The sequence below is a fragment of the Aquarana catesbeiana genome, linkage group LG12, assembly GCF_042186555.1.
Source record: "Aquarana catesbeiana isolate 2022-GZ linkage group LG12, ASM4218655v1, whole genome shotgun sequence".
Lineage (NCBI taxonomy): Eukaryota > Metazoa > Chordata > Amphibia > Anura > Ranidae > Aquarana > Aquarana catesbeiana.
In genome coordinates this window covers 2,763,379-2,835,467 of record NC_133335.1, presented here as the reverse complement: position 1 = coordinate 2,835,467, position 72,089 = coordinate 2,763,379, and the positions used below count along the sequence as shown (strand labels likewise).

At 51.8% G+C, this 72,089-nt stretch overlaps 1 protein-coding gene across 1 annotated transcript; it reads left to right on the top strand.

Annotated features, from left to right (window-relative positions):
* Nucleotides 1–48,056: 48,056 nt before the first annotated feature.
* On the top strand, nucleotides 48,057–70,870 carry LOC141113816 (regulator of G-protein signaling 9-like; the record flags this gene model as incomplete). The annotated part of the gene is given in 6 exon segments (XM_073607127.1): nucleotides 48,057–48,288; nucleotides 60,385–60,481; nucleotides 63,758–63,808; nucleotides 67,619–67,725; nucleotides 70,391–70,442; nucleotides 70,812–70,870. Coding segments are annotated over 6 exon segments (429 nt in total), but the record flags the coding sequence as incomplete, so codon positions are not given.
* Between the last annotated feature and the right edge of the window lie 1,219 nt (nucleotides 70,871–72,089).

Genomic DNA, 72,089 nt, shown 5'->3' with positions numbered 1-72,089 from the left:
GCACCATGTCCCCGGGGCTCTGACCATCCCCTGCACCATGTCCCCGGGGCTCTGACCATCCCCTGCACCATGTCCCCGGGGCTCTGACCATCCCCTGCACCATGTCCCCGGGGCTCTGACCATCCCCTGCACCATGTCCCCGGGGCTCTGACCATCCCCTGCACCATGTCCCCGGGGCTCTGACCATCCCCTGCACCATGTCCCCGGGGCTCTGACCATCCCCTGCACCATGTCCCCGGGGCTCTGACCATCCCCTGCACCATGTCCCCGGGGCTCTGACCATCCCCTGCACCATGTCCCCGGGGCTCTGACCATCCCCTGCACCATGTCCCCGGGGCTCTGACCATCCCCTGCACCATGTCCCCGGGGCTCTGACCATCCCCTGCACCATGTCCCCGGGGCTCTGACCATCCCCTGCACCATGTCCCCGGGGCTCTGACCATCCCCTGCACCATGTCCCCGGGGCTCTGACCATCCCCTGCACCATGTCCCCGGGGCTCTGACCATCCCCTGCACCATGTCCCCCGGGGCTCTGACCATCCCCTGCACCATGTCCCCCGGGGCTCTGACCATCCCCTGCACCATGTCCCCGGGGCTCTGACCATCCCCTGCACCATGTCCCCGGGGCTCTGACCATCCCCTGCACCATGTCCCCGGGGCTCTGACCATCCCCTGCACCATGTCCCCGGGGCTCTGACCATCCCCTGCACCATGTCCCCGGGGCTCTGACCATCCCCTGCACCATGTCCCCGGGGCTCTGACCATCCCCTGCACCATGTCCCCGGGGCTCTGACCATCCCCTGCACCATGTCCCCGGGGCTCTGACCATCCCCTGCACCATGTCCCCCGGGGCTCTGACCATCCCCTGCACCATGTCCCCGGGGCTCTGACCATCCCCTGCACCATGTCCCCGGGGCTCTGACCATCCCCTGCACCATGTCCCCGGGGCTCTGACCATCCCCTGCACCATGTCCCCGGGGCTCTGACCATCCCCTGCACCATGTCCCCGGGGCTCTGACCATCCCCTGCACCATGTCCCCGGGGCTCTGACCATCCCCTGCACCATGTCCCCAGGGCTCTGACCATCCCCTGCACCATGTCCCCAGGGCTCTGACCATCCCCTGCACCATGTCCCCAGGGCTCTGACCATCCCCTGCACCATGTCCCCAGGGCTCTGACCATCCCCTGCACCATGTCCCCAGGGCTCTGACCATCCCCTGCACCATGTCCCCAGGGCTCTGACCATCCCCTGTACCATGTCCCCAGGGCTCTGACCATCTCCTGTACCATGTCCCCAGGGCTCTGACCATCTCCTGCACCATGTCCCCAGGGCTCTGACCATCCCCTGCACCATGTCCCCAGGGCTCTGACCATCCCCTGCACCATGTCCCCAGGGCTCTGACCATCCCCTGTATAAAAATATGTTTAAAAACAGTCACTTTCGGTATCGGCTTAGTGTATTTTTTATTTTCGGCACAAAAAAACCCATTCAGTGCATCCCTGTACACTACAAACTGTATGATTGAATTGATTCTAATATTGCCGTGTTATGCTTATTCTACATAGAAGCTTTAATATTTGTAAACAAAAAGAATTCCTAACTACCAGCAAGAATAAGTCCTTACATATAAAGAGCACCTGTCATTTCAGATCTATCATCACAACGCCTGCTGTCCCCTATGTCCCTCACCTTGTTGTGTCACTGGCGCATCACCAGCCGTCCCATTAAAGTGAATGGGACCGTCAGGGAGCCACCGGCGGGTCAGGAGGAGGAGCCACCGGCGGGTCAGGAGGAGGAGCCACCGGCGGGTCAGGAGGAGGAGCCACCGGCGGGTCAGGAGGAGGAGCCACCGGCGGGTCAGGAGGAGAGTTGATCATTAAAAATTATGATTTAAATTAAATCCACCCTGATAGAAACATGTAAAAAAAGTGAAAGTGGTGGTAAAAACAGGTTATTACCTTGAAGTTGTGTTCCCATTATAAAAAAAAAAAAAATTTTAAAGTCAGCAGCTACAAATACTGCAGCTGCTGACTTAATAAAATCGGACACTTCCTGCGCCGAGGGGAAGTGACGTCAAGAGCCCGGGCACTGAAGGAGGCAGACTACGAGGGACCCCCTAGCAACAGCCATTTAGAGGTGAGTGGAAAAAAAAAATTCCAAATGTTTTTTTTTTTATTTTTTTGGCACATTAAATGAATTTATTTTTTTGGGTGGAACACCACTTTAAAGTGGATGTATACCTAAACATCAGACATGAACAAAGCATATCCTTCTATAGTGTGTACTTGTCTCAGTCCAGAGCACTAAGTGTCATTTCTGTCTGCCTCCTTCCCTCTATCAGCACGAGTCACTTCTGACAAGTTTTCCTGACACCAAGAGATAAAAAGGTGACACAGGAGGGCGCTCCAGCACACAGCCTGTGATCGACAGACTCAGCTGTGTGTGTGTGGTCCCTTCCCTCCAATCAGCTCTCACTGAGCTCTGCAGAGTAACTTCAGCTCTCCGCCCTCCTGCTTTCTGAAAGCTCAGACAAGCTGTATAAATTCAGCACTTTGAATGGCTGCAGTGATAATTGCAGATAAACTGGTAGGAGGATTTGTATCATCTCTATCACCTAAGGCCAGTCACTACACTGGGGGTATATGGAGGGTTTACAGACACTTTGATGCATTGTATACAAAAAAAAGAGGATCGCTGTCAATCACAGTGATGAGGAAGGGGCAGGGCTGAGCCAGGCTCTATGGGTCTTATGGACACAGGTGGCTCGGGAGCGAGCACATGCATGACCACATAAGCAAGCAACTTGGAGGCACTCGACGGGGTGGGGAGGAGCCAAGAGCACCAGCGGCGGACCCCAGAAGAGGAGTTTGGGAGTTGCTCTGTGCAAAACCACAGTACAGGTAAGTATCACATGTGTGTTATTTTGTAAAAATATAACATTTTATCCTTTACAATCATCTGTCATTATGAAAATTAGTCCCAAGTGTCCTATACAGACAACCCCCCCTACAAGACTTGGTACCACTGCCCCGCCAGCCCCCCCTCACCCATACCACTGCCCCCGCCAGCCCCCCTCACCCATACCACTCACTGCCAGCCCCCCTCCCCCATACCACTCACTGCCACGCCAGCCCCCCCTGCCCATACCACTGCCCCGCCAGCCCCCCCCTCGCCCATACCACTGCCCCCGCTCACCCATACCACTCACTGCCAGCCCCCCTCCCCCATACCACTCACTGCCACGCCAGCCCCCCCCTGCCCATACCACTGCCCCGCCAGCCCCCCCTCGCCCGTACCACTGCCCCGCCAGCCCCCCTCCCCCATACCACTCACTGCCACGCCAGCCCCCCCCTGCCCATACCACTGCCCCGCCAGCCCCCCTCCCCCATACCACTCACTGCCACGCCAGCCCCCCCCCTGCCCATACCACTGCCCCGCCAGCCCCCCCTCGCCCATACCACTGCCCCCGCCAGCCCCCCCTCGCCCATACCACTCACTGCCAGCCCCCCTCCCCCATACCACTCACTGCCACGCCAGCCCCCCCTCGCCCGTACCACTGCCCCGCCAGCCCCCCTCCCCCATACCACTCACTGCCACGCCAGCCCCCCCTCGCCCATACCACTGCCCCGCCAGCCCCCCTCGCCCATACCACTGCCCCGCCAGCCCCCCTCCCCCATACCACTCACTGCCCCGCCAGCCCCCCCTCGCCCATACCACTGCCCCCGCCAGCCCCCCCTCACCCATACCACTCACTGCCACGCCAGCCCCCCCCTGCCCATACCACTGCCCCGCCAGCCCCCCCTCGCCCGTACCACTGCCCCGCCAGCCCCCCTCCCCCATACCACTCACTGCCCCGCCAGCCCCCCCCTGCCCATACCACTGCCCCGCCAGCCCCCCCCTGCCCATACCACTGCCCCGCCAGCCCCCCCCTGCCCATACCACTGCCCCGCCAGCCCCCCCTCGCCCATACCACTCACTGCCCCGCCAGCTCTCGCCCATACCACTCACTGCCCCCGCCAGCCCCCCCCTCGCCTGTACCACTGCCCCCGCCAGCCCCCCCTTGCCCATACCACTCACTGCCCCGCCAGCTCTTCACCCATACCACTGCCCCGCCAGCCCCCCTCGCCCATACCACTGCCCCCGCCAGCCCCCCTCACCCATACCACTCACTGCCACGCCAGCCCCCCCCCCCCTGCCCATACCACTGCCCCCGCCAGCCCCCCTCGCCCGTACCACTGCCCCGCCAGCCCCCCTCGCCCATACCACTCACTGCCACGCCAGCCCCCCCCCTGCCCATACCACTGACCCCGCCAGCCCCCCTCGCCCGTACCACTGCCCCCGCTAGCCCCCCTCGCCCATACCACTCACTGCCCCGCTAGCCCCCCTTGCCCATATCACTCACTGCCCCGCCAGCCCCCCTCGCCCATACCACTCACTGCCTCGCCAGCCCCCCCCCCCCCCCTCGCCCATACCACTGCCCCCGCCAGCACCCCCCCCATACCACTGCCCCCGCCAGCCCCCCCCTGCCCATACCACTGCCCCCGCCAGCCCCCCCCTGCACATACCACTGCCCCCGCCAGCCCCCCTTGCCCATACCACTCACTGCCCCCGCCAGCCCCCCCTCGCCTGTACCACTGCCCCCGCCAGCCCCCCTTGCCCATACCACTCACTGCCCCGCCAGCTCTTCACCCATACCACTGCCCCGCCAGCCCCCCTCGCCCATACCACTGCCCCCGCCAGCCCCCCTTGCCCATACCACTCACTGCCCCGCCAGCTCTTCACCCATACCACTGCCCCGCCAGCCCCCCTCGCCCATACCACTGCCCCCGCCAGCCCCCCCTCACCCATACCACTCACTGCCACGCCAGCCCCCCCCCCCCTGCCCATACCACTGCCCCCGCCAGCCCCCCTCGCCCATACCACTGCCCCCGCCAGCCCCCCCTCACCCATACCACTCACTGCCACGCCAGCCCCCCCCCTGCCCATACCACTGACCCCGCCAGCCCCCCTCGCCCGTACCACTGCCCCCGCCAGCCCCCCTCGCCCATACCACTCACTGCCCCGCCAGCCCCCCTCACCCATACCACTCTCACTGCCCCGCCAGCTCTTCACCCATACCACTGCCCCCCCAGCCCCCCCTCGCCCGTACCACTGCCCCCGCCAGCCCCCCTTGCCCATACCACTCACTGCCCCGCCAGCCCCCCCCCCCCCCGCCCCTACCACTGCCCCGCCAGCCCCCCTCGCCCATACCACTCTCACTGCCTCGCCAGCCCCCCCCCCCCTCTCGCCCATACCACTGCCCCCGCCAGCACCCCCCCCATACCACTGCCCCCGCCAGCCCCCCCCCTGCCCATACCACTGCCCCGCCAGCCCCCCCCTGCCCATACCACTGCCCCCGCCAGCCCCCCTTGCCCATACCACTCACTGCCCCGCCAGCTCTACACCCATACCACTGCCCCGCCAGCCCCCCTCGCCCATACCACTGCCCCCGCCAGCCCCCCCTCACCCATACCACTCACTGCCACGCCAGCCCCCCCCCCTGCCCATACCACTGCCCCCGCCAGCCCCCCTCGCCCGTACCACTGCCCCGCCAGCCCCACCTCGCCCATACCACTGCCCCCGCCAGCCCCCCCCCTGCCCATACCACTGCCCCCGCCAGCCCCCCTCGCCCGTACCACTGCCCCGCCAGCCCCCCTCGCCCATACCACTGCCCCCGCCAGCCCCCCCCTGCCCATACCACTGCCCCCGCCAGCCCCCCTCGCCCGTACCACTGCCCCGCCAGCCCCCCTCGCCCATACCACTCTCACTGCCTCGCCAGCCCCCCCCCTCTCGCCCATACCACTGCCCCCGCCAGCCCCCCCTCACCCATACCACTCACTGCCACGCCAGCCCCCCCCCCCTGCCCATACCACTGCCCCCGCCAGCCCCCCTCGCCCGTACCACTGCCCCGCCAGCCCCACCTCGCCCATACCACTGCCCCCGCCAGCCCCCCCCCCTGCCCATACCACTGCCCCCGCCAGCCCCCCTCGCCCGTACCACTGCCCCCGCCAGCCCCCCTCGCCCGTACCACTGCCCCCGCCAGCCCCCCTCGCCCGTACCACTCTCACTGCCCCGCCAGCTCTTCACCCATACCACTGCCCCCCCAGCCCCCCTCGCCCGTACCACTGCCCCCGCCGGCCCCCCTTGCCCATACCACTCACTGCACCGCCAGACCCCCCCCTCGCCCCTACCACTGCCCCGCCAGCCCCCCCCCCTCGCCCCTACCACTGCCCCGCCAGCCCCCCTCGCCCACACCACTCTCACTGCCTCGCCAGCCCCTCCCCCCTATCGCCTATACCACTGCCCCCGCCAGCACCCCCCCCCATACCACTGCCCCCGCCAGACCCCCCCCGCCCATACCACTGCCCCCGCCAGCCCCCCTTGCCCATACCACTCACTGCACCGCCAGCCCTCGCCCGTACCACTGCCCCCGCCAGCCCCCCTCGCCCATACCACTCACTGCCCCGCCAGCCCCCCCCCCCCCCTCGCCCCTACCACTGCCCCGCCAGCCCCCCCCCCCCCTCGCCCCTACCACTGCCCCGCCAGCCCCCCTCGCCCATACCACTGCCCCCGCCAGCACCCCCCCCATACCACTGCCCCCGCCAGCCCCCCTCGCCCATACCACTGCCCCCGCCAGCCCCCCCCCCATACCACTGCCCCCGCCAGCACCCCCCCATACCACTGCCCCCGCCAGCACCCCCCCCCATACCACTGCCCCCGCCCCATACCACTGCCCCCGCCAGCCCCCCCCGCCCATACCACTGCCCCCGCCAGCCCCCCTCGCCCCGTACCACTGCCCCCGCCACGTACCACTGCCCCCGCCAGCACCCCCCCCGCCCATACCACTGCCCCCGCTGCCCTCCCCCCCCCCTGCCCGTACCACTGCCCCCGCCAGCCCCCCTCGCCCGTACCACTGCCCCGTCACTTTAGTGGCAAAGATATTTGTATGGGAAGAGAGGAGTGCCCGGTGTCCATTAGCACCACCACCAATCGACAGTGAAGAATGTACAACATCCAGCCAATGAAGAGGCACGTCACTCCCCCAATCAGCAATGACTATTAAGAACTCTTCTGCTGCCATCATTAGTAATAGATAGGAAGGAGATTACATTTACATTTCTTTAGTGTCTTCCTGGTTTCTGGCCTAGGCCAAAATTATGTCATACAGCCCAGTTAAGCACTCTCTTGCCTGCATATAGGGGTGTGACCCCCCAGTATTGGGGAGGGGGGTCTATATAAACACATAGGGGTGTGACCCCCCAGTATTGGGGAGGGGGGGTCTATATAAACACATAGGGGTGTGACCCCCCAGTATTGGGGAGGGGGTCATATATAGACACATAGGGGTGTGACCCCCCAGTATTGGGGAGGGGGGTCTATATATAGACACATAGGGGTGTGACCCCCCAGTATTGGGGAGGGGGTCATATATAGACACATAGGGGTGTGACCCCCCAGTATTGGGGAGGGGGGTCTATATAGACACATAGGGGTGTGACCCCCCAGTATTGGGGAGGGGGTCATATATAGACACATAGGGGTGTGACCCCCCAGTATTGGGGAGGGGGGTCTATATATAGACACATAGGGGTGTGACCCCCCCAGTATTGGGGAGGGGGGTCTATATATAAACACATAGGGGTGTGACCCCCCAGTATTGGGGAGGGGGTCATATATAGACACATAGGGGTGTGACCCCCCAGTATTGGGGAGGGGGGTCTATATAAACACATAGGGGTGTGACCCCCCAGTATTGGGGAGGGGGGTCTATATAAACACATAGGGGTGTGACCCCCCAGTATTGGGGAGGGGGTCATATATAGACACATAGGGGTGTGACCCCCAGTATTGGGGAGGGGGGTCTATATAAACACATAGGGGTGTGACCCCCCAGTATTGTGGAGGGGGTCATATATAGACACATAGGGGTGTGACCCCCCAGTATTGGGGAGGGGGGTCTATATATAGACACATAGGGGTGTGACCCCCCAGTATTGGGGAGGGGGGTCTATATATAGACACATAGGGGTGTGACCCCCCCAGTATTGGGGAGGGGGGTCTATATATAGACACATAGGGGTGTGACCCCCCAGTATTGGGGAGGGGGTCATATATAGACACACAGGGGTGTGACCCCCCAGTATTGGGGAGGAGGGTCTATATTGATACATAGGTGTGTGACCCCCCAGTATTGGGGAGGAGGGGGGTCTATATGGGGGCTCCTGCGTTGGGGGGTGGTCCATATAGGGGTGTGGCCACTATCGGGGGGGGTGGTGTAGATAGATAGGGCCCGAGTTGGGGGTTGTCTATATAGACACACAGGGGTGTGACCCCCCAGTATTGGGGAGGGGGGTCTATATAGACACATAGGGGTGTGACCCCCCCAGTATTGGGGAGGAGGGGGGTCTATATAGACACATAGGGGTGTGACCCCCCAGTATTGGGGAGGAGGGGGTCTATATAGACACATAGGGGTGTGACCCCCCAGTATTGGGGAGGAGGGGGTCTATATAGACACATAGGGGTGTGACCCCCCCCGTATTGGGGAGGGGGGTCTATATATAGACACATAGGGGTGTCACCCCCCAGTATTGGGGAGGGGGGTCTATATATAGACACATAGGGGTGTCACCCCCCAGTATTGGGGAGGGGGGGCCTATATATAGACACATAGGGGTGTGACCCCCCAGTATTGGGGAGGGGGGGCCTATATATAGACACATAGGGGTGTGACCCCCCAGTATTGGGGAGGGGGGGTCTATATATAGACACATAGGGGTGTGACCCCCCCAGTATTGGGGAGGGGGGGGGTCTATATATAGACACATAGGGGTGTCACCCCCCAGTATTGGGGAGGGGGGGTCTATATATAGACACATAGGGGTGTGACCCCCCAGTATTGGGGAGGGGGGGGCCTATATATAGACACATAGGGGTGTGACCCCCCAGTATTGGGGAGGGGGGGTCTATATATAGACACATAGGGGTGTGACCCCCCAGTATTGGGGAGGGTGGGGGTCTATATATAGACACATAGGGGTGTGACCCCCCAGTATTGGGGAGGGTGGGGGTCTATATATAGACACATAGGGGTGTGACCCCCCCGTATTGGGGAGGGGGGGTCTATATATAGACACATAGGGGTGTGACCCCCCAGTATTGGGGAGGGGGGGTCTATATATAGACACATAGGGGTGTGACCCCCAGTATTGGGGAGGGGGGTCTATATATAGACACATAGGGGTGTGACCCCCAGTATTGGGGAGGGGGGTCTATATATAGACACATAGGGGTGTGACCCCCCAGTATTGGGGAGGGGGGTCTATATATAGACACATAGGGGTGTGACCCCCCAGTATTGGGGAGGGGGGTCTATATATAGACACATAGGGGTGTGACCCCCCAGTATTGGGGAGGGGGGGGGTCTATATAGGGGCTCCTGAGTTGGGGGTGGTCCATATAGGGGTGTGACCCCCCAGTATTGGGGAGAGGGGTCTATATAGGGGCTCCTGAGTTGGGGGTGGTCCATATAGGGGTGTGACCCCCAGTATTGGGGAGGGGGGTCTATATAGACACATAGGGGTGTGACCCCCAGTATTGGGGATGGGGGTCTATATATAGACACATAGGGGTGTGACCCCCCCAGTATTGGGGAGGGGGGTCTATATAGACACATAGGGGTGTGACCCCCCCAGTATTGGGGAGGGGGGTCTATATAGGGGCTCCTGAGTTGGGGGTGGTCCATATAGGGGTGTGACCCCCAGTATTGGGGAGGGGGGTCTATATAGGGGCTCCTGAGTTGGGGGTGGTCCATATAGGGGTGTGACCCGCCCAGTATTGGGGAGGGGGGTCTATATAGGGGCTCCTGAGTTGGGGGTGGTCCATATAGGGGTGTGACCCCCAATATTGGGGAGGGGGGGTCTATATAGGGGCTCCTGAGTTGGGGGTGGTCCATATAGGGGTGTGACCCCCAAAATTGGGGAGGGGGGTCTATATAGGGGCTCCTGAGTTGGGGGTGGTCCATATAGGGGTGTGGCCACTATCTGGGGGGGTGGTGTAGATAGATAGGGCCCGAGTTGGGGGTTGTCTATATAAACACATATGGGGTGTGGCCCCCAGGGGCCCCTGTGTCTCACCTTTGATGACGTTGCTGTAGATGGTGGCCCTGAACTCCTCCTTGGCCCTCAGGTCGAAGTCCTGGCCATGGATGATCCTCATCTGTTTGAGGAAGGTGCTCTTGCCGCTCTCTCCGGCCCCGAGGAGGAGGATCTTCACCAACCGCTTCACATACGTTTTCTCTCGGGAAATGGTCCGGTCTATCTCCTTGGACTTCCTCTGCTGCTCGGCCTCCCGGGTGTTCAGCACACAATTCGGGAAACAGACGGAGAGCACGGAGCGGGACGGCAGGAAGTCCGCCATCTTCCTCTCTACCGAGCCCAGGGAGGAGGCTGTCTAACTGCGTGCGCGGCCCCGAGCACAGAAGAGCGCGCAGCCCCGCCCGGCACGTTCCCGTATGCTGAGTGTGAAACTGTCTCCGTATGGCGCCATCTTGTCGGAGACCAAACCCATCTAGCAACAATACAGCCGACCACTTTAATATGGCCGCTGAATGGAGACACGGAGCGCGGCGCAATGGACGTAGGAAGCTCTGACGTCAACGGACTATAAAACCGAACTTGGGGAAGGCCGAGCGGCCTGAAGGGAATGGCGGCCTGTGATTCAGGGGCCACAGTTTCTTGTCTAACGCAAATCCCCTCATAGAAGTGATATTCAGGGGCCACAGGCCCTTTTATAACACAAACCCCCTCTCATAGAAGTGATACTCAGGGGCCACAGGCCCTTTTATAACACAAACCCCCTCATAGAAGTGATTCTCAGGGGTTACAGGCCCTTTTATAACACAACCCCCCTGTTACTTAGGGGCCACAGACTCTTTGCTAACACAAAACCCCTCATAGAAGTGATACTTAGGGGCCACAGGTCCTTTTATAACACAAACCCCCTCATAGAAGTGATACTCAGGGGCCACAGGCCCTTTTGTAACACAAACCCCCTCATAGAAGTGATACTCAGGGGCCACAGGCCCTTTATTACATAAACCCCCCTCACAGAAGTGATACTCAAGGGCCACAGGCTCTTTATAACACAACCCCCCTCATAGAAGTGATACTCAGGGGCCACAGGCCCTTTTCTAACACAACCCCCCCTCATAGAAGTGATACTCAGGGTCCACAGGCCCTTTTATAACACAAACCCCCTCATAGAAGTGATTCTCAGGGGCTACAGGCCCTTTTATAACACAACCCCCCTCTCAAAAGCGATACTCATGGGCCACAGGCTCTTTTCTAACACAAACCCCCTCATAGAAGTGATACTCATGGGCCGCAGGCTCTTTTCTAACACAAACCCCCTCATAGAAGTGATACTTAGGGGCCACAGGCCCTTTATTACATAAACCCCCCTTACAGAAGTGATACTCAGGGGCCACATGCTTTTTTATAACACAAACCCCCCTCATAGAAGTGATACTTAGGGGCCACAGGCTCTTTTCTAACACAAACCCCCACATAGAAGTGATACTTAGGGGCCACAGGCCCTTTATTACATAAACCCCCCTTACAGAAGTGATACTCAGGGGCCACATGCTTTTTTATAACACAAACCCCCCTCATAGAAGTGATTCTCTGGGGTCACAGGCCTTTTTCTAACACAACTCCCCTAATAAACTTGATACTCAGGGGCCACAGGCCCTTTTATAAGGCATACCCCCTCACTGAAGTGATACTCAGGGGCCACAGGCTCTTTTATAACTCATACCCCCTCATAGAAGTGATACTCAGGGGCCACAGGTCCTTTTCTAACACAAACCCCCTCATAGCAGTGATACTCAGGGGCCACAGGCCCTTTATAACATAACCCCCCCTCACAGGAGTGATACTCGGGGCCACAGGCCCTTTATAACACAACCCCCCCTCATAGAAGTGATTCTCTGGGGTCACAGGCCTTTTTCTAACACAACCTCCCTCATAAACTTGATACTCAGGGGCCACAGGCCCATTTATAACTCCTACCCCCTTACAGAAGTGATACTCAGGGGCCACAGGCTCTTTATAACACAAAACCCCTTATAGATGTGATTCTCTTGGACCACAGACCCTTTTCTAACACAAACTCTCTCATAGAAGTGATACCCAGAGGCCACAGGCTCTTTATAACACAAACCCCCCTCACAGAAGTAATACTCAGGGGTCACAGGCCCTTTTCTAACACAAACCCCCTCACAGAAGTGATAACTCAGGGGCCACAGGCTCTTTATAACACAAACCTCTTTACAGAAGTAATACTCAGGGGCCACAGGCCCCTTTCTTACACAAACCCCCTCACAGAAGCGATACTCAGGGGCCAAACACATTTTTCTAATACATACCAAATCCCCTTACAGAAATAATAGGGGCCACAGACTTTTTGTACTACAAAGGCCCTCTAAGAAATCATACACATGCTGGGGCCCTCATAAAAGTGATAGGGGCCACAGGCCCTTCTATAGTACAAAGCCACTCATAGAAGATATATACAGACCTTTATTCAAGACATATATAGAAAGAGGTCCCTGACTACATTACATCACAGGGACACCTCATAGACCTGACACACACAGGGGACCCTCATAGACCTGACACACACAGGGGACCCTCATAGACCTGACACACACAGGGGACCCTCATAGACCTGACACACACAGGGGACCCTCATAGACCTGACACACACAGGGGACCCTCATAGACCTGACACACACAGGGACCCCTCATAGACCTGACACACGCATACAGGGACCCTCATAAACCTGACACACACACACAGGGACCCTCATAGACCTCACACACACACACACACAGGGACCCCTCATCCTCATAGACCTGACACACACACAGGGACCCATCATAGACCTGACACACACACAGGGGACCCTCAAACCTGACACACACAGGGACCCCTCATAGACCTGACACACACACACAGGGACCCCTCATAGACCTGACACACACACATAGGGACCCCTCATAGACCTGACACACACATACAGGAACCCTCATAGACCTCACACACACACACAAAGACCACTCGCCCTCATAGACCTGACACACACACACAGGGACCCCTCACCTGACACACACACAGGGGACCCTCATAGACCTGACACACACAGGGACCCCTCATGGTGCAGACGTCACATATGGTGTGCAGCGTGGAACAGCAGGAAGGTGAGTGGGGTCCGGACTGGAGCGGAGCTACTAGCAGACGGCACACTTGGTGTGCAACATCGGAACGCTATAGCGGAAGGTGAGTGGGGACCAGATAGATAGGACTAAGCGGCAGAGGATAAGCAGTGCTGGGGGACCAGCTCAGGAAAAACTAGCAGATGTCACACGTGGTGCGCAGCATGGGAGCATGTGGAGACCGGAGAGAGAGAAGGATCAGAAAATCAGAGGAACAGCAGAGCTAGGGTTACTACTGAGTGGGAGATCAGCAGAGCTGGGGGTTACTACTGAGTGGGGGATCAGCAGAGCTGGGGGTTACTACTGAACTGGGGGATCAGCAGAGCTGGGGGTTACTACTGAGTAGGGGAGCTGAGGGTTACTACTGAGTGGGGGATCAGCAGAGCTGGGGTTACTACTGAGTGGGGGATCAGCAGAGCTGGTGGTTACCACTGAGTAGGGGAGCTGAGGGTTACTACTGAGTGGGAGATTAGCAGAGCTGAGGGTACTACTGGGCAGGGGATCTGCTGAACAAAAGTACTAATGAGCGGGGGATCTGCTGAGTGGTGGTATTACTGAGCTGGGGTTCTACTGGGCCCCTTTAAAACAAATTGAAAATCAACAGACACAGGGCATTTGCAAGGCTTCATTAAGGCCCCTTTCACACTTGTGCGACTTGGGACTGCAAAGTCGCATGCCAAGTCGTAACCCATGATTTCCAATGAGTACCATTCATATCTGTGCGACTTCAAGTCGCACAGACTTCAAAGTAGTCCCTGTACTACTTTGGTCTGACTTTGATGCGAGTTGAGGTCCATGGACCTCAAGTATACACAGGCATTCCCTGAAATCGCTGCAAAATCGCGGTAAAATCGTGGCAAAATCACGCTACTTCAAAATCAGGTAGTGTGAAAGGAGCCTAAACCTTCAAAAAGCATCACAAAGCATCAAAAACACATGGAAAAGTGTTAGGTGCTTTAATGTTTGTCTACTGGAACTGGAACTCTGGGTCTGCTTCCTAGAACATGTGACAGGAACTTCCCAGGATGCATCTTTGAGGCTCTGGTTACATCATCAGTGCCTCGACCAACCAGGAAGTGAAAAAGATGATTTCATATCAGCATGCAGAGAGGTATTCTGATGGGACAGGGAGAGGCCTGAAGGACATTATGGGTTCCCTGGAAAAGTCCAAACCAGGATTCAGGGGGTAGTCAGGTCATATTATGTGGATCCTCTGGGAAGAGAGGACCTTAGTCGGGATAGGATGAAGATCTTTCTGCATTCGACTGGGAAATAGTGCATTGTCTATGGTGAATTTGGCAAAACCAATCTGAACATATAAAAGTATTTGGGGTTGGGGTCGGGGGTTACCCTTCCTAGAAGATTGGCAGACAGGCTCGAGAGAGGCCATGCAAGGCCTACAGGTATGCCTTAGAAATGAACAATCTTTTTTTAAACCTGAAGGCTGCTTTATAAGATACTAGAGAGTAAGTTGGAATGTCTCTGTAAATTTTCGGAAAGGTGATATAAGGGGAACTCACATTTTAAATGCCTCCGCTATAAAAGTTGCCACAACAGACTTGTAAAATTCATCTGTCAGTCATTTGGCCCAGGCGACTTTCTGGTAGCCAACTTCTCTATAGCACCAATTATCTCATTTGATGAGGTTTCGCTAAATCCCCCCCACCATGAGGCAATTTCCTGTGATCCTGAGGACCCCTCAATGACTGAGAACTGGCGACCCAAACGTTTTCTCAATGTTGATAGAAAGTTCTTGGAGAAGATTCTTCTTTGACCCTTGTCATCAATAGCAGATGATCAGCACCACGCGGTCTGAGCTAGAAGTACCTCTTCAGCGGTTTTGGCTCTCCGGGAGGCTTTGGAGCAGGGGTCTCAAACTGGTGGCCCTCCAGCTGTTGCGAAACTACAAGACCCATGAGGCATTGCAGGCAGAGGCATGATGGGACTTGTAGTCCTACAACAGCTGGAGGGGCTGCCAAGTTTGAGACCCCTGCTTAGGAGAGAGGCAGAGCTGCTGGATGGAGAAAGTACTTGCTGGCCTTGGAACATGTGAAGGTTTTTGATTGGGCGAATCATGAGTAGCTGTGGTTTAAGGATAAGCTATGTCCGGATCCTAGTCCAAACCCACATGAGCGATCCCGCCAGGAAGCTGTCACTGTACTGGGCCAATCAAAAGTGGCCGAGGCCTTTTCCACAGCCCCACGTATACAATAACTCAGCCGCTGATGATTGGCCCAGTACAGTTAAAGCTCCTGGTGGGATCGCTCGTGTGGGTTTGGACTCGGATCTGAACATTAGATATGTGCGGTTCGTTTCGTTCCAAATTGAAATTCAGATGAATTTTTCGTTATTCGGAAATTCGGCTGTATCCGAATTTTCTAATTACAATAGTAACAAATTTAAACAAATCCGAAATAACAAAACAACATTTCGAACAAAATTAGAATAGTTTTCTAATCAAATTCAAGTTTCTAAGGAGAATAAAATATCATAGAAAATAAAGGAGTAAAAAAAAATATAATAGAAAAGAAAAGAATATAATAGAGTAAAACAGAACAGAATAAAAAATAAAAGAATAGAAAATGAAGGGATAGAATAGACTATAAAATAATAGATCAGAAAAGAATAGAATAAAACAGAACTAAATAGAATAGAAAATAAAAGAACAGAGTATACTAGAATAAAAAATAAAGTAATAGAATAGCAAATAGAATATGACCATCTTCTGAAATTAGAATTTCAAATAGAATAAATTTGAATTTGAAAACATTAGAAAAGAAAAGAATACTTTTCCCCTGCCATTTATAAGATACATCTTATATGCTAGAATTGATGTGACTGAATAGCTCAAAATATTAGAAGAAAAGAATAGAAAAAAAAAAAAAATAGAAAATAACCTTCTCCTGAAATTTGAATTCCAAATAGAATACAGTGGGGAGGGAAAGTATTCAGACCCCCTTAAAATTTTTCACTCTTTGTTATATTGCAGCCATTTGCTAAAATCATTTAAGTTCATTTTTTTCCTCATTAATGTACACACAGCACCCCATATTGTACACACAGCACCCCATATTGTACACACAGCCCCCATATTGTACACACAGCACCCCATATTGTACACACAGCCCCCCATATTGTACACACAGCACCCCATATTGTACACACAGCACCCCATATTGTACACACAGCCCCCCATATTGTACACACAGCACCCCATATTGTACACACATCACCCCATATTGTACACACAGCACCTCATATTGTACACACAGCACCCCATATTGTACACACAGCACCCCATATTGTACACACAGCACCCCATATTGTACACACAGCCCCCCATATTGTACACACAGCACCCCATATTGTACACACAGCCCCCCATATTGTACACACAGCACCCCATATTGTACACACAGCACCCCATATTGTACACACAGCCCCCCATATTGTACACACAGCCCCCCATATTGTACACACAGCACCCCATATTGTACACACAGCACCTCATATTGTACACACAGCACCCCATATTGTACACACAGCACCCCATATTGTACACACAGCCCCCCATATTGTACACACATCACCTCATATTGTACACACAGCACCTCATATTGTACACACAGCCCCCCATATTGTACACACATCACCTCATATTGTACACACAGCACCCCATATTGTACACACAGCACTCCATATTGTACACACAGCCCCCCATATTGTACACACAGCGCCCCATATTGTACACACAGCCCCCCATATTGTACACACAGCCCCCTATATTATACACACAGCACCCCATATTGTACATGCAGCACCCCATATTGTACACACAGCCCCCCATATTGTACACACAGCCCCCCATATTGTACACACAGCACCCCATATTGTACACACAGCACCCCATATTGTACACACAGCCCCCCATATTGTACACACAACACCCCATATTGTACACACAGCACCTCATATTGTACACACAGCACCTCATATTGTACACACAGCACCCCATATTGTACACACAGCACCCCATATTGTACACACAGCCCCCCATATTGTACACACAGACCCCCATATTGTACACACATCACCCTATATTGTACACACAGCTCCCCATATTGTACACACAGCACCCCATATTGTACACACAGCCCCCCATATTGTACACACAGCACTCCATATTGTACACACAGCACCCCATATTGTACACACAGCACCCCATATTGTACACACAGCACTCCATATTGTACACACAGCACCCCATATTGTACACACAGCACCCCATATTGTACACACAGCACTCCATATTGTACACACAGCACCCCATATTGTACACACAGCACTCCATATTGTACACACAGCACCTCATATTGTACACACAGCACCCCATATTGACAGAAAAAACAGAATTGTTGACATTTTTGCAGATTTATTAAAAAAGAAAAACTGAAATATCACATGGTCCTAAGTATTCAGACCCTTTGCTCAGTATTTAGTAGAAGCCCCTTTTGATGAGTCTTTTTGGGAAAGATACAACAAGTTTTTCACACCTGGATTTGGGGATTCTCTGCCATTCCTCCTTGCAGATCCTCTCCAGTTCTGTCAGGGGGGATGGTAAACGTTGGTGGACGGCCATTTTTAGGTCTCTCCAGAGATGCTCAATTGGGTTTAAGTCAGGGCTCTGGCTGGGCCATTCAAGAACAGTCACGGAGTTGTTATGAAGCCACTCCTTCCTTATTTAAGCTGTGTGCTTAGGGTCATTGTCTTGTTGGAAGGTAAACCTTCGGCCCAGTCTGAGGTCCTGAGCACTCTGGAGAAGGTTTTCGTCCAGGATATCCCTGTACTTGGCCATATTCATCTTTCCCTCGATTGCAACCAGTCGTCCTGTCCCTGCAGCTGAAAAACACCCCCACAGTATGATGCTGCCACCACCATGCTTCACTGTTGGGACTGTATTGGACAGGTGATGAGCAGTGCCTGGTTTTCTCCACACATAACGCTTAGAATTAAGGCCAAAAAGTTCTATCTTGGTCTCATCAGACCAGAGAATCTTATTTCTCACCATCTTGGAGTCCTTCAGGTGTTTTTTTAGCAAACTCCATGCGGGCTTTCATGTGTCTTGCACTGAGGAGAGGCTTCCGTTGGGCCACTCTGCCATAAAGCCCCGACTGGTGGAGGGCTGCAGTGATGGTTGACTTTCTACAACTTTCTCCCATCCCCCGACTCCATCTCTGGAGCTCAGCCACAGTGATCTTTGGGTTCTTCTTTACCTCTCTCACCAAGGCTCTTCTCCCCCGATAGCTCAGTTTGGCCGGACGGTCAGCTCTAGGAAGGGTTCTGGTCGTCCCAAACGTCTTCCATTTAAGGATTATGGAGGCCACTGTGCTCTTAGGTACCGTAAGTGCAGCAGAAATGTTTTGTAACCTTGGCCAGATCTGTGCCTTCCCACAATTCTGTCTCTGAGCTCTTCAGGCAGTTCATTTGACCTCATGATTCTCATTTGCTCTGACATGCACTGTGAGCTGTAAGGTCTTGTATAGACAGGTGTGTGGCTTTCCTAATCAAGTCCAATCAGTATAATCAAACACAGCTGGACTCAAATGAAGGTGTAGAACCATCTCATGGATGATCAGAAGAAATGGACAGCACCTGAGTTTATATATATGAGTGTCACAGCAAAGGGTCTGAATACTTAGGACCATGTGATATTTCAGTTTTTCTTTTTTAATAAATCTGCAAAAATGTCAACAATTCTGTGTTTTTCTGTCAATATGGAGTGCTGGGTGTACAATATGGGGGGCTGTGTGTACAATATGGGGGGCTGTGTGTACAATATGGGGTGCTGTGTGTACAATATGGGGTGATGTGTGTACAATATGGGGTGCTGTGTGTACAATATGGGGTGTTGTGTGTACAATATGGGGTGTTGTGTGTACAATATGGGGTGCTGTGTGTACAATATGGGGTGATGTGTGTACAATATGGGGGGCTGTGTGTACAATATGGGGGTCTGTGTGTACAATATGGGGCGCTGTGTGTACAATATGGGGTGCTGTGTGTACAATATGGGGTGTTGTGTGTACAATATGGGGGGCTGTGTGTACAATATGGGGTGCTGTGTGTACAATATGGGGTGATGTGTGTACAATATGGGGGGCTGTGTGTACAATATGGGGTGCTGTGTGTACAATATGGGGGGCTGTGTGTACAATATGGGGTGATGTGTGTACAATATGGGGCGTTGTGTGTACAATATGGGGTGCTGTGTGTACAATATGGGGTGATGTGTGTACAATATGGGGGGCTGTGTGTACAATATGGGGTGCTGTGTGTACAATATGGGGGGCTGTGTGTACAATATGGGGTGATGTGTGTACAATATGGGGTGATGTGTGTACAATATGGGGGGCTGTGTGTACAATATGAGGTGCTGTGTGTACAATATGAGGTGCTGTGTGTACAATATGGGGTGCTGTGTGTACAATATGGGGTGATGTGTGTACAATATGGGGGGCTGTGTGTACAATATGGGGTGTTGTGTGTACAATATGGGGTGCTGTGTGTACAATATGGGGGGCTGTGTGTACAATATGGGGTGCTGTGTGTATAATATGGGGTGCTGTGTGTACAATAATGGGGTGCTGTGTGTACAATATGGGGTGCTGTGTGTACAATATGAGGTGCTGTGTGTACAATATGGGGTGTCGTGTGTACAATATGGGGGTGCTGTGTGTACAATATGGGGGTGCTGTGTGTACAATATGGGGTGCTGTGTGTACAATATGGGGTGCTGTGTGTACAATATGGGGGGCTGTGTGTACAATATGGGGGGCTGTGTGTACAATATGGGGGCTGTGTGTACAATATGGGGTGCTGTGTGTACAATATGGGGGCTGTGTGTACAATATGGGGTGCTGTGTGTACAATATGGGGTGTCGTGTGTACAATATGGGGGTGCTGTGTGTACAATATGGGGTGCTGTGTGTACAATATGGGGTGCTGTGTGTACAATATGGGGGCTGTGTGTACAATATGGGGTGCTGTGTGTACAATATGGGGGGCTGTGTGTACAATATGGGGTGCTGTGTGTACAATATGAGGTGCTGTGTGTACAATATGGGGTGATGTGTGTACAATATGGGGTGCTGTGTGTACAATATGAGGTGCTGTGTGTACAATATGGGGGGCTGTGTGTACAATATGGGGTGCTGTGTGTACAATATGGGGTGCTGTGTGTACATTAATGAGGAAAAAAAATGAACTTAAATGATTTTAGCAAATGGCTGCAATATAACAAAGAGTGAAAAATTTAAGGGGGTCTGAATACTTTCCGTCCCCACTGTACATTCAAATTCAAAAAGAAAAGAATAGACTAGAATAAAAAAAAAATAGAAGAGAATAAAAAGAATATAACCATTTCCCATAATTCAAATAGAATGGAAAATAAAAGAATAAACAAGACTAGAATAGAAAAAAACCTGCACTACCCTGTTTCCCCCAAAATAAGACCTAGCGTGATTGTCAGTGATGGCTGCAATATAAGCCCCCCCCCCCCCAAATAAGTCCTACACTGAAAATAAGACCTACAAGGACTTTAACTAGGGCTTATTTGGGGGGTAGGGCTTATACTGCAGCCATCACCGACAATCACGCTAGGTCTTATTTTCGGGGAAACAGGGTAGTGTGCACTGATGAGGCGGCGCTGCAGGCCAATGATGAGGCTGCACTGATGTGCACTTATGAGGCTCCAAAGACAGGCACTGATGAGGCTGCACTGAGGGGCACCGGTGGGTGTCACTGATGAGCACTAATGGGCACTGACAGGCTGCACTGATGCACACTGATAAGCTGCACTGATTGGCACTGCTGAGGCTGCACTGATAGGCAGCACTGATCAGCTGTACTGATGGGCACTGATAGGCTGCACTGATTGGCACTGATGGGGCTGCACTGATAATAAGGCCACTGATGATCCGTGCCCTGATTTTTAGTGTAAAGGATGTACTGAGATGCTTGCTGGTTAGTGGCTCTCCTTTCCCCACACAGTCTGTTTACATGTGATCAGCTGTGATTGGAAACAGCTGATCACATGGTAAAGGGCCGCTGTGATTGGCCCTTTACCGTGATCTGTGATCAGCTTTGTCCAAATGACACATCGGTCACAGAGCGCGCCCACAGGAGGTGTGCAGGGGCCGGGTTTCTGGGAGGATGTCCATAGACGCCCCCCCCCCCCCCCCCCCCCCGGAACTATAGAGCTGTGCTGTAGCGTGGTACTAAAGCAGTTAAATTGGGAAAACAGACTGGAGAATGCCCATTTCCAAGGTAGCGAGCCGAAACAAATGGAGACATTCCTTGAGGGAGAAGGCTGACCTGATTTAAACGTATCTGATCCCGATTTTTATATGTCATCATCTGTATCTTGCTGGCTTCCCTCTACATAAGTCTACAAGAACTGCCTTTTCCAGTCGTTGTGTTCAGACAGGAGTGTGGTCTGGGAATGATCAGCCCAATAGTGTTCTTCTCTCGGAGTACAAGCTCAGTAATATGGTGGCATCACAGAATCTACCAGGATGGGGGGTCATTTTTAGTCCTGGTTCAGGACAGTGAAAATTCTGAGAGTCAGGTGAGGCAAGCTTGTGACTCAAATTGTCCCGTGCTTGAATTTTTTTTTTGGAGTGTCAGGGGATGGCAGGAGACATGAGGTCCGTTCCCAGGAAGCTCCTGGAGAAGAGGGGTTCTTGGTACTGCTTTCAGCAAGTCTCTGGTACAAGGGAAGGGTTACATAGTAAATTTGGAGAACGTCTCTTTGAAGGTTTGTGGTCTAGTCTTGCTCGCCTTCCATAGTACGCCCTGTCTGAGGGGGAACCTGAAACATCACCTTCTGGATGACTGGGATTTTTTTGCAGTGGAATAGGTTTGTGAAGTGGAGTCCATGAACCATTTTGCTTGATATAGAAGGTTGGGGGGGGGGGGGCTCTGGGGATCCATTTTCTTTATCACATGAATTATGCAGAGTGAGTGTAAAGGGCACTGGGATTTTGGATAGACTTTTTCTAGTTAGTGTACTTATTCACTACTTCATGTGAAATGCACAGTGCCAGTTTTTCTTGCAGCAGAAGATCCCCTGTGTTGGAGTGGTGGCACATCATTCTGGGTGAGGTTGGCAAGATTTGGGATGTTGAGAGAAGCGGTGAGCCTTGGGCAGTCTGGAGAAGGGTGTGGAGGAATACCAGATCTTCCTTTGGTGGACTGTCCTCCAGTCAGTGATGAGTGGCTTTCTGTGCTGTTCTCTTTGCTATCGTTATCTTGTAATTTGGATGTTTGGTGTATGTGTGTGTTTTTGTGAGGGTTTGGGTAGTCCCCTGTAATATTAAGGGTTGATCTACTCTATGGAATCTCTAGTTTGGCATAAACCCAACTGTATATATTCATTCATTCATGGTTTATATGCTTATTGCTTGCAAGAACTTTAAAGTGATTGTAAAGGCTTGTTTTTTTCAATTTAAAAAAATAAAAAACATATCATACTTACCCCCACTGTGCGGCTCGTTTTGCACAGAGTGGCCCCGATCCTCAACTTCTGGGGTCCCTCGGTGGCTCTCGCGGCTCCTCCTCACATCAGATAACCCCCTAGGAGAAGCGCTCTTCTGGGGGGGGGTTACCTTGCGGGCGCACTCCCGAGTGTAGCATTCGGCGTCCATAGACACAGGATGCCGGACTCGGCCCCGCCCCACTGGCGTCCGTGTCATTAGATTTGATTGATAGCAGCGGGAGCCAATGGCTGCCCTGCTATCAATCTATCCAATCAAGAGCCGGGACCCCGTGCAGAGAGGGACAGCGCGTCTCGGCAGAGGTGAAAAAACATGAGGGTTTACAACCTATTTAATAAAAGAAAAATAAGTGATTATCCACATATATGGAGCCCAGGGTGTCTGAGGGTGAATTTCCATCTATTGTGGTTGGGGTTATTGATGATCTACATATAGGGATCCCGGGGTCTCTGTGGGCAATGTTCCATCCATTCTGGTGGGGGTTATTGATGATCTACATATAGGGAGTCCGGGGTCTCTGGGGGTAACGTTCCATCCATTGTGGTGGGGTTTATTGATGACCTACATGTATGGAGCCCAGGGTCTCTGGGGGGAATGTTCCATCCATTGTGCTGGGGTTTATTGATGACCTACATATAGGGAGTCCGGGGTCTCTGGGGGTAATGTTCCATCCATTGTGGTGAGGGTTATTAAAGATCTACATATAGGGATCCCAGGGTCTCTGGGGGAATGTTCCATACATTGTGCTGGGGTTTATTGATGACCTACATATAGGGAGCCCGGGGTCTCTGGGGGTAATGTTCCATCCATTGTGGTGGGGGTTATTGATGATCTACATATAGGGAGTCTGGGGTCTCTGGGGGTAATGTTCCATCCATTGTGGTGGGGGTTATTGATGACCTAAATATAGGGAGTCTGGCGTCTCTGGGGGTAACATTCCATCCATTGTGGTGGGGGTTATTGATGATCTACATATAGGGAGCCAGGGGTCTCTCGGGGTAACGTTCCATCCATTGTGGTGGGGGTTATTGATCTACATATAGGGATCCTGGGGTCTCTGGGGGTAATGTTCCCTCCATTCTGGTTGGGGTTATTGATGATCTGCATATAGGGAGCCAGGGGTCTCTGGGGGTAACATTCCATCTATTGTGGTGGGGGTTATCGATGACCTACATGTATGGAGCCCAGGGTCTCTGGGGGTAACATTGCATCCATTGTGGTGGGGGTTTTTGATAATCTGCATATAGGGAGTCCGGGGTCTCTGGGGGCAACGTTCCATCCATTGGGATGGGGGGTCATTGATGACCTACATGTATGGAGCCCAGGGTCTCTGGGGGTAACGTTCCATCCATTGTGGTGGGGTTTATTGATGATCTACATATATGGAGCCTGGGGTCTCTGGGGGCAACGTTCTATTCATTGTGGCTGGGCTTATTGATGATCTACATATAGGGAGCCCAGGGTCTCTGGGGGTAACGTTCCATCCATTGTGGTGGGGGTTATTGATGACCTACATGTATGGAGCCCAGGCTCTCTGGGGGTAACGTTCCATCCATTGTGGTGGGGGTTTTTGATAACCTGCATATAGGGAGTCCGGGGTCTCTGGGGGCAACGTTCCATCCTTTGTGGTGGGGGGTTATTGATGATCTACTTGTATGGAGCCCAGGGTCTCTGGGGGTAATATTCCATCAGTTGTGCTGGGGGTTATTGATGACCTATATATAAGAAGCCCAGGGTCTCTGGGGGTTACATTCCATCAATTGTGGTGGGGGGTTATTGATGACCTACATGTATGGAGCCCAGGGTCTCTGGGGGTAACATTCCACCCATTGTGGTAGGGTTTATTGATGACTTACATGTATGGAGCCCAGGGTCTGTGGTGGTAACGTTCCTTCCATTGTGGTGGGGGTTTTTGATGACCTACATGTATGGAGCTCAGCGTCTCTGGGGGTAACATTCCATCCATTGTGGTGGGGTTTATTGATGACCTACATGTATCGAGCCCAGGGTCTCTTGGGGTAACATTCCATCCATTGTGGTGGGGGTTATTGATGGCCTGCATATATGGAGCCCAGGGTCTCTGGGGGTAATGTTCCATCAGTTGTGGTGGGGGTTATTGATGACCTACATATAAGGAGCCCAGGGTCTCTGGGAGTAATGTTCCATCCATTGTGGTGGGAGTTAGTGATGACCTACATATAGGGAGCCAGGGGTCTCTGGGGGTAACATTCCATCCATTGTGGTGGGGGGTTATTGATGATCTACATGTATGGAGCCCAGGGTCTCTGGGGGTAACATTACATCTATTGTGGTGGGGGTTATTGATGACCTACATGTATGGAGCCCAGCGTCTCTGGGGGTAACATTATCTATTGTGGTGGGGGTTATTGATGATCTACATACAAGTTGGTCTGGGATAAGAGTCCTTATTGTGTCAGGGACTGGTGTGAGTCGGTCTTGAAAAAGAGAACCAATGAAAAGCAAGGCGCTAACACATATGTGATAATTGCATGTAAACAAAGGATAAAAAAACAATCCAAATATACTTGAAAGTCCAAAAGGTGAAAAAAAAATGCTATTTATAGGAATTATTAATAAATATTGCACAGTCCAAAAAAATGTCCTAAATCTTGCTGAAGAAAGCTCCAATCACTGTTCTCCTGGTCTTAAAGGTACCTCAGATAGTCCTCATATAAGTGCTCTACCACAAAGCGTACAAAATCCACGCTTACCAAGAGCATCTATGATATGTGCCTTCGAAGTCATAGGGTACCACCCTTTTTGCACAGGATGAGTGAAAGTGTCCTACGCGCTACTGTGAGTAAAAAAGGGGATGTAAGTGAGCTAAAATCTAGAGATATGCGATAAATATGTATGAAACCAGCAGCAAAACCTCAAGTGTTCACAAAACTAAAATGCAAAATAAAGTGATCTCGCACGGTCTATAAAATCACTCAGAACATGTATAAACACCGCAATAAACACTGCAATAAATAATTCTTCCATATGTGTAACATGGACTTGTGAAAGTGAAGTGCACAAAAATGTGTATACGCAGTGTGTGTACAATGTATATTGTACCAATGATAAAGTGCACAGTGCAAAATCTCAAAAAATTTAACAAAAATGGCAAAAAAATAACAAAAGTGCATTAATATAAAATGAATAAACAGTAGCAATTATATGAAAAATGTGAGCAATATGATAATTGTCCTCCAAGGAAAAAGTGCAAATAAAAATCAAAACAGTGCGTCAAAATGAATTGGCTTGGTGAAAAAATAATCAAATGAAAGAAAGTTCATGAGCAACTCCACAGGTGTTCTCCTTATGGTAGTGGTCTCTCAGAACTCTCACCTCATAAACGTGTAGATATTGGCATCAACAGATATTAACAGGTAGAATGGTCTTCCTCTAGCATCCAGATGATACCAAATCAGACTCTCATGTATTATGGCACTGTCGGCTTCTCCTTAATCTCTATTCTTCTCCATATACCTGTCCCAATATACTCAGATATGGTATAGGTATGGTCATGGTGGAAAGAAGAGAAAGATGCCTCCCTGCGCGTTACGTCACGTGACTTCATCTGGGGACAGATGAAGTCACGTGATGTAACGTAACGCGTAGGGAGTGGCAGGCAGACGTATACCGGAAGTAACGTGAGGAGGCGCTGAGAACGCCTCTCTGTTTGTTTTCTCTGCCCATTTGAAATTGTTTTTATGTAAGAGTATTTAAGCACTTTAATAAACAAACTTATATGATTTTTAACCATACTGCACCATTGGAGGCATCTTTCTCTTCTCTCCACCATGACCATACCTATACCATATCTGAGTATATTGTTCCGTTCCTAGCCGGTGTGCGTTCCAAACTGGCCGAATGTTCAAACCAAATCAAAAAACTGGAAACGACGTCTCGTATGGCGGATGCGCAACCTCAAGGGTCTAGGATAAGGGTCCCCAGAGCTTTTTTTTTCTCAGAGAATAGGTGCTGGAACTTCCACTTTTTTGACTCACTCCTTGTCTCCGCCCATACCCACCTCTGAGCACCGTTGCTTGGTTCCATCCCCCACCCACCTCCCAGTACCGCCCTTTTAGAGGATACAGAGCCAAGTATCATTTTGTGGTTATGGAATTTGTTAACGATGATAAGAAAAGCAGTAAAACTGATCCCCTGCAGCTAGCAACAACAGACCCCCCCCCCCCCCCCCAACAACAATGGACCACCTGAAAGAAGTTACCCAGTCAGCAACAATAGACCCCCGGCAGCAACAACAGATCTCTCTGCAGACAGCCTCAATAGACCCTCCAGCAGCCAGCAACCCCCTTCCCAACAGTACATTCCTCCCAGTAACAATTGACCCCCCCCCCCCAGCAACATAAGACCCACCTTTAGCAACAATAGATCCCCACAACAGCAACAATGGACCATCTTGATAAATATATCACCTCCAATGACAAATGATCCCCCCGCAGCCAGCTTCTATAGACTTTCCAGCACACCCCAGCATCCCTTGCTATTACATACAGTGTTGGAGGTGCCAGAACGGCGTTCCTGCTGAAAAAAAGCCCTGAGGGTCCCTATGATGCCAGGGACCAGAGGGGGGATGGGGAGGGTGAGGACACTGGGTGGGGGGTCCAGGCTGCGCACATCACTGACCTCTCCTGAAAATGCTATTTGCCTGGCTGTCTTGTTGTTGCTCAGATTTTCAGACAAGTCTGCGTTGATGGAACTTCCTCTGACTTTTCTGTAGACTTGCTCCAGGTCGTGACCCAAAGAGGACTTCCTCCAGGGGGGTCAGCATCACAGCCAGGAAACTAGAATTTTCAGAAGAACTTGAGCCATGTTTCCTCCAAGACTTGCCCCCCACAATACATATACAGTATATACGTTGCAACTTGCAAGTGGTTTAGCGGGTTTATGGATAAAGCTATCAACTATAACCCCTGGTATTATTTATTTTTTCCCAGCTGACGATTCTCTTTCTGATGAAAGCAGTCTGAGCGGTTAATTAGCTGCTGGATTGTTTTACGAAGCAGTCCCCTCCCCTCCTGCCACTCGCCGGTGTTTCTCTGGCTTTTCCCGTTCTTACTGGCGAGCCCGAGAAACAATCCTGCCAATAGAGGTGAACAGAGACCAGATTGTCTCTCCCCTATCTCTATGATCTAGGAGGACCGGAGCAACGTCGTGACATCACTTCCGGAAGAAAACTTTTTTTTGTTTTTTTTTTTAAAGCAAAAGATCCATTTTCTTTTTGTTAATCTTTTGCTTTTAAAAGTAGAAGAGAGATTTGGGGGTCTTATAGACTCTAGATCTCTCCATAAAGAGGACCTGTCATCCCTTATTTCTATTACATGAGATCTCCATAAAGAGGACCTGTCATCTCTTATTTCTATTACATGATCTCCATAAAGAGGACCTGTCATCTCTTATTTCTATTACATGAGATCTCCATAAAGAGGACCTGTCATCTCTTATTTCTATTACATGATCTCCATAAAGAGGACCTGTCATCTCTTATTTCTATTACATGAGATCTCCATAAAGAGGACCTGTCATCTCTTATTTCTATTATATGAGATCTCCATAAAGAGGACCTGTCATCTCTTATTTCTATTACATGAGATCTCCATAAAGAGGACCTGTCATCTCTTATTTCTATTACATGATCTCTCCATAAAGAGGACCTGTCATCTCTTATTTCTATTACATGAGATCTCTCCATAAAGAGGACCTGTCATCTCTTATTTCTATTACATGAGATCTCCATAAAGAGGACCTGTCATCTCTTATTTCTATTACATGAGATCTCTCCATAAAGAGGACCTGTCATCTCTTATTTCTATTACATGAGATCTCCATAAAGAGGACCTGTCATCTCTTATTTCTATTACATGAGATCTCCATAAAGAGGACCTGTCATCTCTTATTTCTATTACATGAGATCTCCATAAAGAGGACCTGTCATCTCTTATTTCTATTACATGAGATCTCTCCATAAAGAGGACCTGTCATCTCTTATTTCTATTACATGAGATCTCTCCATAAAGAGGACCTGTCATCTCTTATTTCTATTACATGATCTCCATAAAGAGGACCTGTCATCTCTTATTTCTATTACATGAGATCTCCATAAAGAGGACCTGTCATCTCTTATTTCTATTACATGATCTCCATAAAGAGGACCTGTCATCCCTTATTTCTATCACAAAAGGATGTGTATATCCCTTGTAATAGAAATAAAAATGATTAAAAAAAAAGATTAAAGGCACAGTGTAAAAAAAAAAGGAAAAAAAAGTCGCAAGTCGCGCACGCATACGTAAACGGTGTTAGCACCACACATGTGATGTATCGGCGCAAAAAAATTAGAGCGAGAGCAATAATTCTAGCGCTAAACCTCCTCTGGAACTCCAAACTGCTCCGTCGTAAAAATGTTTAAAGCGTCGCTTATGGAGATTTTTAACTATCATAGTTTGTCGCCATTTCACGAGCGTGCACAATTTTTAAACCGTGACATGTTTGGTATCTATTTTTCTTGATGTAACATCACCTTTTATATTTTACCGAAAAATTTATATATTATGTTTTTGTGCATTAAAAATCATAAAGGTGTTTTTTTTTTCCCTACAAAATGGCGTTTTAAAAATCGCTGCGCAAATACCGTGTGGCAAAAAAAATGTTGGCGATCGCCATTTTATTCTCTAGGGTGTCTGCTAAAAATATATATATATATATATATATATATATATATATATATATATATATATATATATATATATATATATATATATATATATATATATATATAATGTTTTGGGGGTTCTAAGTAATTTTCTACCAAAAAAATACAGATTTTTGCTTGTAAAGTATCAGAAAAAGGCCGGGTCCTTTAAGTGGTTAAGACCCTCCTTGGTTATTGCCCTCTGCAGCTTCCTCCCAGCGGTAGGTGTAGGGCAGGCGCCCCCCAGAGGTGAACCTATGTACAGACCAACAGTGACATCACTACTTTCTTATATACAAGATGATATCACTTAGCCTGGCTTTCCTTTAGCGGCTGACTCTAGGTGTGAAGTACATCTCCAGGACCATCTCCCAGCTCCAGAGTCTGCTCTGTATCTATGTCTATACTGAGTCTTTTCTGATAGTGGCTGACTCTAGGTGTGAAGTACATCTCCAGGACCATCTCCCAGCTCCAGAGTCTGCTCTGTATCTATGTCTATACTGAGTCTTTTCTGATAGTGGCTGACTCTAGGTGTGCTGTACATCTCCAGGACCATCTCCCAGCTCCAGAGTCTGCTCTGTATCTATGTCTATACTGAGTCTTTTCTGATAGCGGCTGACTCTAGGTGTGAAGTACATCTCCAGGACCATCTCCCAGCTCCAGAGTCTGCTCTGTATCTATTTCTATACTGACTCTTTTCTGATAGTGGCTGGCTCTAGGTGTGATGTGTATCTCCAGGACCATCTCCCAGCTCCAGAGTCTGCTCTGTATCTATGTCTATACTGAGTCTTTTCTGATAGCGGCTGGGTCTAGGTGTGATGTACATCTCCAGGACCATCTCCCAGCTCCAGAGTCTGCTCTGTATCTATTTCTGTATTGACTCTTTTCTGATAGCGGCTGGCTCTAGGTGTGATGTACATCTCCAGGACCATCTCCCAGCTCCAGAGTCTGCTCTGTATCTATGTCTATTCCGAGTTTTTTCTCAGCCAGATATGGTAGAGGAGATCTTGGCTGAGGCTGGATCCTGGGGATCTCATCCAGGAAATCTCTGTACGTTGGCGGGATCTTCCGCTCTCAGACGGCCCATGACACCCGGCACACGGAAGTCCCTGCTCCATTGAGGTTGTGGTTATCTGTTCACATGATGGGGACAGACATGAAGGACTGGGCTGGTGTTTGATGTGGTGAGGGGGGGGGGGTCACATGTGATAACCCAGGGGGAGCTCAGATCATAGATATCATCTGCTGCTAAATGGACCATATAGAATGTTGGGATGTTGGGGGGGTGGGGATCCTTTGTCTTTTGTTAATGAGCAGCAACAAAGTCCCATCAGTCGGGAAGATGGTATCAGCATCCCGGAGAATGAGGACTAACTCCAGACTGAACTTGGTGCATGTGACCAAGATGGCCGCTACATGGACGCGGGAGGGCATAAACAGGCCATGGCAGTGAGAAGTTTAATTCCGAATTCGTTTTTTAAAGAATTTTGTCTAAACCCATAAATTCGAAAATTTTTAAATTTGTAAATTCGGAAATTCGAATTTCAAAAATCCGAAAACCTGAAAATCTGAAATAAATCTGAAATAATAACTAACTAATAATAACTTAACTATTACTAACTATTAAATGATAGGTATTGGAATTTCCTTTCAAATTTAGCTGTTAGTGAACGTAACGAATAGGAATTTATCCGAAGTTTACGAATTATCCGAAATAATGAATGCCGCAGCTAAACGAATGGAACGTAACGAATTAATAATAATAAATAACAATAATAATAATAGAAACTTTTTATTATTATTATTATTATTTATTAATTGGTTCCGTTCCATTTGTTTAGATGCGGTATTCGTTATTTCGGATAATTCGTAACTTCAGATAAATTCTTATTCGTTGCGTTCACTAACAGCTAAATTTGAAAGGAAATCCCAATACTTATAATTTAATAGTTACCGTATTTATTGGCGTATAACATGCACTTTTTTCCCCTTAAAATCAGGGGAAAATCGTGGGTGCATGTTACATGCCGATCCCCACTGTCTGTGAGGGGAAGAGGAGCGTGCACCGCTGAAAAAGACCGAGCACCGCTGAAAAAGACCGAGCGCCGACGAAAAAGACCGAGCGCCGTCGAAAAAGACCGAGCGCCGACGAAAAAGACAGAGCACCGCCGAAAAAGACCGAGCACCGCTGAAAAAGACAGAGCACCGCCGAAAAAGACAGAGCGCCGACGAAAAAGTCCAAGCCGAGTGTACTCGGCTCGGCTTGTAGTCCCGCTGTCCCGCCTCCCTGCTGTCTCTGAGGGGATGAGGAGCGAGCGCTGCCGAAAAAGATCAAGCCAAGTGTACTGTGTACTCGGCTCCGCTCCGCTCCCAGTCCCGCCATTGGACCTGTGTTATGTCCATCATAGGAGCTGGGCCAAGGGGCGGGACTGGGCGGGACTGCGAGATGAGCCAAGAGGAGCCGACTACAGCCAAGTACACAGGCTCTGTCTATCTCGGCGGCGACAATTTTAAACGGTTACATGCGGCAAATGGCACTGGGCAAGGCTGCAAATGGCGCTGGGCAAGGCGGCAAATGGCACTGGGCAAGGCTGCAAATGGTGCTGGGCAAGGCTGCAAATGGCACTGGGCAAGGCTGCAAATGGCGCTGGGCAAGGTTGCAAATGGTGCAGGGCAAGGCTGCAAATGGCGCTGGGCAAGGCTGCAAATGGCGCTGGGCAAGGCTGCAAATGGCGTGGGGCAAGGCTGCAAATGGCGCTGGGCAAGGCTGCAAATGGTGCGGGGCAAGGCTGCAAATGGTGCGGGGCAAGGCTGCAAATGGCGCTGGGCAAGGTTGCAAATGGCGCGGGGCAAGGCTGCAAATGGCGCTGGGCAAGGCTGCAAATGGTGCGGGGCAAGGCTGCAAATGGTGCGGGGCAAGGCTGCAAATGGTGCGGGGCAAGGCTGCAAATGGCGCTGGGCAAGGCTGCAAATGGTGCGGGGCAAGGCTGCAAATGGCGCTGGGCAAGGTTGCAAATGGCGCGGGGCAAGGTTACAAATGGCGCGGGGCAAGGCTGCAAATGGCGCTGGGCAAGGTTGCAAATGGCGCTGGGCAAGGTTGCAAATGGCGCGGGGCAAGGCTGCAAATGGTGCTGGGCAAGGCTGCAAATGGCGCTGGGCAAGGCTGCAAATGGCGCTGGGTAAGGCTGCAAATGGTGCGGGGCAAGGCTGCAAATGGTGCGGGGCAAGGCTGCAAATGGCACTGGGCAAGGCTGCAAATGGTGCGGGGCAAGGTTGCAAATGGCGCTGGGCAAGGTTGCAAATGGACACTGATGAGGCTGCATTGATGGGCATTTAAATGTAAGTTTTTTCCTTAAACTTCCCTCCTAAACTTGGGGTGCGTGTTATACGGCGATAAATACGGTAGTTATTATTAGTTAGTCTTTCAAATTTTTTGATTCTCTTTCTTATTTTCGAATTTATGAATTTACAAATTGCGATCATAATGAATGACCCGAAAAAACAAAACAAAAAAAAACGAATGAAATGCGAACGAACAAATTTTTCGGCAGTGCACATGTCTATGACTCTGTGTGACTGGGTGGGTTTGGTGATACATTCTGTAAGGGCCAACACAGCCAGATTCAGCAGGCTTTTTACAGTGCATCCAAGGAAGTGTACACTGGGCTGTCCCCTAATGCGTTTAATGAGTGGGTGGAGCCACTATGAGCTCATAGAGGGGGGAGGACCTGGAACTTGGGAACACACAATCTGCATTTCTCAGAGAGAGAGCAGAGCTGTGGGAGGGGCCCAGCAGGCTCCACCCACTACCGAAGACTACAGGAGGGGGGGGCGGAGACAAGACCAGTCCCCCTGCACAAGGAGAGAGCGCAGTAGTGAGCGGTCTTTATTAGGCTTGCTTCACATCTGTGCGTTTTTCTTGCAGTCCATTTAACATGGTTTCCTATGGGACACGTTCACATCTGTGTGGTATTTTGGAAAGGGTCAGGGACTTTTCCTCCCGCATCAGATTGCGTTTTATGCATGTTACCGACTTCAGTGGACCCGCACCAAAAACGCAAGCGTTTTTTTTTTTGTGTTTTGTTTTTGTTGGTTTTCTAATAGGAAAGGCCCCTTAACAAACTGTGAATAGCCGGTTGTTAGGAAGCTGGCGGCCGCCATGTGCCTTAACAACCGATGACTCATCAGCTGTCAGCGGGGCTTCCCCACTGACAGCTGAATGTAAACAAATCAATGAAAAGCTTTAAAAAAAACGAACCCCACGCCAACATTTTTAAAGAAAACGATGTGCCCCCCCCCCCAAAAAAAAATCCATACCAGACCCTTATTTGAGCATGCAGCCCGGCAGAGCCAGAAAGGAGCAAGCCCCCCCCCCCCCATCCTGAACCATACCAGGCCACATGCCCTCAACATGGGGGGGGGATGTTTGGGGTAGGGGGGCTCGGCCCCCTCTCCCCAAAGCACCTTGTTCCCATGTTGATAAAAGAAAGGGCCTATTCCCCACAACCCTGGCCCGGTGGATGTGAGGGTCTGCGGGCAGGGGGGCTTATTGGAATCTGATAGATCCCTAACTAAGCATCTTAACAAGGGGGCCCCCAAATCCCACCCCTCACACTCCCCCCCCCCACCAATGTGAATAAGTATGGGATACATAGTACCCATACTCATTCATCCCCCCCCCCCAAAAAAAAACAAAACACAGGCGGCAGTTTTTGACAATTCCTTTTTTTTAAAAAAAAGTCGTCCCCCCCGTGTAGATTCATCGTCACTCACGAAGTCCGCCGCCTGGGATCCTATTGGCTGGGGGGGGGGGGGGGGGGGATGGTGGTATAGGAAACATTGAGACATTGACACCCCCCCCCCCCCAGGGTGTCTAATGAATACATTGTCCCGGATGGTTTGCAGATCTCATTGAATACACAGAGAGAGGTGGAGAGAGATGTGAGGACAATGCCAACCCCAGCCCCCCCCCGCACAGGTTCACTTCCTCTTTCTGGACGCACACAGCAGCAGGTTTGGTGACGTCACCGACATAAAATTACTTTCACTTCTGTGAAATCTCTGCAGACTGTCACTCCACCCAGACCCAGCGCTCAGCCCTTCACCCACATCTCCACCGCCAACAATACCCAGTCCTCACCACCCCGGGGGGGCAATCCTTAGTTTGTAGACAGGGCTGGGACAAGGGGTGGGCAGCTGCCCTGGGCACTGTGGTGTCATGTGAGGTTGGGGGGGGGGGCACCACAAGGAGATTGGGGGAGGGGATTTGTGTTAGGAGGAGGAAATTGGCAGGGGGGGCGGCAGGGGGCAAGAAGGGCTCTAGAAGGGGACATTTGGGGAGGTGTACTAATATTGGTGTATTGGGGGGATTTGCGTTGGGGGGGGGGGCGAGATGTGCTAGGAGGGGGGATTTGGGGTTTATTCTAGAAAAAGGTTATATGGTAGAGGGGGAGAGGATTTGTGCTAGGAGGGGCCTTTTTTTTTTGGGGGGGGGGGGGGGTTGTGCTATTATGGATGATTGGGGGGTATTTTGGTATTTGTACTAGGAGGGGAACTTTGGGGGAGGGGATTTGTATTAGGAGGAGGAACTTAGGAAGGGGGGGGGGCAGCAGGGGGTAAGAATGGTTCTAGAAGGGGACATTTGTGGAGGTGTACTGAGATTGGTGTATTGGCAGGGAATATGCATGGGGGGGGGGGGCAGGATTTGTGCTAGGAGGGGGGATTTGGGGTTTGTGCTAGAAAAGGTGATATGGTAGGGGGATTTGTACTGTGAGGGGACTTTTTTGTTGGGGGGGGGATTTGTGCTATTATGGATGATTGGGGGGTATTTGTACTAGGAGTGGAACTTTGGGGGGGGGGGGGGGATTTGTGCTAGGAGGAGGGATTTGGGGTTTGTGGTAGAAAAGGTGATATGGTAGAGGGGAAAGGGATTTGTTCCGTGGGGGGGGGGCATTTTTGGGGGGTATTTGTACTAGGAGTGGAACTTGGGGGGGGATTTGTGCTAGGATGGGGAATTGTTAGAGGGAAAATTGTGCTGGGGGGATTTGGAGTGGGGGGAGAGGAATTGCCCTCAATGATGACATTGAAGGGGTTTTAGCTAGGAGGGGGGCTTTTTTTGGGGGGAGTGATTTGTGATGGGGGGGCAAAGATGTGTGCTGGGAAGGAGCTAATTTCAGTAGGGGAGTGGATTTGTACTGGGAGGAGTGTAAATTTATGCTTGGGGGGGGGGTAAGCATGCAGGCATGCAGATGAGTGCTCGATTTTTATAGGGTGGGGGGATTTTTGCTGACACATGCTCTACATCTTGGGGGGGGGGGCACACAATTTGGTATGTTCGCCCTGGGCTCTAGATGACCTTGTCCTGGCACTGGATGTAGAACATTACACCACAAGGTGGACATCATTGCTACTTTGTACTCTCTCACTGTCATTGCTGAGTAACCAGCTGTGGAAAATCAGTTACACTTCTCATATACAGCACAAAGCGGAGCCCTGTAAACAATACTCCAATCAACCACTCCCACATTACCTGTGATTGGAGCAGTGTCCAGGGGGCGGGTCAGAGACCCAAACTGAGGTGTGAGAACAGCAAGGCGCTGCTAGCACAGGGCGGCTTCCCTATAGATTGAGGCACTAACATAATACATAAGAAGCCGTATAATTAGCTGACCAGATAAGGATGAGGCTTTAATCCCTGGCCCCGCCTCCTGCCACATCTATAACACTGAGAGGTTTGGTTCCCAGTCTTGTGATTGGCTGTCACAGTGGTCATATGATCGGGAGTCCAAACCAGTGACTGCTGAATCAGTGCGTTGGTGATCCTAGATGGGGGTGGGGGTGGGGTACATATGTTTGGTGCTCACCCTTGTGGGGGAAAAGCACACAGAACGTGAGTTTCCCGCACTTTTTTCTTTTGTGAGCCGGCCCTCAGACTCAGTCCTGACAGCCAGAGAACTAGCATTTCCTGAAGGAAAGGTCAGCAGTGATTGCCTGCTAGTTATCCCCCTTTTACCCCCTCAATCAGCCAACAGGGACGGGGCCCCTGAACTATCCCGGGAATCCTCAGCCGGCGGGGATGGGGCCCCTGGAATGTCCCGGGAATCCTCAGCCAGCGGGGACGGGGCCCCTGGAATGTCCTGGGAATCTCAGCTGGCGGGGATGGGGCCCCTGGAGGGTCCTGGGAATCTCAGCTGGGGGGGATGGGGCCCCTGGAATGTGCTGGGAATCCTCAGCCAGCGGGGATGGGGCCCCTGGAATGTCCCGGGAATCCTCAGCCGGCGGGGATGGGGCCCATGGAATATCCCGGGAATCCTCAGCCGGCGGGGATGGGGCCCCTGGAATGTCCCGGGAATCCTCAGCCGGTGGGGATGGGGCTCCTGGAATGTCCCGGGAATCCTCAGCCGGCGGGGACGGGGCCCCTGGAATGTGCCGGGAATCCTCAGCCAGCGGGGACGGGGCCCCTGGAATGTCCCGGGAATCCTCAGCCGGCGGGGATGGGGCCCCTGGAATGTCCCGGGAATCCTCAGCCGGCGGGGATGGGGCCCCTGGAATGTCCCGGGAATCCTCAGCCGGCGGGGATGGGGCCCCTGGAATGTCCCGGGAATCCTCAGCCGGCTGGGATGGGGCTCCTGGAGGGTACTGGGAATCTCAGCCAGCGGGGATGGGGCCCCTGGAATGTGCCGGGAATCCTCAGCCGGCGGGGATGGGGCCCCTGGAATGTCCCGGGAATCCTCAGCCGGCGGGGATGGGGCCCCTGGAATCACACAAGTGTGAATGGAGCCGTATTGATCTCGGTGGCGTTTTCCTGAGTTACAATGTATCATTATACAGAATAAAGGAAAACATTTCTTATATTGCATCTGATCAATCCTTAGATGTGACGGCTGCATTCAATTTTCTTTTTTTAGAATTCCTTTGCCTTATTTTTATCTGACGATCCAGCCAGTAAGTCTGTTGTTTCTCAACAGAACAAGCTCTCCAGTAGAATGTATCAGTTTACAGGGATGGGACAATGATCAGCTTTTATTGATGTAAATAATTTATCCCAAAAGCACAAAATAAACTGTGTTGCTGTAACTGATTATAAAAAGTGAGCTGAGGGGGGTTTGGCTTTATTGCGTCGGTGTATCTAAATCTACTAGTCCAGCCTGTGACACCAGTAAAAGCTTTCCAGGGGCTCTAGCCTTCCCCTATGTAAATAAGGAAAAGCATTTGTATTTCTCTGTGCCCTTGTTGCAGATTTCCCCTCACTTCCTGTCTGGTAAAATGTTGTCACCGGGACAGGAAGTGAGGAGCGATCTCTGTCATGAAGTCCTGGATCGCAGTAAAAGCAGACAGGGGCTCTAACCCTTCCTCACTATAACAGAGGTCAGAATGGGAAGTGTTTGGTCTGTGGGATGAGGGGGGGAGGGGAATGGGGGTGAGCTCACCCCACACCAATACAGAAGTGAAAGGGGAAGTTTGCTGTCCGGCTCTGGGTGTGATCCGTCCTTCGAATCCTCTGCCTCCTCCCCGGGGAATGAAACTTGTCCCCCACCAGAGACGGAGCTTCCACCATTCCGGGGACATTCCAGGGGCCCCATCCCCGCCGGCTGAGATTCCCAGGACATTCCAGGGGCCCCGTCCCCGCCGGCTGAGGATTCCCGGGACATTCCAGGGGCCCCGTCCCCGCCGGCTGAGGATTCCCGGGACATTCCAGGGGCCCCGTCCCCACCGGCTGAGGATTCCCGGGACACTTCAGGGGCCCCGTCCCCACCGGCTGAGGATTCCCGGGACATTCCAGGGGCCCCATCCCCACCGGCTGAGGATTCCTGGCACATTCCAGGGGCCCCGTCCCCGCCGGCTGAGGATTCCCGGGACATTCCAGGGGCCCCGTCCCCACCGGCTGAGGATTCCCGGGACACTTCAGGGGCCCCGTCCCCACCGGCTGAGGATTCCCGGGACATTCCAGGGGCCCCGTCCCCACCGGCTGAGGATTCCCGGGACATTCCAGGGGCCCCGTCCCCACCGGCTGAGGATTCCCGGCACATTCCAGGGGCCCCGTCCCCACCGGCTGAGGATTCCCGGGACACTCTAGGGGCCCCGTCCCCACAGGCTGAGGATTCCCAGGACACTCCAGGGGCCCCATCTCCGCCAGCTGAGGATTCCCGGGACACTCCAGGGGCCCCGTCCCCACAGGCTGAGGATTCCCAAAACATTCCAGGGGCCCCATCCCCGCCGGCTGAAGATTCCCGGGACACTCCAGGGGCCCCATCCCCACCGGCTGAGGATTCCCGGGACACTCCAGGGGCCCCGTCCCCACCGGCTGAGGATTCCCGGGACACTTCAGGGGCCCCGTCCCCACCGGCTGAGGATTCCCGGGACATTCCAGGGGCCCCGTCCCCACCGGCTGAGGATTCCCGGGACATTCCAGGGGCCCCGTCCCCACCGGCTGAGGATTCCCAAAATTTGGTTTCTATTCACTCAGAAGTGACATTTCTGGAAGATCCGTCTTCATCCGAAACACGAGGATCCCAGTGTGCGGGAAGTGTGTCCCCCCCCCCTCTGCACACAGAGATCTCCTGATGTATCAAAAGAACAGATTGTATCTCATCATTCCTCTATTCATCACAATTCTTCTTGTCATCCTGTCCTAGGGTGACAACGCTGACTGCATGGGAAAGGAGCAGTGTTGTTACCCTAAGACTGGACTACAGAACCCCTCCCCCCCTCCATGTGTGTCGGAATTATCTTCACCATACACAAGACCTGAGATGAACCCGTACACCTCCCATCATAGGTCAGAAAATCTGCCAATCACCCAATCAGTAAAGGGGAACTCCACCCACACCTAACATTACTCACCCGCTGTGCCCATTATGAGGGGTTCTCACCATCCCTGTGCTGAGTTCCCAGGTCTGTACACCCGCTGTGCCCATTATGAGGGGTTCTCACCATCCCTGTGCTGAGTTCCCGGGTCTGTACACCCGCTGTGCCCATTATGAGGGGTTCCCACCATCCCTGTGCTGAGTTCTCGGGTCTGTACACCTGCTGTGCCTATTATGAGGGGTTCTCACCATCCCTGTGCTGAGTTCCCGGGTCTGTACACCCGCTGTGCTCATTATGAGGGGTTCTCACCATCCCTGTGCTGAGTTCCCAGGTCTGTACACCCGCTGTGCCCATTATGAGGGGTTCCCACCATCCCTGTGCTGAGTTCCCAGGTCTGTACACCCGCTGTGCCCATTATGAGGGGTTCCCACCATCCCTGTGCTGAGTTCCCGGGTCTGTACACCCGCTGTGCCCATTATGAGGGGTTCTCACCATCCCTGTGCTGAGTTCCCGGGTCTGTACACCCGCTGTGCCCATTATGAGGGGTTCTCACCATCCCTGTGCTGAGTTCCCGGGTCTGTACACCCGCTGTGCCCATTATGAGGGGTTCTCACCATCCCTGTGCTGAGTTCCCGGGTCTGTACACCCGCTGTGCCCATTATGAGGGGTTCTCACCATCCCTGTGCTGAGTTCCCGGGTCTGTACACCCGCTGTGCTCATTATGAGGGGTTCTCACCATCCCTGTGCTGAGTTCCCGGGTCTGTACACCCGCTGTGCCTATTATGAGGGGTTCTCACCATCCCTGTGCTGAGTTCCCGGGTCTGTACACCCGCTGTGCCCATTATGAGAGGTTCTCACCATCCCTGTGCTGAGTTCCCGGGTCTGTACACCTGCTGTGCCCATTATGAGGGGTTCCCACCATCCCTGTGCTGAGTTCCCGGGTCTGTACACCTGCTGTGCCCATTATGAGGGGTTCTCACCATCCCTGTGCTGAGTTCCCGGGTCTGTACACCTGCTGTGCCCATTATGAGGGGTTCCCACCATCCCTGTGCTGAGTTCCCGGGTCTGTACACCTGCTGTGCCCATTATGAGGGGTTCCCACCATCCCTGTGCTGAGTTCCCGGGTCTGTACACCCGCTGTGCCCATTATGAGAGGTTCTCACCATCCCTGTGCTGAGTTCCCGGGTCTGTACACCTGCTGTGCCCATTATGAGGGGTTCCCACCATCCCTGTGCTGAGTTCCCGGGTCTGTACACCTGCTGTGCCCATTATGAGGGGTTCCCACCATCCCTGTGCTGAGTTCCCGGGTCTGTACACCCGCTGTGCCCATTATGAGAGGTTCTCACCATCCCTGTGCTGAGTTCCCGGGTCTGTACACCTGCTGTGCCCATTATGAGGGGTTCTCACCATCCCTGTGCTGAGTTCCCGGGTCTGTACACCCGCTGTGCCCATTATGAGGGGTTCTCACCATCCCTGTGCTGAGTTCCCGGGTCTGTACACCCGCTGTGCCCATTATGGGGGGTTCTCACCATCCCTGTGCTGAGTTCCCGGGTCTGTACACCCGCTGTGCCCATTATGAGGGGTTCTCACCATCCCTGTGCTGAGTTCCCGGGTCTGTACACCCGCTGTGCCCATTATGAGGGGTTCCCACCATCCCTGTGCTGAGTTCCCGGGTCTGTACACAAGCTGTGCCCATTATGAGGGGTTCCCACCATCCCTGTGCTGAGTTCCCGGGTCTGTACACCCGCTGTGCCTATTATGAGGGGTTAATTTTGTTTATTAAAAAACTTACAAACAACAACTTATATACAATAAAACCATAATAAATAAATAAAACATATTTACAAAATAATTGAATATGATTCTACAAAACAAGAACATTATAAATGGTACAAACCAAATTGCGCACAACACAATCCCTATGGGAGAGCCAGACTAAGGAACATCACCGTCACCATTCATGGAGCCTTTTATCAAAAATAGATTTCATCTTGAAAATCTAGGGGAGTGAATCAAGAATACAAATAAAAAGCCGCACACCCCGAGATCAACAGGCAGCAGCTACAGAGTCCTGATATTCCTGCATGCCCTTATCCAGGCCTCCTGCTGCCACCTGCCTTTCTCAAGACCCCGAATCTTCCCAACCTCACCCAGAATGTCCTGCACCACCACTTCCATAGGGAGGATTTTACTCCGTAAGGATACCTGACACCGTGCACTCCACGTGAAATAACGGACTACTAGACTAACTAAAAAAAGTGTTTCCAAATCATAATCCCGACGAGTCTGGAATGCCCCATACACCCACTCTGCATAACTCATATGGGGGAGGAAGGGTATACTCAGAGCCCTCCCAACCCTCTTGTACACCTCTATATTAAAAGAGCATTGAAGTAGAAAGTGATCCATGGACTCCACCACTCCTCCACACTCCACTCTCGGGCAGCCCCGATCACTCATGGAAAGAAACTTCAAGCTGCCCTTCACATATAGTTTTCCATGAAAGGCAAGCCAAGCCTGATCCCTAAACTTCATTGGGATTCTTTCCAAATTAATCAATCGCAAACCCACCCCCAAAACCAGGCTTGGGCAATCCCTCAAGGCCAGTGGCTCGCAAAAAGCAGAGCTCATGATCCGCTTCTCAAGAAGTTTCCTTGGAAGAGATCTGACTTCTCCTGCTGTTACTTGCCACTGCCGAAGCATTTTCAAACACGGGGCAACATAAGCCGGGAGCTGTTCATGCTTGACCCTCAGGCTTTTCACTGGCCCACCATTTTCCCAGTCTCGCAGAAAGGGCCTAAACCAGGACTGGAAAATACCAACCCACCCAGGCGGTCTCTCTGCCAACATGTCACCAAGATTGTACTTCACAAACATCAGAGAGAAAAAGACTACAGGGGTGACCATCCCTAGACCACCCTCCCGCCTAGGAAGGTAAGTCACATTCCTTTTGACAAGGTTTATTCTGTTCCCCCATAACAGCTGGAAGAAACAACTATAGATCCTGGTATAGAGAGAAACTGGCAAAATGCAAACAAAACTGACATACAGAAAAATCGGAATCAGGTAAGTCTTGATCAGATCAACCTTTTCCCTCAAGGAAAGCTGCCAACCTTTCCAGCTTGCCACCTTGGCATCGGCATTCTCCAGCTTGTTCACCCAATTTGCATGACCATAGTCACCTGGACCGAATTCAATGCCTAGAACTCAAATTTTTGTTGGGGCTCCGGGAAATCATCCGGGAGAACAAAGCTCTCACCTTCCACACCCATCCAGAAAGCTTCACACTTGTCCTGGTTGACCTTTGAACCTGATGCCTCTGCATACTGCCCTATCACTGAGACCACCTCCTGCGCCTCCGCAGTCCCAGAGATAAAAACAGAAACATCATCAGCATAGGCCACAACCTTCAAAGGAGGCTCACCAGCGATGCCCAAAGGTACCCCACACAATGGTCCACTCTCTAGCCTTCTAATGAAGGGGTCGATTGCAAACACATATAGCAGAGGACTCAATGGACACCCCTGACGCACACCCGAGCCGACCGCAAAGGGCTGCCCGACCCAACCATTAACCAGAGGAAAGCTTTCAGCCCCTTTGTACAAAATCTTGAGCCAATCAATGAAACCCCCCTCCAGGCCATATTTGTCAAGAAGGAGCCACAAGTACTCATGATTAACCCGATCAAAGGCCTTAGCCTGATCCAATGTCAGCAAAAATTTACCCCAACCAGCAGCCCTACAACGCTCCAAGGCCTCCCGGACAGCTAACACCGCTGAGAAAGTGCTTCTACCTTGGACCGAACAGTGCTGGTGGTGGGATAACAAACTGCCCACAACTGGTGATAATCGCCAGAAGAAAATCTTTGCCAGTATCTTTCTATCGACATTAAGAAGGCTAATGGGGCGCCAATTCCCAATCATCGAAGGATCTTTACCCTTTGACAGAAGGATCACTGCAGATTGCCTCATGGGGGGAGGGAGAGAACCCTCATTCAAACAGCCATTAAAAACCTCCGCAAGGTAGGGAGCCAGGATCGTCTTAAAACATTTATAGAACTCGGCTGTCAAACCATCTGGCCCTGGAGTTTTCTTGATGGCTAGTTTATCAATAGCCTGGATTACCTCATCTGCAGTGATTTCATCTGTCAAATTCATCAAAGGAACATTACTTTCCAGACCTGGTGTAGAGTCCAAAAAACCCAACATCCTTGTCCGATCAAGGTTCCTTCCTCCCAGGAGATCAGCATAGTATGACCTGACAACCTCCAGGATCCCTGACCTAGACTTCGTCAGAGAGCCGTACTGTCCCTCAGGCCATTGACCGTTTTAACTGCTATGCTCTGTTTACAGTTCTGGTAAGGGTCAGGCGAATGGTACTTCTTTGCCAGATGTATATCGGCCAGACTACTCAGATGGGTTTCTTGCAAAAACAAAATGTCAGCATCAAACTCGCTGAGCAAAAATAAGGCCATGTGACGAGCACTTACAGATCTTAAGCTGGCAACATTAATGGTTGCCACTTTTAATGGAGTGGGAACTGCCATTAGGGTAGTTGAGGCAGCCGTTTCTTAGCCTGACTACTCCCTCTCCCTGGAGGACCAGCACGCTTCGTTGCACCCTGGCACTCATCCTCCATAGAGGGTGCAGAACTGAATGAGTCCCATTCATCATCATCATCAGACAGGACCCCAAACTTATTTTCTAAAGGCAAAACTTTAGGATTTAAGGTAACTGAACCCCCTTTTTTCCTTCTTTTGCCCCTCCTCCTCCTATCCTCCAACCACTCCATATCATCCTTGGACAAACCAGATTCAACAGCCTCCCCACACCTATCCTCCCCTTCACCCCCCTCCCCCCACTCCCCCTTCCCTTATCTACCACCAGGCCAGCCTCTCCACCATCCTCCCCACTCCTCTGCACCCCACGATCCTCAATAGAAACCCTGCAGCGTCGGGGGAGGGGGGTTGGCACCACACCTGACGCACCTGCCTCAGCACCTCTTGCTGCCTCTGCAATTTTAGAAGACACAGACACAGAAGGATTGGACACATTTTTGGCAACTGATACCTTACCTACAGAAGACACGGGCACACTAGGTAAACGCACAGACTGGGGAGACACAGACACATTAGGTATTGGCACAGACTGGGGCACCACAGACTGGGGAGACACATTAGGTATTGGCACAGACTGGGGCACCACAGACTGGGGAGACACATTAGGTATTGGCACAGACTCAGATGGACTCACAGGCACCCCAGCTGCTGAGCTCTGAGCATCCTCCATGTCCATGCGGAAGAACTCTCTCATGAGCTCAGGATTGTTGTGCATTGCCTCAGGACACTGACTGTAAGGATGTCCCACCGCATTGCACAAATTGCCCTGATAATATTACAATCCTTCGCCAAATGCCCTATACCCTGACACAGAGAGAACTTCATCACTGGACAGGAGGATGCAAGATGTCCTTTATCACCACACTTATTGCAGAGCTTTGGCTGGCCTGGATAGAAGATGGTCAGCCTGTCCCTCCCCAGGAAAGCTGAGGATGGCAGATGCTGGACAACATTGTCAACAACCTTTAATTTTAGCTGCACGGACCATCCCCCCGTCCATATTCCCCGATCATCTACAATCTTTTTTAGGGGGCTCAGGATGTCTCCATACCTCCTCAACCATACAGATAAATCCCCTTGTGGTATGGATTCATTGCGGACCAAAATTGTGACCATTTTAATGAGGGGCTGGCGTGAAACAAGCTTTGGGATGAGCCCTTTCCAGTCCGGCAGGCCCCTACACACGTGTTGATAAAGGACAAATCATATTCATAGGAACCTGCCGGACTGATCAGGGCGAAGATATCTGTGGGTGTAAACCCCATCTGTAGAATCTTATCCACCACTGTCCTCCTATGTGGGGGGATTCCACCGCCTTCCCATTTTAAGTGCAAGATAAAACATTTTCATGCTCCTTCCCTGCTTGCTGCCCCTTCCCATATCCTGTAGCAGCAACACCAGCATAAGTTTTTCTTACACCAGCAGCATTTGCAGTCTTGTCCTTAGACACAATCAAACCTGCTGGCAGAGAGTCTGAATCAGCTGGGATAGTAGTCTTCTGATTAGCAGAGGCAGGACCCTCCCCCTCCTCTGAACACACAGTTTTTTTCCTGGGATCAATCACAGACATGGTTGCTGCAGACTCCTGGAAAGTTGTAGCACTACTGCACCCAGCATCTCCTCCACCATTCACAGGAACAGCCGCTGTGCCTGGTCCAGGCAAAGTCTCTGTATTGTCCATGGACCTCTCTGCAGACTGAAGCTGACAGTTATTAGCAGATGTTATTGCATGCTGTGTATTGTCTATGGGTCTGGGCTGACTACCTGCAGCACTACAACCCTCAGCAAGCACATTGTCATTAAAGTTCACACCATCATCCTGCACACACTCTGTACCTGCACCTTGTCTCTCCACAGGTCTTTCTTCCACAGGGCTAGGAACGGTGTCCATCTTTTCCTCACCATCCTGGGAAGCCACACCTGGAGGGGATTCAAGGTTATTGATGAAATCCAGCATGGCAGAACCTTCAACCTCCTGCTCAGATGTTCCACATTGCTGGGGAGTGAAGGGGACAGAGGCCTCCACCATTGAGGGCTCAGCAGATGTCCGAGGTGTTGAAGAGCTGGGCTCATCCTCCGGGCCCACTTTCTCACTCTCTGCTGTCTGTACCGGCATCTCCTCACTGGTCTCCTCACCCTCCATGCAGGAAGAGGCTCCTCTTCTCATTTGGCTGAATCTTTCTTCATTCTTATATTTTTCTTTAAATGCTCCACTATTCTCCTTCAGAGAACTCACCAGTTCTTTCTGCTTCCGCAGAGCTTGTTCCAGGTCTTTCAGCTCAGGCCTCAGAGCCGCTCTTTTCTTGCTGAACACTTTGGCACAAATCTGCTTTTTCTTTTTAAATTCCTGTACACCCGCTGTGTCCATTATGAGGGGTTCCCACCATCCCTGTGCTGAGTTCCCGGGTCTGTACACCCGCTGTGTCCATTATGAGGGGTTCCCTCCATCCCTGTGCTGAGTTCCCGGGTCTGTACACCCGCTGTGCCCATTATGAGGGGTTCCCACCATCCCTGTGCTGAGTTCCCGGGTCTGTACACCCGCTGTGCCCATTATGAGGGGTTCCCACCATCCCTGTGCTGAGTTCCCGGGTCTGTACACCCGCTGTGCCCATTATGAGGGGTTCCCACCATCCCTGTGCTGAGTTCCCGGGTCTGTACACCCGCTGTGCCCATTATGAGGGGTTCTCACCATCCCTGTGCTGAGTTCCCGGGTCTGTACACCCGCTGTGCCCATTATGAGGGGTTCCCACCATCCCTGTGCTGAGTTCCCGGGTCTGTACACCCGCTGTGCCCATTATGAGGGGTTCCCACCATCCCTGTGCTGAGTTCCCGGGTCTGTACACCCGCTGTGCCCATTATGAGGGGTTCCCACCATCCCTGTGCTGAGTTCCCGGGTCTGTACACCCGCTGTGCCCATTATGAGGGGTTCCTACCATCCCTGTACTGAGTTCCCGGGTCTGTACACCCGCTGTGCCCATTATGAGGGGTTCACACCATCCCTGTGCTGAGTTCCTGGGTCTGTACACCCGCTGTGCCCATTATGAGGGGTTCCCACCATCCCTGTGCTGAGTTCCCGGGTCTGTACACCCGCTGTGCCCATTATGAGGGGTTCCTACCATCCCTGTACTGAGTTCCCGGGTCTGTACACCCGCTGTGCCCATTATGAGGGGTTCACACCATCCCTGTGCTGAGTTCCTGGGTCTGTACACCCGCTGTGCCCATTATGAGGGGTTCCCACCATCCCTGTGCTGAGTTCCCGGGTCTGTACACCCGCTGTGCCCATTATGAGGGGTTCCCACCATCCCTGTGCTGAGTTCCGGGGTCTGTACACCCGCTGTGCCCATTATGAGGGGTTCTCACCATCCCTGTGCTGAGTTCCCGGGTCTGTACACCCGCTGTGCCCATTATGAGGGGTTCCCACCATCCCTGTGCTGAGTTCCCGGGTCTGTACACCCGCTGTGCCCATTATGAGGGGTTCCCACCATCCCTGTGCTGAGTTCCGGGGTCTGTACACCCGCTGTGCCCATTATGAGGGGTTCTCACCATCCCTGTGCTGAGTTCCCGGGTCTGTACACCCGCTGTGCCCATTATGAGGGGTTCCCACCATCCCTGTGCTGAGTTCCCGGGTCTGTACACCCGCTGTGCCCATTATGAGGGGTTCCCACCATCCCTGTGCTGAGTTCTGGGTCTGTACAGCACTGCAGTATATGTCAGAGCTATATAAATGTATAATAATAATAGTGTGTGACTTTGGGGGACATTAGAGTGTAAGCTCCTCTGGCACAGAGACTGATGTGACTGGCTCAGTGTTCTCTGTACAGCGCTGTGGTATATGTCAGAGATATATATACACATAATACTGTGAATAGTAATAAGAAGACAATATATAATCAGGCAGTCTTGTTTCTGTTGCTCTGGCTGGTAAAGGGTTAATTGCTCTCAGCTGTCACCCTGTACACAGCGCCTCCAGTGGTCAGAAAATGAAGCGACTCTTCTGTAGAATAGAGGTGCTCAGTGCGCCCTCTGGTGGCCTAATTCCGTGCTGAAGCCACTCAGCAGAGCATGCAAATGAGAACAGCTGCTGTGTGGCTGCTGATTGGCTGCAGTTTGGAGGATCCTGAGCTGGGAGAGGGGCAGAATCCCTGAGCCCACCACAACCTGAGTGTCTGCTGTGTGTGTGTGTGTGCTGCTATCTGTCTGCAGCCAACATGACTGTCAAACACCTAGACCAGGGCCAGCACTACAGGCCCAGGATGGCATTCCTGAGAAAGGTGAGCATTGCTGCCAGTGCAGAGTGTGGGCACAGCTCTGACATTTGTTGCTTGCATGGAGTGTGTACAATGTGTAGTGTTTATGTTATGGAGGTGATCAGTGATTATACACTGTGTGCTCTCAGTGTTTGTTTAGTGTACCTCCTGATCAATGTTTATACAATTTATGTGATCAATATTTATATATACAATGTATGTGATCAGTGTTTTATGTAATAGATCTGATCAATATTTATATATAAAATGTGTGTGATCAGTATTGATACATCTTGTGCATTCAGTTGTTGTTTAATGTATCAATTGATGAATGGACTTCTGATCAATGTTTATACAGTGTATGTGATCAATATTTATATATAAAATGTGTCTGATCAGTATTGATACAGTGTGTCCAATGTTTACACAATGTGTGCATTCAGTTGTTGTTGTTTACTGTATCAGTTGGGGAATGGACCTCTGATCAATGTTTATACAATGTATGTGATCAGTGTTTATATTATGTGATCAATATTTATATATAAAATGTGTCTGATCAATATTGATACAGTGTTTACACAATGTGTGTATTCAGTGTTTAATGTATCTGTGATGAATGTATATTTCCACTATAAATCCGCAGTATTTGTGTGCGGGATACAAATCGCACACAATGTATCTATGTGTCACACATGTAAAGTGTACAAAATATATATATATATATATATATATATATATATATATATATATATATATATATATATATATATACACACACACACACACACACTTATTTATTAAAGTCGCTGAGAATCTCCATTACAGTGATTGATTATTCCAATCGTATATAGATGCAGATTCTTCTTTATTGTTTGACCTTCCTCTGATTTGGTGATTGAAGTGCATATTCAATCAATGTATTGATTCTTTAGTACTAATCCTCCCCCGGGTCTGTGCGGTGTACAGTCTAGGTGTGTGATTTGCGGTGTATTATACAAGGTGTTGGATTGTCGCCCTGCCATGGTCGTCCTTGCTCATGCTGTGTGTGTGTGTGTATTCTCCAGCCGGCTCCTCGATTGGCTGTTTAGTCTCTCCTCCATGTATTGATCTGTATCCTATAATTTGGGGATTGGAGTGTGTGGTGTACATTTCCTTATATGATATAAATTGAGGGACGCTGGTGGTGGGATTGCTGTCCTGGTGTTTCCGTGAGGAGCGGTCATCTCACTGACTGACATCTGTCTGTAGGGTCCCCCGTAGAACCATCTCCAGATATGGTGGAAACGTTGATGTCTGTGGGTGCCTGGCAACCCTCTAGGTGACCAATTGGTCCCACAGAATCTTTTTTTTTTTTTTTTTTTTTCTTCTGGCCAATCAGGTCTGTTCGCCTGAGACTACAGCACATTACATAACATGTGTGCTCACCTAATATAGTGTTCATGTGAATGGCGTTATCAGTCTAAAGGTGGGTACAAACTATACGAAAAAATTCTGTATGAGGATCGATCGTTTTGCTTTTCTTTTAGTGAGTGCACAACTTTCGACGTCTGATTCAGACTCTCTAAACGAAAACTTCCGAAGGGACAATCGCATATTCCCTGGATCAACCTTACCTATAAATGTCAGTTATATTATGTACATTTATGAAAGAATCCAGACCTTTTTTAAAGCAATCTACTAAGCTGGCCAGAACCACCTCTGGAGGAAGTCGTTTTCGTACAGGAAAAATCCGATACGAAAGACCAGAAGTCATAAACAACTAAAAAAAAAGCCTATGTCATTCGAGAATTTTTGGACAATAAGTTCCATCCTTGGGTTCAACTTGCTGTTAAACATCAAGAAATCATTTGCCCGATTTTCTTATTGTGTGTACACAGTTTTAACAATAGTTCATGGGTTGGACCATTTGTTGTCCTCATTCTGGGTTGCATTTCGTGCTGACCGGCCTCTGGGTTAGATCTTTTATTGGCCGATCTCTGGGTTGGATCTTTCATTGTCCGGTTTCTGGGTTGAATCTTGCATTGGCTGGTGTCTGGGTTGGGTCTTGCGTTGCCCGATTTCTTGGTTGGGTTTCTTCCCTTGGCCTCTGTCTGGGTTGGGTCTGCGTTGGCCACCAATGTAAGGAACATTCTTCTCACTGATCACCAATGTAAGGAACATTCTTCTCACTGATCACCAATGTAAGGAACATTCTTCTCACTGATCACCAATGTAAGGAACATTCTTCTCACTGATCACCAATGTAAGGAACATTCTTCTCACTGATCACCAATGTAAGGAGCATTCTTCTCACTGATCACCAATGTAAGGAACATTCTTCTCACTGATCACCAATGTAAGGAACATTCTTCTCACTGATCACCAATGTAAGGAACATTCTTCTCACTGACCACCAATGTAAGGAACATTCTTCTCACTGATCACCAATGTAAGGAACATTCTTCTCACTGATCACCAATGTAAGGAACATTCTTCTCACTGATCACCAATGTAAGGGACATTCTTCTCACTGATCACCAATGTAAGGGACATTCTTCTCACTGATCACCAATGTAAGGAACATTCTTCTCACTGATCACCAATGTAAGGGACATTCTTCTCACTGATCACCAATGTAAGGGACATTCTTCTCACTGATCACCAATGTAAGGAACATTCTTCTCACTGATCACCAATGTAAGGAACATTCTTCTCACTGATCACCAATGTAAGGGACATTCTTCTCACTGATCACCAATGTAAGGAACATTCTTCCCACTGATCACCAATGTAAGGAACATTCTTCTCACTGATCACCAATGTAAGGGACATTCTTCCCACTGATCACCAATGTAAGGGACATTCTTCCCACGAATGAATAGGTTTAGCAGGGATTCCCTAAGACCTAAAACTAATGTCTGGGTTCTATAGGGGTGGGATGGTGGAGAAAGGGGGAGTGTTTCCTACATCCTCTATCTAATCTCATAAAGTTGGGATATATGAATACACAGTGGTGGAGGGAGAGCTTGTAGGCAGGAAGTGGCAGAGAGAGGTTGCAGTAGATCAGTAGCAGTGAGACGCAACAATGGATGAAACAAGAATGTTCTTTGAAAGGGAATATGGCTGTATGGATGCAGCAAGTGACATCTTGTCCCCCATCGTTCATTCACATCTTCATCATCATTGTCATAGTGTGTGTGTGGAGGCTGTTTAAAGAGGGGCTCCGGATTCATATCTGAGTGGGACACCTTGCTGGGAGCCGGGTCCCTGCCTCCTGTCCTCCAGGCTGGGTATTGTGGATGGAGCCTTCCAATCTGCTCTAATCCCGGAACTCCGTCTTATGTCTCCTCCACCCGGGGCTTATCCCGCTGAGGAGAATTACACTGATGGCCTGTGACAAGGCCAGCTGCTCCCTGCGGCCGATGCGCTTCTCGGGCTCTGCACCGGCACTGAGAAGATTTGTGCCGTCCGGCTTGTCAAGGCTTAAAGTGTACCCAAAACTTGTTCAGCTGTAGTGTGAATGGTGTCAGGTATTTAATCCTGAAGGTGATCAGTGTACGGAGGAGTCCCCCTTTACCTTCTCCATATCCCTGAAGGTGATCAGTGTACGGAGGAGTCCCCCCTTACCTTCTCCATATCCCTGAAGGTGATCAGTGTACGGAGGAGTCCCCCCTTACCTTCTCCATATCCCTGAAGGTGATCAGTGTTTGGAGGAGTCCCCCCTTACCCTCTCCATATCCCTGAAGGTGAACAGTGTACGGAGGAGTCCCCCCTTACCTTCTCCATATCCCTGAATGTGATCAGTGTACAGAGGAGTCCCCCCTTACCTTCTCCATATCCCTGAAGGTGATCAGTGTACGGAGGAGTCCCCCCTTACCCTCTCCATATCCCTGACGGTGATCAGTGTACAGAGGAGTCCCCCCTTACCCTCTCCATATCCCTGACGGTGATCAGTGTACAGAGGAGTCCCCCCTTACCTTCTTCATATCCCTGAAGGTGATCAGTGTTTGGAGGAGTCCCCCTTACCTTCTCCATATCCCTGAAGGTGATCAGTGTACGGAGGAGTCCCCCCCCTTACCCTCTCCATATCCCTGAAGGTGATCAGTGTACGGAGGAGTCCCCCCTCACCTTCTTCATATCCCTGAAGGTGATCAGTGTACAGAGGAGTCCCCCCTTACCCTCTCCATATCCCTGAAGGTGATCAGTGTATGGAGGAGTCCCCCTCACCTTCTCCATATCCCTGAAGGTGATCAGTGTACGGAGGAGTCCCCCCTTACCTTCTCCATATCCCTGAAGGTGATCAGTGTACGGAGGAGTCCCCCCTTACCTTCTCCATATCCCTGAAGGTGATCAATGTACGGAGGAGTCCCCCCTTACCTTCTCCATATCCCTGAAGGTGATCAATGTACGGAGGAGTCCCCCCCCTTACCCTCTCCATATCCCTGAAGGTGATCAATGTACGGAGGAGTCCCCCCTTACCTTCTCCATATCCCTGAAGGTGATCAATGTACGGAGGAGTCCCCCCCCCTTACCCTCTCCATATCCCTGAAGGTGATCAATGTACGGAGGAGTCCCGCCTTACCCTCTCCATATCCCTGAAGGTGATCAGTGTACGGAGGAGTCCCCCCTTACCTTCTCCATATCCTTGAAGGTGATCAGTGTACGGAGGAGTCCCCCCTTACCTTCTCCATATCCCTGAAGGTGATCAGTGTACGGAGTAGTCCCCCTTTACATTCTCCATATCCCTGAAGGTGATCAGTGTTTGGAGGAGTCCCCCCCTTACCCTCTCCATATCCCTGAAGGTGATCAGTGTACGGAGGAGTCCCCCCTCACCTTCTTCATATCCCTGAAGGTGATCAGTGTACGGAGGAGTCCCCCCCTTACCCTCTCCATATCCCTGAAGGTGATCAGTGTACGGAGGAGTCCCCCTTTACCCCCTCCATATCCCTGAAGGTGATCAGTGTACGGAGGAGTCCCCCTCACCTTCTCCATATCCCTGAAGGTGATCAGTGTACGGAGGAGTCCCCCCTTACACTCTCCATAGCCCTCATAGTGTACGGTAGAGTCACTATTCCCCCCCCCCACCCCTCCGGGTTACTGGTACTGCTGGTTCACCAGTTCAGCACTGAGTGCCTTTCCATGTTCTCTCTCCGGGTGGATTGCTCTTTGCAGCTGATGAGACATGAGGGGCCCCGACTACATCAAATTAAAAACATTTCTCATGTCGTCCGCCACGTTCTGCTCAAACATTCATTAATGGGGGTGGTTGTGTGTGTGGTGTGACTGAGCAACCTGAGGCCACCAATTGGGTTGAACGTCTCATTGGTGTCCAGCTGTCGGGATGATAGATGGAGATTGTGATTGGTTGTTGGTGGACGCTGAACATTTCTAGTGGCCTTTCTGGGGGAAGGTAGAAATTTTGAGGAGAACCTGAAGAGTCCTGGCTGGGATTGGCTCTTGGGCTGTAAAGGACAATGGATCATACGTCTCATCACTCGGGGGTCTGGCTATCACCTCCCAGTGGAAGTTTATATAGTTTTATCCCACCATAGGTACACTTACCGGTGAGCCAAGGCCTGGTCCCACTACCTGCCTCTCTCACCTAGCTGGTCCAGCCCACCATCCACCAGTTACTATGGTGCTGCTACCGACCTCATCTGGGGGCTTAGAGAGACCCCAACGCCAACTACTGAGAGATAACATCAGCTCACCTGATATGGCCCAGCACCCACCATCTAATGCAGCCATGATACCAGCCTCCTCTGTGGGCAGACCCTAACACCAAATACAAGGAGATGCCATCAGCTCACCTATGTGGCCTAGCCCAGCAACCACCACTTACTGCCACCATGATACCGGCCTTTTCTGTGGGCTTAGAGAGACCCCCAACATCAAATACCCAGAGATACTATTAGCTTGCCTAAATGGTACAGCTCTGCACCCACCACCAACTGCAGTCATGATCCCGGCTTGGTCCTTGGGCTTAGAGAGACCCCAACACTAATTATTTAAACATACCAACAGCTTGCCTAACTGGTCCAGGCCAGCATCTGCCACTTACTGTATTGCCATCCTGCAACCAACCTCATCTCTGGTCTTAGAGAGACCCCAACACCAAATACCCAAAGATGCCATCAGCTCACCCAAATAGTACAGCTCAGCACCCGCCATTGACTGCAGCCATGATACTGGCCTCATCTCTATGCTTGGATAGACCCCAACACCAAATACTCAGATGCCATCAGCTCACTTACATGGTTTGGCCCAGCACTCACCTCTTACCGCAGCCAAGATACCAGCCTTTTCTGTGGGCTTAAAGGCCCTAACACCAAATACTCAGAGACGCAGTCAACTCACCCATCTGGTCCAAACCAGAATCCACCACTTACTGCAGCCTCAATACCGGCCTCATCTCTGTGCTTAGAGAGACCTCAGCACCAGATACTCAGAGATTCTATTAGTTTATTAAAATGATCCAGCCCACCAGCACTTCCTACTTCCTGTAGAACCGCCACTGGCCTCACCTCTATGCTTAGATAGAACAAAATACCAAATAGTCAGACGCCATCAGTTCACCTATGTGGTCTTGCCCAGCACCCACCTCTTACCACAGCCATGATAACGACCTTTTCTATGGGCTTAGTGAGACCCCCAACACCAAATACTCAAAACGACATCAACTCGCTCAAATGGCTCGACCCTGAACCCACCACCTAATACAGCCTCAATACCGGCCTCATCTCTGGGCTTAGGGAGACCCAACACCCTCTACTCATAAAAGCGCCATCAGCTCATTTATCTGATCCAGTGCAGCACCCGGCAATTACTGGTGCCCCATCTCTAATGGCCTCATCTCTGGGCAGACTGCAACCCCAACCACCTAAGAGATGCCACCAGCTCACCTAAATAGTCCAGCTCTGCACCCGCCACTTACTGCATCCATTATACTGGCCAAATACTCAGACACCATCAGCTCACTTATTTGGTCTGGCCCAGCACCCACCTCTGACCGCAGTCCCTCTCCTGGATTCATCTGTGGGCTTAGTGAGACCCCCAGCACTAAATACTCAGATGCCATCAACTGACCCAGAACCTGCCACCTACTGCTGACGCAATACCGACCTCATCTCTGGGTATAGAGCGACCCAACACCAAATACTCAGAGATGCCATCAGATCACCTCACTGATTTGGTGCAGCGCCCTCCAGTTACTGGCGCCCCGCTACCGGCTTCATTTGTGGGCAGACTTCAACACTAACTACACAGAGATGCCATCAGCTCACTTAATAGTCCAGCTCTGCATCCACCATTGACTGCAGCCATTAAACCTGTGGGATTTGAGACCCCAACACCAAACACTCATAGACCCACCATCGGCTCATTCTCTTTCATTGACCTTTTATTTATTTTTTATACATTTTGTACCTTCTTTGCTCTGTCTTCTCCTGCGCTGTCATAGTCATTGGTAAGCCCTATAATGCAGGTTGGCACATTGCACTATGGGCAGCGCATGTGGACGCATCTCACAGATCTGACCCAGCAGAATATTATACAACGTCTCACCTGTGTGCATGGGATGGTGTGACTCTTATAATAAACCCTAGGGGCCCATTTGCGATGTTCAGTATGCATGGATGGTGGTTTGTGGTGTGTCGGTTTGTGTTGTATCAGCCGGTATGCTTATTATCGGCCCTCAACACATCACCCAAAAAATGTTCTGACCTATGTATTGACCGGTGCTTTCTATTGTGCTTGGGGTTTGGCTGAGGGTCAGGTGGGTACGTCGGGGTGTCCTGAGGGTCAGGTGGGTACGTCGGGGTGTCCTGAGGGTCAGGTGGGTACGTCGGGGTGTCCTGAGGGTCAAGTGGGTACGTCGGGGTGTCCTGAGGGTCAGGTGGATACGTCGGGGTGTCCTGAGGGTCTAGTGGGTACGTCGGGGTGTCCTGAGGGTCAGGTGGATACGTCGGGGTGTCCTGAGGGTCTGGTGGATACGTCGGGGTGTCCTGAGGGTCAGGTGGGTACGTCGGGGTGTCCTGAGGGTCAGGTGGATACGTCGGGGTGTCCTGAGGGTCAAGTGTTCTGTGCATTCTTGGGTGATGGGCCGTCACGGAGAGGGTTCCACTGATGATCTGCGAAGGAGCGCGGCGGAGGAACGCACATCACTGTCTGCGCTGTCACATGTCATCAGCAAACCTGTCCTAATTACAGCCAATCACAGAGAAGGACAGAAACCTAAATCCATCAGCCCTGGGAGGAGTGAGACTCCCTTGCAGCATTGGGGGGCAGAGCTGGGAGCTCTGTGCCGGACTCCTCCACCCATAACTGGATTATCTATTTTCGGTGGGCAGACGGGACCCCATACACTGCGCCAATACAGTGCAATCTACACCGACCAGACAGAACATTCTGACAGGTGAATAATATGGATTATTTGGTTACAATGACACCTGAAAGTGGGTGGGATGTATTGGGCAGCAAGTGAACATGTTGTCCCTGAAGTTGAGAGCAGATAAAATGACATCACAGTTTGTTGTGTTTGGGGGCTGTGTAGCCGCAGAGCTGTCGGGGTGCCCATGCTGACCCGTCTCCACAGACAAGAGCCCCTACAATGGGCATGTGAGCACCAGAGGGGGAACAAGGAGCAATGGAAGAAGGTGGTCTGGTCTGATGAGTTCAATAATGGTTTGAGGAACACAACATGGTTGAAGTGTTGACTTGGCCTCCAAATTTCCATCCAATCGATCATCTGTGGGGATGTGCTGGGATAACAAAACCGATCTATGGAGGCCGCACCTCCCAACTTACAGGACTTAAAGGATCTGCTAGTGAGGGCTTGGTGCCGGATACCACAGCGTACCTTCAGAGGTCTAGTGGAGTCCATGCCTGGTTGGGTCAGGAAAGGGGAACCTACCTAATATTAGGTGGGGGGTCTTAATGTTATGGCTGATTGGTGACCCTTCAAGTTGTGAAGAATCTGCTCTCTGGCATGCCGCAGTGTGGGAACATTGAGCAGATGTCGGCACCACCAGGACCTTATAAGGAAGAGCTGGCAGCAACACGAGCAGAGCCAAGACACAACGTGATCAGAGCAGGCCATGGAATCCAGATCTCCCTGCAGACACATCGTGATCAGAGCAGGCCATGGAATCCAGATCTCCCTGCAGACACAACATGACCAGAGCAGGCTATGGAATCCAGATCTCCCTGCAGACACAACGTGACCAGAGCAGGCCATGGAATCCAGATCTTCCTGCAGACACATCGTGATCAGAGCAGGCCATGGAATCCAGATCTCCCTGCAGACACAACGTGACCAGAGCAGGCCATGGAATCCAGATCTCCCTGCAGACACAACGTGACCAGAGCAGGCCATGGAATCCAGATCTCCCTGCAGACACAACGTGATCAGAGCAGGCCATGGAATCCAGATCTCCCTGCAGACACAACGTGATCAGAGCAGGCCATGGAATCCAGATCTCCCTGCAGACACAACGTGATCAGAGCAGGCCATGGAATCCAGATCTCCCTGCAGACACAACGTGATCAGAGCAGGCCATGGAATCCAGATCTCCCTGCAGACACAACGTGACCAGAGCAGGCAATTTAATCCAGATCTCCCTGCAGACACAATGTGATCAGAGCAGGCCATGGAATCCAGATCTTTCTGCAGACACAACGTGACCAGAGCAGGCCATGGAATCCAGATCTCCCTGCAGACACAACTGGAGCCCATTGATTTGCTGCCACCTGGATTCCTGAGAACATCGCCTGTCACTGTTGATGACATCTGGAGAGAAGTGGCTGATCATAGCTGTGCTTCTACCTGAGCTTATGATTTTGGGACTTCTCTCATACATTGTTGATGGAATTTTTCATCTTTTTCCATTTGTAGAAGTGACTGAGTCATGTGACTCATTCTGACTCCTCTACATCCTCCATCTGCTGCAGCATTAGAATGGTGGTGGTAGTAGGCCTCTTCTATTCTCTATACAGCAGAGCTCAGACTGGGGGAGGCAGAAGCATTACAATGCGCCCATATGCTAACAAGCATGCTGATTGGAGGAGAGAGCGGAGTGACGGGGAGATGAACTCACACTGATTGGAGGAGAGAGCGGAGTGATGGGGAGATGACCTCACACTGATTGGAGGAGAGAGCGGAGGGATGGGGAGATGACCTCACACTGTTCGGAGGAGAGAGCAGAGTGACGGGGAGAGAAGCTGTTATATTCCAGGCCCCCGCCCTATTTTTTTGTTTTCATTTATATTTATAATACAAACAACTGTACACAGAAAATTGCGTCACCTGACCACTCAGAGCCAATGTAATAGAAGCTGATGTCATGTGATCAGTGTGAGCCAATGAGGTGAAAGCTGGCCGTACAGTGATGTCATGTGATCAGTGTGAACAACCAATGAGGTGAAAGCTGGCCGTACATTGATGTCATGTGATCAGTCGGAATAACCAGTGAGGTGACAGCTGGCCGTACAGTGATGTCATTTGATCAGTGTGAGCCAATGAGGTGAAAGCTGGCCATACAGTGATGTCATTTGATCAGTCTGAACAACCAATGAGGTGACAGCTGGCCGTACAGTGATGTCATTTGATCAGTGTGAGCCAATGAGGTGAAAGCTGGCCACACAGTGATGTCATTTGATCAGTCTGAACAACCAATGAGGTGACAGCTGGCCGTACAGTGATGTCATTTGATCAGTGTGAGCCAATGAGGTGAAAGCTGGCCATACAGTGATGTCATTTGATCAGTCTGAACAACCAATGAGGTGACAGCTGGCCGTACAGTGATGTCATTTGATCAGTCTGAACAACCAATGAGGTGAAAGCTGGCCGTACAGTGATGTCATGTGATCAGTGTGGGTGGGAGTTCCTCCGGCCCGGTCAGCGTGTTCCTGGCAGTGGATGGGATGTGGAGTTGGATTTTATGCGGGTTCCTGGTCTCTGAGTATATAATATATACAATATATGATGGTCTTCTCCTCCCCATTAGTAGAAGGTGTGCCGGCTTTGGTGTCAGATGGTCTTCTAATTAATGTGTGACCCCCCCCCCCCCCCGGACGCCCCCGTGTGGTCGCTGTGCCTGGCGTGCGCTGCTGTTAATGACCTCATGGGGAGCAGACGGGGGAGGGGGTCATTCCAATTCTTGTTTATTGTAAATGGCGAACAATTAAATTTCCTCTGCCCCCCCCCCAGCTCAGCCTGGATGGCGTCTTGCCCTTTCGGAGGATTCCGCCCCCTCAGTGGTGCTCAGCGGTCTGCGCTCGGCTCAGAAGTGGGTTAGGTGTGAAGGGAGCGTGAATTATACATCACCATCCACTCTGTGTGTTCCGGGGGGGAGGGGGGCTCGGCGCTCCGGCACAGACGCTTTCTGTACTTTTTAATTTTTTACATCAAATTTTATTGAATTTTAATGTTGGCCGAATTCTCCAGACGTTCGGCTCCACGGAAGAGCGCAGGCGACCTTTCCTGCGCCGGATTTTTCTGCATCTGTAACTCACATCCCCCACCTCAGGTTCCTTTTTTTTTATTATTTATTTATTTATTTTTTAATTCATTAAAATGCTGCAAAGTGCAGCACTCACAGCAACCAATCAGGTGAAAGTAAATTCAGATCATTCCTTAAAGTGGAACTCCAGCTCCAAGTGTTTTCTGATATGCAAAGATCAATAACAAGACAAAGTGTGAACACCGGTGCAATGTAAATGGTTCTAATATATTCGATTTAATGTAACTAAATTTAGTGTAACAATGTAACCGCATGTAAGGAGTTCCATAGAGGGGGTGCAGCACTGGAGAAGTCCTGGAGAAGAGAGTGGGTAGTGAGAAATTCCATAGAGGGGGCGCAGCTCTCAAAGTCCTGAAAAAAAAAAGTGGGTAGTAAGGAGTTAGAGGAGATGCAGCTCTAGAGAAGACCTGTAGAAGAGAGTGGGTAGTAAGGAGTTCCGTAGAGGAGATGCAGCTCTAGAGAAGATCTGTAGAAGAGAGTGGGTAGTAAGGAATTCCATAGAAGGGGTGCAACACTAGAGAAGTCCTGGAGATAAGAATGGGGGGTAAGAAGTTCCACGGAGGAGGTGAGCTGCCCCCAGTGACGCCATACATAGTGACTGACCATTTTGTGTGTCTTCCAGATCGAGGCGTTGTTGCTGGAGATGCAGGACGTGGAGGTGGGAATCAAGACTCACACCCAGCGCCTGATGATCACCACCATCCCTCATGCAATCACAGGTAAGTCATATTTTTTGGCATCCCACTTCAGAGACCCCCATGATCTGAATTTCTGCTTTTGCTAAGAAATTCTATTCTAAAATCCTGTCAAACCATGAAATCAGGCCAAAACAGAAGTACAGTTAAATCACACGTGTTTAGTAATAAAAGTAAAAAGAACAAACGTAATCAAAACACAGCCAGAGTTCAGGAACCGGAAAGGATAGTCAGACAAGCCATATGTCAGGGATCAATGTAGTGGAACAGCAAGGAGGATCTGGAGCCAGAAGTGATGTCAGCAAAGCAAGTCTTGAACAGGATCACAGGAGATTGTTTCTGTAATGTTGACCAAGGAGAAGGCAGAGATCCTCTGGACTGGACGGCTTAAGTACGCAGGACTGACGAGCAGGATCATCAACAGGTGAGTAACTGTGGACAGATGGGAGCTGGCAATTAGCCGTCAGCTGAGCGGCCAGCTCAGAGAAGGAGGGGCTGAGCCCAGCCCTGACAAATCCTCTCCCAACCAATAGTTCACATGGAAGGCATTGTCAGCCGCTGGCCAATGGGTAAATTTCTCCACTTTAGCACAGTAGTCAGTGTCTCTGCCCCTCCCACAATGATGATTTGCCCCCACATTATTTTGTGTCTCCGCCCCTCCCACAATGATGAGGTGCCCCCACATTATTTTGTGTCTCCGCCCCTCCCACAATGATGAGGTGCCCCCACATTATTTAGTGTCTCCGCCCCTTCCAACAATGATGAGGTGCCCCCACATTATTTTGTGTCTCCGCCCCTTCCAACAATGATGAGGTTTCCCCACATTCTCTTGTGTCTCTGCCCCTCCCACAGCGGGAGATTTTATTCCATCCATTGATGAAATCTATGTCAATCGTGATGACCAGTGGCCCACCAATCTGCGCAGGCCACACCCCCATTGCTAAATGACAGATTCCTGTCTGCAGAGAAAAAAATATTCAGCCAGCAATCTTGGGTAATGTCACCTGGGATCCCCAAATTTGGTCATTGACGTCACCTGGGATCCCCAAATTTGGTCTTTGACGTCACCTGGGATCCCCAAATTTGGTCAATGATGTCACCTGGGATCCCCAAATTTGGTCAATGACGTCACCTGGGATGCCCAAATTTGGTCAATGACGTCAACTGGGATCCCCAAATTTGGTCAATGACGTCAACTGGGCTCCCCAAATTTGGTCAATGACATCACCTGGGATCCCCAAATTTGGTCATTGACGTCACCTGGGATCCCCAAATTTGGTCTTTGACGTCACCTGGGATCCCCAAATTTGGTCAATGACGTCACCTGGGATCCCCAAATTTGGTCAATGACGTCACCTGGGATGCCCAAATTTGGTCAATGACGTCAACTGAGATCCCCAAATTTGGTCAATGACGTCAACTGGGATCCCCAAATTTGGTCAATGATGTTACCTGGGACCCCCAAATTTGTTCATTGACGTCACCTGGAATTGCCAAATTTGGCCATTGACAACATTTAGCAGCGGGAGTGCGGCATGTACTGCCCACTGGAATTTTGTCACCATTTACTTCTTTGGATTTTCAGCCTGTTGGCAAATCTACCAGGAAGGTTACCGGCTGTCCCCAGACCTAAGCACTCAGCATTGCAGCTTTATTGTATGAGAACGCAGAGCGGGTAGAATGCGGTCCTGTGTTGGAGGAGGTGATGGCAGCTGTTCCCCCAGGATACCCTCTGTGTTTGGTGATGGAGAAATGTCCCCCCTGGTATCTGTCTATGGTAGTCATGAAGAACCCAGAGGACAGAACAATGGTGGTATCTGTCTATGGTAGTCATGAAGAACCCCGCGAGCAAAGAACAATGGTGGTATCTGTCTCTGGTAGTCATGAAGAACCCCAAGGACAGAACAATGGTGGTATCTGTCTATGGTAGTCATGAAGAACCCAGAGGACAGAACAATGGTGGTATCTGTCTATGGTAGTCATGAAGAACCTCTCGAGCAAAGAACAATGGTGGTATCTGTCTATGGTAGTCATGAAGAACCCAGAGGACAGAACAATGGTGGTATCTGTCTCTGGTAGTCATGAAGAACCCCAAGGACAGAACAATGGTGGTATCTGTCTATGGTAGTCATGAAGAACCCCGCGAGCAAAGAACAATGGTGGTATCTGTCTCTGGTAGTCATGAAGAACCCCAAGGACAGAACAATGGTGGTATCTGTCAATGGTAGTCATGAAGAACCCCCGAGGACAGAACAATGGTGGTATCTGTCAATGGTAGTCATGAAGAACCCCCGAGGACAGAACAATGGTGGTATCTGTCTATGGTAGTCATGAAGAACCCCAAGGACAGAACAATGGTGGTATCTGTCTATGGTAGTCATGAAGAACCCCAAGGACAGAACAATGGTGGTATCTGTCTATGGTAGTCATGAAGAACCCCAGAGGACAGAACAATGGTGGTATCTGTCTATGGTAGTCATGAAGAACCCCAAGGACAGAACAATGGTGGTATCTGTCTATGGTAGTCATGAAGAACCCCCGAGGACAGAACAATGGTGGTATCTGTCAATGGTAGTCATGAAGAACCCCAAGGACAGAACAATGGTGGTATCTGTCCATCTGTCTATGGTAGTCGTGAAGAACCCAGAGGACAGAACAATGGTGGTATCTGTCTATCTGTCTATGGTAGTCGTGAAGAACCCAGAGGACAGAACAATAGTGGTATCTGCAGACTAAAGCGCGCACACACACACACCGCAGCACCGCGTCTATGTGACACAGAGGAACATCTCACCATCTTCTGGAATTCTCCGGATGGAGATGACCTTGTCTGACCTCTGCCGTCACACTGCCCATTGGATGGGGCTGATATAAATCTATTCTAGGGAAATCATTACACCATGTGACAGACCGTTCTCATCTCAGCCAATCACATCTCACCCCAGGGTACAGAGCGATGAAAGATTATTTCTGATTGGCTGCAAACCCCCTATGTATGAAGAAGTCTGTATACACTGCGTTATGAGACCCAACATCCTGACCGGTAGATATATAATGGTACACAAGCCCTTCACCTGTGTGTGTGTGTGTGGGGGGGGGGGGACCAAGTCCCAGCAATCGTTGTCAGTCCTTTTCTGGGGATTGTAGTGCAGCTTTTACAGCCTGTCTGGCCGCCAGCAGGCGGGGTGAGGTGCAATGAATGGCGGTCAGCCTTTGCTGTTCCATATTTCTGATGAGGATGTGAATGGTGAAATGATTGGTGTTGGTGATCCCTCCTGATTGGTGTGTTTTATTGGACAGGTCACGACATCCTGGAGTGGCTCATTCAGAGGTTACAGATCGGAGATGAAGGTGAGTGAACGACGCTCGATGTTCCGCCATGTGGTGCTCCGCCGAGGTTTTATTATTATGTATAATCAGCTGTCAGGATCCCCCATAATCCTCCAATGTGATCACACACAGCATCGTTCACCTATTTATCATCGCTCATTGTCCCACCTCCTCTACATTCTCCAGTGAAGTGAGAATGACGTCCAGGCCATTGGACTGACGCAGTGGCTCCTCCCCCTCTCTGCTCATCCAATCTGATCTGTCCTGAGTGTGCGTGAGTATGAGGGAGGGTGGCCCGAGTGTGCGTGAGGATGAGGGAGGGGGGCCCGAGTGTGCGTGAGGATGAGGGAGGGGGGCCCGAGTGTGCGTGAGGATGAGAGAGGGGGGCCCGAGTGTGCGTGAGGATGAGGGAGGGGAGCCAGAGTGTGCGTGAGGATGAGAGAGGGGGGCCCGAGTGTGCGTGAGGATGAGGGAGGGGGGCCCGAGTGTGCGTGAGGATGAGAGAGGGGGGCCCGAGTGTGCGTGAGGATGAGAGAGGGGGGCCCGAGTGTGCGTGAGGATGAGGGAGGGGGGCCCGAGTGTGCGTGAGGATGAGGGAGGGGGGCCCGAGTGTGCGTGAGGATAAGGGAGGGGGGCCCGAGTGTGCGTGAGGATGAGGGAAGGGGGCCCAAGTGTACGTGAGTATGAGGGAGGGGAGCCAGAGTGTGCGTGAGGATGAGGGAGGGGGGCCCGAGTGTGCGTGAGGATGAGGGAGGGGGGCCCGAGTGTGCGTGAGGATGAGGGAGGGGGGCCCGAGTGTGCGTGAGGATGAGGGAGGGGGGCCCGAGTGTGCGTGAGGATGAGGGAGGGGGGCCCGAGTGTGCGTGAGGATGAGAGAGGGGGGCCCGAGTGTGCGTGAGGATGAGAGAGGGGGGCCCGAGTGTGCGTGAGGATGAGGGAGGGGGGCCCGAGTGTGCGTGAGGATGAGGGAGGGGAGCCAGAGTGTGCGTGAGGATGAGGGAGGGGGGCCCGAGTGTGCGTGAGGATGAGGGAGGGGGGCCCGAGTGTGCGTGAGGATGAGGGAGGGGGGCCCGAGTGTGCGTGAGGATGAGGGAGGGGGGCCCGAGTGTGCGTGAGGATGAGGGAGGGGGGCCCGAGTGTGCGTGAGGATGAGGGAGGGGGGCCCGAGTGTGCGTGAGGATGAGGGAGGGGGGCCCGAGTGTGCGTGAGGATGAGGGAGGGGAGCCCGAGTGTGCGTGAGTATGAGGGAGGGGAGCCAGAGTGTGCGTGAGGATGAGGGAGGGGGGCCCGAGTGTGCGTGAGGATGAGGGAGGGGGGCCCGAGTGTGCGTGAGGATGAGGGAGGGGGGCCCGTGTGTGCGTGAGGATGAGGGAGGGGGGCCCGAGTGTGCGTGAGGATGAGGGAGGGGGGCCCGAGTGTGCGTGAGGATGAGGGAGGGGGGCCCGAGTGTGCGTGAGGATGAGGGAGGGGAGCCCGAGCGGGAATGAGGATGAGGGAGGGGGGCCCGAGTGTGCGTGAGGATGAGGGAGGGGGGCCCGAGTGTGCGTGAGGATGAGGGAGGGGGGCCCGAGTGTGCGTGAGGATGAGGGAGGGGGGCCCGAGTGTGCGTGAGGATGAGGGAGGGGGGCCCGAGTGTGCGTGAGGATGAGGGAGGGGGGCCCGAGTGTGCGTGAGGATGAGGGAGGGGGGCCCGAGTGTGCGTGAGGATGAGGGAGGGGAGCCCGAGCGGGAATGAGGATGAGGGAGGGGGGCCCGAGTGTGCGTGAGGATGAGGGAGGGGGGCCCGAGTGTGCGTGAGGATGAGGGAGGGGGGCCCGAGTGTGCGTGAGGATGAGGGAGGGGGGCCCGAGTGTGCGTGAGGATGAGGGAGGGGGGCCCGAGTGTGCGTGAGGATGAGGGAGGGGGGCCCGAGTGTGCGTGAGGATGAGGGAGGGGGGCCCGAGTGTGCGTGAGGATGAGGGAGGGGGGCCCGAGTGTGCGTGAGGATGAGGGAGGGGGGCCCGAGTGTGCGTGAGGATGAGGGAGGGGGACCCGAGCGGGCGTGAGGATGAGGGAGGGGGACCCGAGTGTGCGTGACAATGAGCGAACACATCGAATGACCGGAGACTTGGGAAATGTCCGCCATCTTTTCTGCCTCCTGTAGTGGAGTCCATATAACAATGGCGTCCCGCATTGAGTGATGATGTTTTGTGTAATGAGAAGGGATCTATACATGGCAGATATATCAGGAAGGTGGTGACCCCCCCCCCCCCCCAGGTCCGGGACCCCTCTGGACTATTTCAGGTAGAAAGCTGCTTCTTTCTGGTGAGTTAATTACTGCAAAGGTCATCGGAGAGATCACCAGTGTGCCGGGAAGACATTTACCGCTCTTGTATAATGGCCAATTATCTCGCCTCTTTATTAGCATGGCTGATCCGTGTCTTCCCTGTGTGAGCGCATATTGGGCTCATGTTACTTGGAAGACATTGTAGTACCATTGTCCTCCATCTGGGGGCGCTGAAGAGTCATCTTCTCTATTGGATGAAATGAGGGAAACAAAGCTGTCAGGGGCCAGGTCATCGCTGACTGGTTGTCATCCTCCACAGCGCCCCTCAGTGGAAGGATTATCATGAAGCTGTGTGTCTGACATTGAGGAATATAAAACCCTCTGTGATATCTGCAAAAAGACACCCATGTGTGAAGTGTCAGCTCTGCAGGGCAGTATATTGCATCTTTTATCATGTTTACTGTCCATCATGTATTTACTCCATATTCCTATATTCTATATGGATATTCAATTTCATTTCTCACTTTTAATGTTGTGTTACCACAGAGGGGATCAGCCTGACAGACCTTCTTCATGATATGTGTCCATTATCTGCTGATCTATACTTCTGCTTCTCCTAATGCCTGTCCCCTCCCTGTCCTCCCACCCTAATACTTGCCTTGTCATCCTGATCCCTACCTGTCCCCTGCCCTGTCATCCTGATCCCTTCCTGTCCCCTTCCCTGTCATCCTGATCCCTTCCTGTACCCGGCCGTGTCATCCTGATCCCTTCCTGTCCCCTGTCATCCTGATCCCTTCCTGTCCCCTGCCCTGTCATCGTGATCCCTTCCTGTCCCCTGCCTTGTCATCCTGATCCCTGCCTGTCCCCTGCCCTGTCATCCTGATCCCTTCCTGTCCCAGCCCTGTCATCCTGATCCCTGCCTGTCCCCGGCCCTGTCATCCTGATCCCTTCCCGTTCCCGGCCGTGTCATCCTGATCCCTTCCCGTTCCCGGCCGTGTCATCCTGATCCCTTCCCGTCCCCTGCCCTGTCATCCTGATCCCTTCCTGTCCCCAGCCCTGTCATCCTGATCCCTGCCCTGTCATCCTGATCCCTGCCTGTCCCCTGCCCTGTCATCCTGATCCCTTCCCGTCCCCGGCCCTGTCATCCTGATCCCTTCCCGTCCCCGGCCCTGTCATCCTGATCCCTTCCTGTCCCCGGCCCTGTCATCCTGATCCCTTCCTGTCCCCTGCCCTGTCGTGCTTTCTCCTGCCCTGTGGTGCTGTCCCCTGCCCCGTCATGCTGTCATTCTGTCCCCTGTGACGATGAGCGAGGGGCTTGAGCTGGCGGGAGGATGAGTGAGGGGGCTTGAGGGTGTGGAGCGTTGAGTAGGCATGTCCCCGGTCTCCAACGTAACCTGTCATGCTGTCCCCGGCCCCCTGTCCCTGACATCCCGATCCCTGTCTATCCGCGGTCTTCTTTTTCCTGCCCTTTGTTTCAGTCATTTGGGGGGGGGGGGGGGGACACCTGGCAGCGCTCCTCTGTTCTCTGTGTTCATCGCTGGTTGTGATTTGTTTTCTCTCCACAGAGGGGCAGCATTTGGGCAATTTGATGGTGAAATGCGGCTACATCTACCCTCTGCAGGAGCCCACCAACCTCATCCTGAAACCAGACACCAGTCTGTACCGCTTCCAGGTCTGGGGGTGCAGAGCGGGTGTATGTTGTGAAGATGTAGATGGGGCAGGGGGGCCGGGGGAAGGGAATGTGGGAAGATAGGATGAAGGGGAGATGAGCTGGAGGGTGAAGATGGAATATGAGGTGATATTTGGGATTCAGGGTGAGGGGATTGGGATGAAGATGGCTTGCAGCATGAGAGGAAGGGGGTGAAGATGGAGGAGAATGTGAAGATGGGGTGCAAGGGAAGAGAAAGGTGATTAAGATGAAGGAGGAGGTAAAGATGGGGTGCAGGTTGAGAGGAGGAGGTGAAGATGGGGTGCAGGTTGAGAGGAGGAGGTGAAGATGGGGTGCAGGTTGAGAGGAGGAGGTGAAGATGGGGTGCAGGCTGAGAGGAGGAGGTAAAGATGGGGTGCAGGCTGAGAGCAGGAGGTGAAGATGGGGTGCAGGCTGAGAGGAGGAGGTGAAGATGGGGTGCAGGCTGAGAGGAGGAGGTGAAGATGGGGTGCAGGCTGAGAGGAGGAGGTGAAGATGGGGTGCAGGCTGAGAGGAGGAGGTGAAGATGGGGTGCAGGCTGAGAGGAGGAGGTGAAGATGGGGTGCAGGCTGAGAGGAGGAGGTGAAGATGGGGTGCAGGCTGAGAGGAGGAGGTGAAGATGGGGTGCAGGCTGAGAGGAGGAGGTGAAGATGGGGTGCAGGCTGAGAGGAGGAGGTGAAGATGGGGTGCAGGCTGAGAGGAGGAGGTGAAGATGAGGTGCAGGCTGAGAGGAGGAGGTGAAGATGGGGTGCAGGCTGAGAGGAGGAGGTGAAGATGGGGTGCAGGCTGAGAGGAGGAGGTGAAGATGGGGTGCAGGCTGAGAGGAGGAGGTGAAGAGGGGCTTCAGGCTGAGAGGAGGAGGTGAAGATGAGGTGCAGGCTGAGAGGAGGAGGTGAAGATGGGGTGCAGGCTGAGAGGAGGAGGTGAAGAGGGGCTTCAGGCTGAGAGGAGGAGGTGAAGATGAGGTGCAGGCTGAGAGGAGGAGGTGAAGATGGGGTGCAGGCTGAGAGGAGGAGGTGAAGATGGGGTGCAGGCTGAGAGGAGGAGGTGAAGAGGGGCTGCAGGCTGAGAGGAGGAGGTGAAGATGGGGTGCAGGCTGAGAGGAGGAGGTGAAGACGGGGTGCAGGCTGAGAGGAGGAGGTGAAGACGGGGTGCAGGCTGAGAGGAGGAGGTGAAGATGGGGTGCAGGCTGAGAGGAGGAGGTGAAGATGGGGTGCAGGCTGAGAGGAGGAGGTGAAGAGGGACTGCAGGTTGAGAGCAGGAGGTGTGAAGATGGGGTGCAGGCTGAGAGGAGGAGGAGGTGAAGATGGGGTGCAGGCTGAGAGGAGGAGGAGGTGAAGATGGGGTGCAGGCTGAGAGGAGGAGGTGAAGATGGGGTGCAGGCTGAGAGGAGGAGGAGGTGAAGATGGGGTGCAGGCTGAGAGGAGGAGGTGAAGATGGGGTGCACGGCAAGTGGAAGGGGAAGAAGATCAAGGAGCTGAAGATGCAGGGTGCAGGCTGAGAGGAAGAGGATGGAGAAGGAGGTGAAAATGGGGTGCAGGATAAAATGTTGGGAATGTTAGGTGAAGAAGGGGGGTGCAGGGTGTGGAAGGGTGCAGACTTTAGTAGTTGTTGATTGGAAAACTGGTTTCCTGGTTGGGGTTTGGAGATGAAGATCATGCACTCTCCGTGGGGGGTGGGGTGCAGGAGGAGAGAAAGGGGATGAAGATGGAGGAGGAGGTGAAGATGGGGTGCAGGAGGAAAGGAAGGGAATGGAGGAGGAGGAGGTGAAGATGGGGTACAGAATGAGATGAAGATGGGGAAGGAGGTGACGATGGGTTGCAGGCTGAGAGCAGGAGGAGGTGAAGATGGGGTGCAGGAGGAGAGGAAGGGGTGAAGATGGGGTGCAGGCTGAGAGTAGGAGGAGGTGAAGATGGGGTGCAGGATGAGAGGAGGAGGAGGTGAAGATGGGGTACAGGAGGAGAGGAAGGGGATGAAGATGGAGGAGGAGGTAAAGATGGGGTGTAGGGTAGGAGGAAGGGGTGAAGATGGAGGAGAAGGTGAAGATGGGGTGCAGGAGGAGAGGAAAGGGGTGAAGATGGGGTCCAGGCTGGGAGGAGGTGAAGATGGGGTGCAGGCTGAGAGGAGGAGGAGGAGGTGAGGAGGAGGTGAGGATGGGGTGCAGGCTTAGAGGAGGAGGTGCTGAAGATGGGGTGCAGAAAAAGAAGGGGGTGAAGATGGGGTGCAGGAGGAGAGGAAGGGAATGGAGGAGGAGGAGGTGAAGATGGGGTGCAGGAGGAGAGGATGGGGTGAAGATGGGGTGCAGGAGGAGAGGAAGGGAATGGAGGAGGAGGAGGTGAAGATGGGGTGCAGGAGGAGAGGAAGGGGGTGAAGATGGGGTGCAGGCTGAGAGAAGGAGGTGAAGATGGGGTGCACGGCAAGTGGAATGGGAATAAGATAAAGGAACTAAATATGGGGTACAGGCAAGGAGGATGGAGAAGGAGGTGAAAATGGGGTGCAGGGTAGAATGTAGGGGATGTTAGGTGAAGGGGGGTGCAGGGTTAGGGTTGGGGGTGCATTGTATATGGTAGTGTTAATGTTCCCTGTGCTTTGTGGCTGTGAAGTTTTACATTTCCCATAATGCTCAGCGCGGCTCTCTGTCTCATTTCAGACTCCATACTTTTGGCCAACACAGCAGTGGCCAGCGGAGGATACGGACTATGGTGAGTGTGATAGCGGTGTGCTGTGAGTGGGAGGGGTTATATGGCGGGGAGGGGCAGCAAAGAATGATTGGTGATAAGAAAAGTATCAATGCATTCAGTGTGCTGTATGTAAAGGGGGCGGAGACAATGAATGGCAGTCTTTGGTTGTTGGGGGCGGGGTTCCTAGAGGTTTAGCAGATATCTGACATAATTCACAAAGCCAATGATATTCATTTCTAAGAAAGTGACAGTTATTTTCAGTCCAATAAGATTTGAGGATTGCAGTCACATGGATAATATAGAGAGACGTATCCTTGTGTTAGAGCTTTGTGAATTGAGCCGATTCTTTCCTGTGCTGACTCGTTGATATTGGTCGGGTTTGTGTTGCAGCGATTTACCTGGCGAAGAAGAATATCCGGAAGAAGGGGATTCTGGAGGAGTATGAGAAGGTAAGTACACAGGGGCGGGGAGAGATCTGGCCATTTAGAAGTGATCCACCACACCCAGTGAGAATCCTCCAATCACAGCTGATGATGCCATGAATCTTGGCTCAGAGATCACTCCGCCCACCTGAATATCCAACATCTCCGACACCATTCGTCTCACAATTATAGTGCTTCCAAGAGCACCTGTCAGTAAAAATGTATCAAACTGACGCATTGCCGTTCTATTCACCCCTAAAACCAGGTCCTTAGAGTACTTCTAGATATCTGCCCCCCCCTCCCCCTTCTAGATATCCCCCCTCCCCCTTCTAGATATCCCCCCCTCCCCCTTCTAGATATCCCCCCCTCCCCCTTCTAGATATCTGCCCCCCCTTCTAGATATCTCCCCTCCCCTTCTAGATATCTCCCCTCCCCTTCTAGATATCTCCCCTCCCCTTCTAGATATCTGCCCCCCCTTCTAGATATCTGCCCCCCTTCTAGATATCTGCCCCCTCCCCCTTCTAGATATCCCCCCCCTTCTAGATACCCCCCCCCTTCTAGATATCTGCCCCCCCTTCTCCTTTCCAGATATCCTCCCCCTTCTAGATACCTGACCCCCATTATAGACATCCGTTTCCTCTCTACACCCCGGTACATTCTGTTCCCTGCTCCCCTTCTCTGTGCCCCAGTACTAAACTTGTGTTCCGTACCCCACCCTGTACCCCAGAGTACTCGCGTTCTGTCCCCTGCCTCATTGCACCCCAGTACTCACTTTCTGTTCCATAAACAAACCCCCTTTCCCTCCTTCGTACCCCAGTACTCACATTTTGCTCCATGCTCCACCCTATGCCCCAGTACTTACATTACCCCCGCCTCCACCTGCGCCCCAGTATTCACATTCTGTTTTCCTACCCTCCCCCTGCACCCCAGTATTCACAATATGTGCTACATTCCTGCACCCCAATACTCACTCTGTTTCCCCCTGTACCCCAGTATTTACCTTTTTCTTTTCTCCTTCCCCCCTGCACCCCAGTATTTACAATATGTTCTCCTGCACCCCAGTATTCACATTCTGCTCCCCCCTGCACCCCAGTTTTCACATTCTGCTTCCCCCTGCACCCCAGTATTCACATCCTGCTTCCCCCCTGCACCCCAGTATTCACATTCTGCTCCCCCCTGCACCCCAGTATTCACATCCTGCTTCCCCCTGCACCCCAGTTTTCACATTCTGCTCCCCCCTGCACCC